The sequence below is a fragment of the Fukomys damarensis genome, unplaced genomic scaffold (genome assembly GCF_012274545.1).
Source record: "Fukomys damarensis isolate Sample0158 unplaced genomic scaffold, DMR_v1.0_HiC HiC_scaffold_18, whole genome shotgun sequence".
Lineage (NCBI taxonomy): Eukaryota > Metazoa > Chordata > Mammalia > Rodentia > Bathyergidae > Fukomys > Fukomys damarensis.
This window is the reverse complement of record NW_022900930.1, coordinates 33935921-33998588: the sequence shown is the minus strand read 5'-3', so window position 1 is coordinate 33998588 and position 62668 is coordinate 33935921. Positions and strand designations below refer to the sequence as shown.

General features: G+C 39.0%; 1 protein-coding gene across 1 annotated transcript; it reads right to left on the bottom strand.

Moving 5' to 3' along the window:
• Positions 1–3266: 3266 nt before the first annotated feature.
• Positions 3267–33349, bottom strand: LOC104866024 (kynurenine/alpha-aminoadipate aminotransferase, mitochondrial-like). The gene is given in 14 exon segments (XM_033765442.1): positions 3267–3591; positions 4863–4964; positions 7743–7849; positions 9076–9133; positions 10109–10115; positions 10185–10246; positions 11779–11875; positions 12473–12555; positions 20416–20481; positions 22445–22628; positions 23693–23793; positions 29976–30108; positions 31061–31229; positions 32595–33349. Coding segments are annotated over 14 exon segments (1278 nt in total). The 5' UTR covers positions 32662–33349; the 3' UTR covers positions 3267–3549.
• Positions 33350–62668: the final 29319 nt, after the last annotated feature.

The window sequence follows — 62668 nt, the reverse complement described above, 5'->3', positions numbered from 1 at the left end:
ATATAATTTTTAAAAGTAGCAGTAGCTAACATAAGCTGTTTTAGTCAATTCAATAGAGGGTATTACAGTTTATAGCTAGATGATGCCCAATACTCATGAGCTCATAGGTGCGGCTTTTGAAAATGCTAGCATTATGGGGCAGTAAGGCTGACTTGGCTGTTGGGAGGTGGGGTATGGTCGGAAGAGGAGAGTCTGTGAGTAGTAGTCTCCATCTCCCTCCCTGGTTCCTCTCTTCCCTCTCTGTGTCCTGGCTGCCATACCGTGAGCAACTTTCTTCCCCTATGCCCTTTCACCAGGCTCTTCTACTTTGCAGCCAGACAACTATGGACTGAAACCCATAAAAACCGTGAGCCCAAATAAACCTGTTCTCCTTTAACTTGGAGGTGTTTGGTATTTTGTCCCAGAGATGACAGAGTGACTAAGAAAGGGTGCATAAGTTTTTGTAGATTAAAGTAAGATGTACGCATATCTTCTATGATGTAAAGCACTATACATTCAATCACTGCTCATTCAAAAAATAATTATCACATGACTTCTATATTCCAGGTCCCTCTCCATTGAAAACTTTAAGCCCTTGGGCAGCAGTTACTTTTTCTAGGATCACATTTTATTTGTATTGCTTAGTAAGAATATACCCCAAATATCAGTATTGTCTAAGTACTTTCACTAAATTATTTTATTTGAAAATGAATACATTACACCATGTCAAACCTGTGACCTAATTTTAACTTTAAATTCACAAATTTGAGAGGAGGCTCAGAGACTAGAATATCTTCTGTGATCTTATCCAGCCCAAAGTAGCTCTAATAACCAGTTCCAACTTTCTCCTTGCTCTGTTCCTCTCTCTACTGTAGGATTTATGCAAGCTCGATCTTATGGACATGTTTACAGAGTCCTCTTAATCTAAGTCTAGAGAAATTTGTAAATTTTATAGAACACTAGGGGAGTTTCTGTATAAATGAGAATTACAAATAATAGAAATATGCTCAAAAGTTAGTTTTAGCTGTACTCAATGAAAGCACTTATGAATGTTACTATCCGGTTCAAGTCTTTTTAAAAACTGTTCTTTCAATACTTTTAGCAGGTTAAAAATGGAGAGAAAACTTGCTTTCCTTTTTTATGTTTCAAGAGAGATTGGAAAAAGAAACAGACAAAGGAGCTGAAAGGTTCTAGCACATTTTGATGTAGTCACTGGTAACTTTTCAGTTCTGTCTTTACTGGGAATATAAAAAGTCCCCGATTGGCAAATCTGAATTGATTACATCAGCCTAGCATGAAAGGTGTGGGGTCTTACTTGAACTTGATATTTTTTTTTTTAACCTATCACCTTCATTTGCAAAAGATCTGAAGGCTCCACCACTCTGTATCCCCTGCTCTGTGAGCATCCAGGTCACTGCCACCAATCTCTCCTGGGTGGCTTCAGAAATCTTCAAACTGACTTTTAAAAGTGGACTTCCTGTTTCCCTTTTGCTCCCATTAGATATTTTAGCACCTTGAACAGAGGTCTGCTAAAATGTTAGGTCAGATAAAGCGGTCCCTCCACTGGAAAACCTGCCACGGCTTCCCATTTGACTCAGCACACCGTCCACTAAGGCCCTGTGTTCTGTCCAAGCTCTGCGGTCTCACTTCCCACTGCTTTCGCTCAAGGCCTCCCCTCTGGCCATCACGATCCATGTGTTCTACTTTGTCTCCAATGCCCAGAGTGGTGGCTGACACATAGTAGGTATTCAAAAATTTTAAATCAACGAATGGGAACCACTGTAGTTTTTGGGCTCATATTGACATCTAAAATAGCAGAAAATTTTCTCAAGCCTCCTATTTTGTGTTTAGATGCTAATATTTTGTGAATTATGGGCAATTTATACTTTTAGGTTTCAAAGGTTCTGAATCACTATTTCCTCTGAATTTTCTATTTGCATTCCACATTCTATTGTCCTATTGGGCATAACTCAAATCCTTTACTCCCATAAATACTGTGCACAGCATACTTCTTGAAGATTTGAAATAATGGGGGAGATGGGATTAAAAGAGAAACCAAAAATGAAGTTTCAGGTATCCACTTTCTTAAGATCCATGAATTTCTGCACTGAGGACTTTTAATGAATGGTTTTATCTAATTGATGTCCAGTTTCCTTCCGCTTAGTTGGTCCTAAGTTTTCTCTTTGCTATCATACTGTATTCTTAGGACATCTAATTTCCAGGGAATTTTTCATTATTGAGTCAATTCATTTCATACAATTTCTGCCGTTTAGTAGATAAAATTAATTTTCCTAATTCTCTGATGCCCATTTAATACAAATGACATTTGTTTTACAGTGCTATGTGATGTTCTACAACTCTTTAAAAGTGTTCAAAGCTTGGATATAGCTTGACTACACAGTTTTCTTAAAACTCAAAACATACCTCTATGTGGAAATTTATATTTATTTTAGAAAAATATACTTCATATTGATCAGGCTTTAATTTTATCTCCTTGGTTACATTATAGACTACAGTTTATTTATGTCAACCTTTGAAAATATTTAGATAAATGATTTCAAATGGTAAAAATTTTGAATAGTTGTAATAATCTAATATGTATTTTATGACAAAATACTCCAGTCTTCCAATTTATACTTCATTTCTAAAACTCACACTAGTCATACATTACTTGACATGCCACAATTTTTTAAGAGGCTTAATGTACAGGCATTTAAATCATAGCCTGATGATATTCATCTCTCCATAAGGAACTATTCATTGATGGGGCATTTTTTGGAGTACGTTAAGTAAAACAGCTTCAGTCCGGTCCTTGGCACCAAGCAGTCCTGATGATTAATGACCTACACTGATGATTGGCTCTTGGTTACAGATGCCATGGACCTTCAAGAAGTGGGACTACAGCGAATGGAAATATCTCAGCAGTTCTTACTCAGCTGAGGGATTGAGGTGACCGGACATGGTAGGATACGCCTGGCGTATAAAACTTCATACACTCTTTTTGGCTTTTCTTTAGATAACAATAAATTCTTTTCCATTTTTTTAAAATCTTAGAGTTAGGAAAGTCTGCAAAAGAGGGAACGTTATGAAACAAATGCCATTACTAGTAGTTTTACTAAAACTCATCTACAACGGTCAAATTATAGCAATGATTTTTGAAATAGTCTACCATTGTTTCCCTGGAAACAGAATAGGCATGAGTTACATACCATTTTGAATTTAATTATTTTTTTAAAATTCCAAAATAATTTAGTATAAAGTGTTAGTTTCAATGAAAATTTATGCAACAACATAAGGCAACCACAGAGTTCTTTACAGTAAAATAAAAGAAAAAAACAATTTTTTGATGGACTGCAAAGTAAAAGCCTAAGTGGCTTACAAATACATTTTTGCAATCTGATGGATTTAAAGGCTTTCCAAAAGTTCTCTAGTTATACCACTACAGAAACACATACATGACATACATGCTTGATATCACTCTGAAAGACTAACAATAATTGCTTCCTCCAGATAAAACATAGAACTAATTAATCTGAAAAACCCATGAATAGTATGATTAGTTGGGTTTCTTCATAAAGCTTCTTTTATAATTTGGGCTAATCTCTGGAAGGCCTAAAATAGAAAAGAGATAAGAATCGTTAATGAAATTAGAATGCTTTCTTGGAAAAAAATGATTGAAACTTTAAAAAGTTAAACAGTGTTTATCTGAGGCTGGATAAGGCAAGAAGTTAAACTTGATATTAACTGGGCAAAAGGCCATGAATATCTACTAAAATATGTAGATATAGCTACTTGAGATTTCTAGGAGTTTTTTTGTTCTCAAAACACTCATGATCTTCATTTTGTATTTTATCCACAACACAGATTATTTTATATTTTCATGTAATATCTCACCTGCAAATGCATTCTCTATAGTTTTTTGTCCAACTCTATTCATATATGAAAGCAGGGAGAATTTATGAAAAGCACATTTAATGATACAAGAAAGCAAGTAAAGAAAGAACACACCAAAATGGAATATGTCCCCAAATAAGAATAAATTCTACTAATGGTTAATACTATTCAATTTAAAATTCTGCTTTTTGGATTTCCACATGCATAGTGCTTAGGTTCTTGTTTCCTTGATGCTTATTACTCTGGTTAAAGTTGGACTGTAATTAAGAATATTATTGATTTGGAGTGAGTGCAGTGGTGAAGCTTAATTGCCAACTTGATTGGCTTGGGAGCTTCCCGGAGGAATAATAAGGGACACTTCTGGGTGTGTCTAGGTGGCTCACGGAGACTGACCTGAAGGACTGCATCTGTTCCACGGCCCCTTCTCCTCTGGCACTGTTCCCCTGATGTGCTTCCCACCCATCATGAAGTGAGAACCTTCTTCTATCATGTTTCTGCCTTGGACTCAGTTGAATACATGCTAAATCTTCAGCAACTGAGCAAAAATGGAGCTTCTCTCCTCTAAGTTGTGTACGTCAGGTATTTAGTCCCACAAATGAAAAACTAACCAATATGTTGACTCTGCCCATGCTTTTCTTCTTCAGGGGAAGAGACTGCAATCTATTGTGAACTTGTACTTTTCATTCATGTTAGTTCCATGAAGGAAGGAAAGACAATTTCCCTATAAAATGTTGGTAATCTTCCACACAATTCTGAAAAGTTATTCACAAAAACAATAAACTTTAACTTGTTTAGTCTCGCTCATCTACTGAGGTCTCGTAGTAAAGTAAAAGGGGGATACTTAATGGGAGTTCACAATCGTCCATAAAGTTCTGGTTTTTGGAAACCCAAGAAAATATTAAGTAATGTTTTTAATTTAAAAGGTCAACACATGCACCAAAGCCCAGAATGGAGGGCTGGTGTTACTCTGAAGAGAATCCCGTACTCACCACGTCCATCTGTTCTGCAGAAACAGTGGAGAAGCAGGCTCTGAAGTAAGGGCTATTAGTGGAGCTGTCCTTGTAGAAAGCACTCCCAGGAAACAGTAGAACCTAAGAGAGGTTGTGAAAAATAAGTGATGTTGCCCCTGGGGAATAACTAAAATGTAGATCAACCTAACCTCAGAGTGAGAAGGATGTTCTAAATTTAAAAGCAGTTTAAGAAATCATAACAGAAGAAACAAAATACATAAAAATTGTGTCACCCAACAAACAAGTCTACATGAATAGACTGGTCAATGCTATTCTTTACTTAAACAATGCACAGAAACAAATACAGACACACACACACACACAAAACACTAAATGTGCAAAGGACAGCTTAGTAAAGGAATGTAAAAGTCTATAAAATAATTAATGATCTAATCTAACTGGAAAATTCAATGAGATAGCATTTCAAGTTAACAAATTAGACAGTGATTTTTAACCTGGGATCTTTAAGATAAGTAATTGTTGGCCTAGCAAAAAGCAGGAAACAATATTGTAGGGAATTGCAAGGGCCATGAGATGGGAAGAAAATAGTACATTAAAAGAATGAGAGCCAAGTGTGGTGGTGCATGCCTGTAATCCCAGAACTCGGGAGGCTGAGGCAGGAGGATTGCTCTGAGTTTGGGATGAGCCTGGGCTGCATAGTGAGTTCCAGGTCAGTCTCAACTACATAGTGAGACTCTGTCTCAACCCCCCCTTCAAAAAAAAAAAAAGAATGAGAGGTGGTAAAATAAAATAATACATAAAATGAAGAACTAAAAATGAATGTTAACTAAGTGTGTGAAGATGGGGGGTGGAGCAATTGCTCTTCATGGTGACCACCTGTAGCCAAACCACAGATTCCCTTTTGCTTCTCTCCTTCCCTCTTCTACTCCTCCAGTCTTTCTCTCCAACAACTGAGCACTGAACCTGGTGCATATATACTAAGCACACAGTCACTGAGTCACACGCACAACGCTTCTACTGTCTTTTGATTATGCTCAACCATACGAACCAAAGTCATGGATGCTATTTTTAGTCCTGGCCCATAAAAATGTTCCCATGTGTGATCTGCCCTATTCTTTCCACTTTCTAGTGATCTTGGATTCTATAAGAATGCCAGAGAATAAGATGAAAGGAACTGAGGTCTTTGAATCATAGTTTTCTGCAGATTACCTTTTCGAATTTTATGTGAATCAGACATGAGCTTCTTTTGTGTTATATCTTTGTGATTTTGGAGCGCATTATTTATAGCAATTAGTTTTAACAGTACAATCACGCTCTCTGGAAGCATTAATCAACTGGTTGCTGTTACGTGAAAAATCTGGGTACTGTCACTAAAAGAAGATGAGTTGGGAGTGCAATGATTTGGGGGAACTCTTTGGAAAAGATTTTATGGGTTTCTTTATGCTGACTCAGAAAGCGTGGAAGTCATCATTTTTCTCAATATAATAAAAAAGTTGTGGGATGAGCTAGAAACAATCACCTGTAATAGGAGAGAGTGGTAATAACCTCTTAGTAAGAAAGCCAAATGCTGGGTAGAAGCAGTAGTGATAAAGTTGGAGAGTATTTAGAAAAGGTAAAGGAACATCCAACAGGATTGTGGAATAAACAAAGAGGATGAAAAAAAAGTACAGCAGAATACCCTCCATCCTTAGCACTTAGCTCAGAAATACATACAAATAGCTACTTATTGATGAGTTCGATGAAAATAGTATTGATAGGAAGGCAAAGAAAATGTCAAGTTCATGTAATACATTACAATAAATTTGTCTGAAATACGTCAGTATATAAGTGCCTACTATGTGCTGCTACTAGGATTAGAACAATGATAAAGGATAAGTCCTGTTGTAAAGTAGGATGGTCAGAGAAGGTAATACCTTTTCCCTGTTGTCCGTCTCTAAATTTAATCTCTAGCCTAGTTTGTCTCTTATGTATCAGTGTGCTACCTTGCCATCCTCATCCCAATCTTATTTATTCTGTGTATTCATTCAAGACAACAGTGATTCTAGAAATAGTCTCATTGTTTACAAAGGATGACTGGCAAATGTGATAAAGGAATTAATTAATGGAAGAAGCAAACATATTAGGTAAATTAGAAAGCTACACAGAAAATTTTCAGTTAGAATTTGAGCTTAATCACTGGCCACAAGTGAAATCTAAGTAGATTCATGACAAGTATAGAAGGAGAAAAAGAGAGACAGACAAACCTATAAGAGGTAATTTCATATGGATAATAAGGATTCAATCTTGTCTATGTAATATTAGCTATGTAAAATGACTTCACAATCCCAAATAATGGAATATATAAAATCTCTTCAAAAATACACAATAAATGGTCACAAAACCTAGGTGGTGAAACGATGAATTATTTAAAAAAATTCCTTGCACCTTCCAAATTTACTTATAGAGTCATATTCGGGAGCATTTATTATGTGCCAGGTATTACTCCAAGTGCTTTACACATACAGTTCATTCAGCCATCACAGCAACCCCATGAGGGAGAGATTCTCACTCTCTGCTTTGTAGATGAAGCACCAAAAGGGCCACTTACCCAGTGACGCGTGTCCAGCAGTGGGCAGAGCTGGACTGAAACCCACAGAGTGTGGCTCCATAGCAATCTCTTAGCCACTGTGCTAATCACTGGCTGAGGTGAATGACTGTGCCGCCATTCACTTAGACCAACTGAATAGTTATGTAACCCTCACGTTTATTACTATTTTAATAAGACATAGCATGCCTAATATTAGAACAGTATCAGTTGGCTACTGGGGAATACAAAACACCTTTTTCATTTTTAGTCAAGTCAAAAAATTACTTTAAATACAAGTGCAACTTTTTATTTAGGTGTCCCCTTCCACCCACCTCTTTTTTAAGGGCTTCTTCTTCAATCAGTTGTTGTGAATTAGAAATGCCTGTAATTTTAACCCATAAAAACATACCAGCAACAGGTACATGCCATTCTGCCAGACCTACACACAAAAGAGAATATGTGTCAACTATTTTTTTCTGTGACATAATATGGTCATTATAAACTAGTACTTCCAAAAGGTTCCTTCAGTGATAAGATTTAAAAAAATATAGTTTTATGAGTCCTGAAAACAGATACTCTAGGATTATTTCGAGGAGTCAGTGTGTGGGTAAGAGGGAGGTAGGGAGGGAGACTGAGTAGCTACTGTGTGAACAGTTACAACTGCAGCCAGCCTTAGCGGAGAACTAGCAACACAGTGCCTCTCTCCTTCAAATAATTAGAACCATAGCTAAGCCAAGTGTGGCTGCTTCCATTTTAAAAGACAATTCTTCAATTCCTCCTAGAGTCTTCTGGTGTTTCAATTAATCTTATCTTTTTTGTGATAGTTTAGAAGTTCAGTATATTAGTTTTATCAGAATGTAGTTAATTATGAAAAGAAGTACTTAAAATTCAAGAATTCCATATGCATTTGTTAGCTGTATGTTCCTAATGGATAGAAAAATCAAGAAGAAAGAATATTTATTTTGATTTTAATTACTGTTTTTTAAGAACCTCTTCTCTAGTTACACCTTTTTCTTCACCATTTCCATGCAAAATCATGGAACAATATGCTTATGAAATAGAAATTTATTTAGTTTTTACCAATACCTCATAAGGAATTAGATAGGAAAGGAACTGAAATTTTTTATTGTTACTGATACAACAGGCACTTTAAATGATATAGTTAAAGCCACATTATTCTTCTGACTGCCTCCATAATGAGAATAATTCTAACACATTTTGAAATCAAATTAGTAAGAGCTAATACCAGATAGTAACTGTGGTTAATTACTAGAAGAGAAAGAAATTGTAATGCGAGATCTGCTTTAGACTGCACTACTAGTCCTCATACAGCTTACTCGGAAACAGAGCATATTATTTGTTTGGAGCAAAATTTTGAAATAAATAATAATTTTGAAGATGGCTATTAGCTGTAAGTTATGGCTGCTTGGCTTCTGGACTCGATTTTTTTTTTAAGAACCACAAATTTTAGCAACAGATGGCAGAAGTGTGCTATTCTTTGTAGGATGTTACTTGTGAGATCCTTTGGAGGGAAACATCTTTCAAGAATGCTCCAAGATTAGGGATTTCTTCTCACCACTAGGAATGTCAATAATATGCAATATTTATCACCCATTCTTACAGGTGTTCTTGTTTATCATAAGGACACATGCACATTTTACTCACCACTTAACCACTTCTCCGCAGCTGCCAATATGGCGTCTCTCTGTAGAAATCAATAATCCTGGAAGAGGCGAACAATGACAAAGATATGCTCTGTACATGGACTGCAGAAACGAAATTAGCTTTGAACTCCAAGTTATAGGAATTTGTTTTCTCTCCCGATTAAAATGTTGAATGTAACATATAGGTAATAAAGGTAATGATCATGTATTGTTTACCTCAGAAAGGTGAAAATAAAAGATTTGGAATGTTTTCAATGTAAGGAAGTGATAAATGTGCAAGAAGGTAGTTATGCTTTAACCCAATTCAAGCATTATATAATGTATACCTTTATCAAAGTATCACACAATATCCAACAAATATGTACAATTTTTACATCTCCATGTGTTCATTAAAATATTTATTTACTAACAAAAAATGTTGAATGTTTGAGAAGCAAGAGTATTTGGGTTGACCATTTTTACAAGTGTCATATTTACTTTGTTGTGGATTCCTTAAAAAATAAATATCAATAGTGCAAAAAAGTAATTTCTATGTAAAACGTAGAACTTAGAAATAGGAGGGTTGATCTTTGTTTAATTGTCTCAAATAATGATTGCCATTTGCAAGGCAGGAGAATCTTTAGCAACAAAGACAGTACTATTGGCATGGTGAACCCCTGGTCTGGGAATGAGGGGACCCCTTCCTCCTTATTTCTACATGTCCTAGGAGTACCACACTTACACAACCACAGCAGTTCATAACTTGCACCATTGTGTTGACTATTTAGGTAGATTATGTTCTTACTCATTAGGACAGGCGTCAATTCCTGTGTCATGTGTCCCTCACAGTAAGTTAATTACTAAAGAGAATACTTTTGTGCACCCATCCTAATCTTGAGGGAACTTCAGGTTACCTTGGGGCTTCATTGACGCTGCTTTCAGGGCATTCCTTGGGTGCTCCTGGGAAGACTTTCTAGGTAATGAACAGGATTTGCCCTTTGATAGACTATTCCCATTGTCTAGCTTGGTATATTCAGGAAGGAAGATTAATAAACCAACACTCTGGTGCTGTGTGCTTCTTTTGTGGGGCTCCTATTTTGCTCATAAAAATGTTAAGAAATGATTCTATACCTGTCCACGTGAGCCGGGAAGCCTTCTTCTCCCCATTGCTGTAGAAGCTGTGATATCATGAGCTAAAAGAGAGACTAGGAACACTGTCACAATTCATTCCTTAAAAGTGTCTGCGTTTGCCAAACGCAGAAGCAAATCATCCAGACTACCGCTATAAAAAGATAAAGTATGCTGAATCCAGCTGTTGGCAGTCAGTGATTTATAGCAAATGTTGATAACCGTGACAACAACAGTAGTAAGAAGATCAACTATTTCTATGGAGCTCTTTATGTACCAGGCACTACAGAAACGCATCAATATATTTTCACTCATCTTCCCAATGATCCAATTATTAGAAAAGTTAGTTTTATTTTATTGATAAGAAAATCAAAGCAGAAGTGTTAATTTTTCTGCTGGTTACAGAGCTCAGATTTGAAGTCAGACTGTTCAGCTCCACATCCAAGATATTTGTTACAAGACTATTCTGCCTCTCTAAATATAAAAGAATATATAGTATTCTCTCTCTGTCCCATCTCTCTGAGCAGTGCTGAGAATCAAAGCATTTCCTTGTCCTTTGTAACACTGAGCTATATCCTCAGCCTAAAATATAAATGGCAATATCTAAAGTTCTATATCATATTTGGAGATTCTTTATTTAAAATAGAAGCTCTAAATGGTGTAAATGGATAGCAAACTGCTGCTGATAACCGATATTAAAAAATATAGGAAAAGACTCTAATTTGATAAGGCATGGGGACAGCTACACTTTATGTATATACAATATCAAATACCTTATGTGACTATTTTTCTATTCATTTTTATTTCTTATGTAGTAGTTCTACCCTAAAGATCCAATTCCAACACTTACAATAATTTTGAAATCCAGTAATTTCTCACAGCACCTGAGAAAATTTATACATTCTTGGAGGTTAATTTTACTTTAATTCCCAGTTCCTCCCAAAATAAGACCTACCCAGAAACACAAGTTCCAGCATGGTTTCAGAAGAAGCATTCCCTGAAAATGAGGTCAATTGCATCCTTTTCAGGGGATGTCCCTTTTCAAATCATGCTGGAACCTGTTTTTTGGGTAGGTCTTATTTCAGGGAAACATGGATGCAAAGCAGTCCAACTACTGTGTGTGGGTTGGTGGTGCAATGAAGGTACACAGTGAGTCACTGAACACGTTCAGATTTCTTGGTCTCTTTATAAGGTCCAAGTCAAGGAAGTCAAAGTTAGTATTGCTTCACCAAACTTGAGTCCGTTTTGTTCAGTTCCATAGAATAATATTTTGGTGTTCTCATAGGGGCACAAGCTAAGTGCAATACCTTGATTTACAAGCAGTTTGGGTTGTGCTGTGAAAGAACACCAGATTACCATAACTCATTTGTCTTTTAGCGTAAGCATCTATGGGATTTGGCCTGCTAATTCAGTCTGTATTGGAATTGGAGATTTAGCATTTATGAGTCTCCCTTCTTGTTGCCTTAACTTAATCTCACTTGCTGTCTTTGGCCATACCACCCTGAATGCGCTCAACCTTGTCTAATATTACTTGACAACATCTAATTGCTATACTGGTTTGATTTTTTAAAAAAACAGTACTTCAATTTGCACTTACCTGTGAGAAACTGCAGGGGTGCATTGATGATACTTGTGTGTGTAAAACAATTTTCTCTATCAATGGTTTTGGGCCCGTTACAAAACCCACTCTCAACCTACAGAAGAAGAGAAAAGTCTCTAAACCTATTCGCATTAACATATCACTGCATTGACTTCATTAGGAGGAACCTTTTCACCTGGGATAAATGGACCTAGAATATTAAAAATATTCTGATAAAATGAACTACTTATTTCAGGTACAACTGTAAATGTAGGTGCCCATTTATGAAATACATTAATGCAAGTGCAAGTTTTTCCAAATGTGTTCTTTCATAAGGATACCAATATTCTGAACTATCTCACTAAAACTTTAGTACCCAACCATCTTTGATAATTGGAGATTAATAAAGAGAAAGGATTATACTAATATTAATAATCACTATGCTGTTTTAAGGTGAAATTCAAGTTTTTTTTTTAACCCAGCCCTTTGCATTGAGGTACATCCTCAGCTGTCTTTAAGCCTTTTATTTTAAAACAAGATCTCACTAAGTGGCTAAGTTGCCCAGGCTGGGCTCAAACTTGCGATTCTCCTGCCTAAGCCTCTCAGAGTGCTGGGTTACAGGCATGCACCACCATGCTCAGCTTCAAGCTTCTTAAATGAGACATGCTTGGATTAAAATATACTGGGCTCAAATTAGAGACATGGACCTTACCCCGAGGAGAGGATTTTCGAAAAGGAATCAGCTCTGATGACACGCCCATCAACATCCATGGAGAGAAATGTCGGTGCCCAGGGCTTAAAATGGGAAGAAAAGTACTTTGGTGTGTGAACAGTGTTAGTAGCTGTAGGGTAACACCGAATAGAGCAGGGGAGGCATGGCTTTGGAATATAATAGCCCGAGGATCTCTTCTCTTTGTCTACACCTCTTTCCATGTAGTAAACCTGACATGCATGTTCTGTACTAGTATCTGCCTGCCTTCATGGTTTCCTTGTCAAACACAAGGTCTTCTTTATATTCTCAAAACAAAACTATTGCATAGTTAGAAAAACCTCTTTACCTCAGGGGTTGAAATTTAGGAAAAAGTGACTTGGAGGAAGGACTCAAGCAAACCTACTTTGGACAGGATAAAAATGAAGAGGGCCAGTAGCATTCAATTTCCTAGAGACTGTTGATCAAGATGTACAGAATGATCAGTCAAACAGTATAGAAAAATCAAGAATTTTTGTTTCTTCTTGGTGATGTAATTGGGTGACTGAATGCAATTGTATGTTCTCTGCAACCCTGGGAGCAAATAAACTGTTAGATTTTGGTGGACCAGACGATAGTAGTCTGTTCCACCTCTACTGTCCATTAGGATCTAGAAATCATGAAAGGCAGCAGAGGTATAGAGTGAGGATGAACCTAAAAGCCCATTATTTTTAGGAAAGATCCAGGCATAAGGGAAGGGGATGGTGAATCTGCATGCTGCCTGTAACACCTTCTTCTATGTCCATAAAAGAACAGCATTAACTGAACACAGCTCTACTTCAGCTTGAACCCAACTTCTCAGTCCTCCTTAGACATCATCCTCATCAGCCATTATCTCAAGACTGAAGCTGACACCCAAGTTAGAACGTGCTTCAACATCCCTAGGATGACACTGACGGAGCTGTGAGCTAGGGTATGGAGTTCAAGACCATCAGCCTGATTTAATCTGTTTGCCTATAGTCACAGTTTTGGGGGCTAGTGACTATTCTGAAGTTAAGTAATTACTAGAAAGAGAAGTCACACCAAAAATGAAAAGCACTGATCCTCCAGTTGGCCTGACCCTTAGACCAGTGCAACAGAGGAGCCCAACTGTGTGGGCTCCAATACAGCGGTGTTTGTGCCCTGCCCCGAACAAGAGAAAGAAAACCTCTCTGAGGCTCTTAGATGAAAATTGAAGCCCACTGTAGAAGTGAAGAAAATCTGCAATAAAGGCACACCAGACCACCATAGTTGGCAAGTTGGAGGAATCAGCATCTCACATTGGAACCTGGTCTAACTTCAGGGGAAAGACAGCTGGAATCTGCAGCAGAACCTTGCAGAGTTGAACCCAGCAGGAGGACAGAGATTTCAACTTGGGCCTTGCAGCCAAAAATCAGCCTAAACCTTAGGAGACAGCTGGTGGCTTGCTGAAATTAATTAGCTTAGACCTGCACACTCCTGCCCATGCTGTTCATTGTGTCAACAGAGGCATACATACTTGAAGGAGGCTCGCTATTTCTGTTTGTATTTTTTATTTTTAAAGTAATATTTTTCACTTATCTTTAATCATTTAAAATATTTTTATCTATCTTTTTCTTTTCTCATTTTTTTATTTTAATCTTCTTATCTTCCTTTCATTCTGTATCTCTCTCTCTCCCACCTTTATCTCCATTATGCTGCCTTTTTGTTCCTGTTCCTATCCTAATTTGAATTTATTTTCTTTCTTTTCCTGTTCTTCTCCTTTTCCTTCTCTTAATTGCCATTAATTTTAAAAGAAAGTGATTACATTATCTAGCCTCCCTATTCCTGTTAGTTTGTTCTGTTCTTGGGAATATTTTGTTCTGTCTGACCCTCTTCTCTTCAACAGTTCCCAAGCATTTGTGTGATCTTCCTGTGTCCTCTGACCTCACTTCTAACCTTCTCTATCCTATCTATATATCCCTCTTTCCCAACTCCTTTTAAATCCCCATCCTGAAGAGTAAAGTTGTTATATTGAAGAATTTATTCACTATAAACTTATTTTGGGTTGGTCTTTGATTTGATTTCATTCATATGGTGAAAAGTGATAGATTAATTGTCATTTTCTAAGTTGTGACTGATGCTATTGGGTTGCTGATTCTATCTCTTGGGCTAAGGTGTTGTGATTGATCTAATCAGTTGTTCTCTCTGGTATAATGAAAATGAGTTTGCCTCAGAGATATTAGCGACTCAAAACCTAAAGATGTTATCTGGAAGATTTAAGTATTTAGTCAGGAATTAAACCAAGGACCATACCAATGACAAAATAGCAATGAGAAGGCATTTAAACAAGACATAAACACAGACTTCCAACCCACCAAAGGTAAATTCTGGGGGAATTGAGGTGGAAAAGTCTGACAGTCAACTATCTAGTCACCCTGAACCAATAACACAGGAAGTAAAAAAACAGAAAAATGAGATTCTAGAAAAATTCAAAACAGAAGCAATTACCCAGATAACCACAGAGATGGTGAGAAAAATTAAAGACATGATTAGAGACTCTAGAAAAGAAACAGATAAAAAATAGATGAGCTCAGGACCATGATGGAAACCAAGAATGCCCAGCATAGGAAATAAATGGAATTCTTGAAACAGATTTAAACAGATATCCAGGAGATTAAAAACTCTATTGAAAGCATTCACAGCAGGATGAATGAATGTGAGGATAGAATTTTAGATATAGAAGATAGGATTGTGGTCAGTGACCATGAAAAGAGAGATCTCTTAAAAATGGCAAGGGACCATGAGAAATAAATCCAACAACTCTTAGATTATGTAAAGAAGAATAATATAAGACTGATACGAATCCATGAAGAAGCAGGAGAAAGTACAAAGTATGTAAAAAGTTGTTCACAGAATTAATGACAGAAAACTTCCCAAGCAGAGGGGAAGAATTTGACATACATATAAGTGAGGCATTTAGGATTCCAACTAGCCATGATAAAAAAACCAAAAAACAAAAACTACACCTAGACATAATAAGATCATGGAAACCCAACAGAAGAACAAAATATTACAAGCAGTTAGAGAAAAGAAACAAATCACACACAAATGAAAGTCCATCAGAATCACAGAAAACTTTTCAACAGAAAACCTTAAGTCAAGGAGAGCCTGGAGTGAGGTATTTCAAGTTTTAGAAGAAAACAACCTTCAACCTAGACTGATGTATCCTGCAAAACTATATTTCAAAATTGATGGGGAAATAAGATACTTCCATGTCAAAGAACACTCCAAACACTTCTAAACAATATCCTGGAAAAAGAAAGTGAAGACCATACCTCTATAAGGGCCAACAGAGTAAATATACCAGGCAAGGCAAGAAATTAAAGGGAGAGAGGGGAAAATAAAAAATAAAAGAACCAACAATAGGAAAATAACATGACAATGAAAAGTCAATACCATAACAGTTATAGCCATCAATGTGAATGGCCTCAATTCACCGATCAAAAGAAATAGTCTGGCAGAATGGACTAAGAAGCAAAATCCAACAATATGTTGTATATAAGATGCCCACTTAATCCACAAATAAATTCATAGACTGAGAGTAAAAGGATGGAAAACAGTTCTCCATGTGACCAGAACCTGGAAAAAAGTGGGGGTAGCTATCTTATTTTCAGACAGATTAGATTTCAAACCAAAACTAATTAAGAGAGGCAAAGACGGCCACTACATCCTTGTAAAGGGAACAGTACAAGAGGAAGAAATGATAATCATAAATATGCACTGAATACTAATGCCTCCAGCTATACAAAACAAATATTAATGGATATAAAAATGAAATAAGCACTAATACAATAGTAGTGGGGAACCTCAATACTCCACTGACAAAAATATACAGATCATCTAGACAAAAAAACCAACAATGAAATAACAGAACTGAACTAAGTCTTAGAACAAATGGATTTAGTAGATGTGTACAAAGTGTTCCATCCCACAAAATCAGAATATACATTCTTTTCAGCTGCACATGGATCATTCTCCAAAATAGAACATATGCTATCTAAGTAAATTCAAAGGAATGGAAGTTATCCCCTGTATATTATCAGACCATAGTGCAATTAAACTAGAGACCAGTAGCCTAAGAAACTGCAAGAACTTCACAAACACATGGGAATTAAATAAAACCCTGCTGAACAACCATTGGGTCACAGAGGAAATTAAAGAAGAAATTAGACAGTTTCTACAATTAAATGATAATGCCAATACAACCTCAAACAAACAACCTAATGCTTAACCTTAAGCTCCTAGAAAAAGAAGAGCAAGACAAACCAAAAGCTTGTACAAGGGAGGAAATTATAAATTTCAAAGCAGAAATTGCAATGGAGACTAAGAGAATGATATAAAAATCAATGAATCAAAGAGTTGGATTTTAAAAGAATAAATAAAATTAATAAACCCTTAGCCAACCTTATCAAAAAAGGAAAGAAAGGCTCAAATTCATGCAATTAGGAATGAAAAAGGTGAATCCACCAGCAATCCAGAGGATCATCAGTACCAACTTCAAAAACGTATACTTTAATAAAATGGAAAATACAGAAGAAATAGATTCCTAGACACATATGAATGTCCAAAGTTGAACAAAGAAGATATAAAAAGTCTAAACACCCCAATTACATTCAGTGAAATTGAAAATGTAATTGAAACATCACCAACAAAGAAAAGCCCAGGCCCTGATGGCTCACTGCTGAATTCTACAAGAGATTTAAAGAAGAACTATTGCCACTACTCCTTAAACTCTTCAATGAAATTGAAAGAGAAGCAATACTTTCAAATTCATTCCTGGAAGCAAGTATTACTTTGATTCCAAAATCAGGAAATGATCCAACCAAAAGAGAGAACTACAGGCAATCTCCCTAATGAGCATAGATGCAAAAATCCTCAATAAGATACTGGCAAACAGAATACAGAAAGTCATCAAGATGCTCATACACCCTGACCAAGTCGGATTTATCCCAGGGATGCAAGGATGGTTCAACATATGTAAATCAATAAATGTAATACACTATATTAACAGAATTAAGGACAAAAACCATATGATTATCTCAATAGATGCAGAAAAAGCAATTGACAATATTCAACACATATTCATGCTAAAAATCCTACAGAAAATTGGAATAGATGGTCTTTATCTCAGCCCGATAAAGGCTAAGAAAAAATAACAACTAATATCATTCTAAATGGTCAAAAACTAAAAATCTTCACACTCATGCTAAAATCAGGAACAAGATGACAGTGTCTACTGTTATCACTCCTGTTCAATATAGTTCTGGAAACATTAGCCATGGCAATTAGACAAGAGAAATAAATAAAAACAATAAACACAGGAAAGGAAGAGGTTAAACTGTCATTATTTGCTGATGATATGATACTCTACATAGAACACCAAAAAAAAACAAAAAACAAAAAACAAAAAACAAAAAACAACAACAAAAAAACTCCACCAAAAGACTGCTAGACTTACCTGACAGATTCAGTAGAGTAGCTGGATACAAAGTCAACACTCATAAAAATAAGGAAAAGAAAATAATATGAGAAAATGAACAAATGGAAATAAAGTATTTATAAATAGGGATGGGAGGAGCGGGTGAAGAGAGGGCAGGGGTAAGGGGAAAAAATGAGAACCAAGACCTGTCATGTAAAGGTACAAGATCCCAATTATGAATGTAACTGTACTGTATACCTAAAATATACCAATAAACTCAATAAGAAAAACAAAACAAAACAAAGTCAACACTCAAAAATCAATAGCCTTCTTGTACACAAATAACAGATTGAGAGAGAAATTAGGAAAACAATCACTTTCACAATAACACCCAATAAAATGAAACATCTAGGAATCAATCTGATGAAGGAGACAAAAGACCTCTATACTGAAAACTACAGAACTCTGAAAAAAGAGATAGAGGAGGATATAAGGAGATGGAAAGACATTCCTTGCTCCCAGAGAGGAAGAGTCAATATAGTGAAAATGGCCATACTTCCAAAATTTCTATACAGATTCAATGCTATCCCAATAAAAAATCCCAACATTATATTTCACAGAGCTTGAGAAAACAATCCAAAAATTCATTAGGAACTAGAAAAGACCTAGAATAGTGAAAGCCTTTCTAGGGAACAGAGACATGGCAGTGGGTATCACAATTCCCAACTTGAAACTATACCGCAAAGACACTGTGATAAAAACAGCATGGTACTGGCAAAGAAACAGACCTGAGGATTAGTGGGACAGATTAGAAGAAGCAGAAACAACTCCAGACTTTCTAAGCTACCTCATCTTTGACAAAGGAGCCAACCATCCTCTCTGGAGGAAAGATAGAGTCCTTAATATGTGGTGTTGAAAAACTGGCTTTTAACTTGCCAAAGATGAAAACTAGATCCTTATCTTTCACCATTCACTAAACTAAAATCCAAGTGGATTAAAGATCTAAATATCAAAACAGAAACACTAAATTTACTGGAAAATAAATTAGGTAGAACTCTCGAAGACATTGGCATAGGAGAAGACTTTATGAAGAAATCCTCAGCAGCATGAGAACTTGCTCAAAGAATAAACAAATCTCACTGAATCTCATTGAATTTGAATCTCATTGTATTAAAAGTTTTTACAAAGTGAAAGAAATCACCAATAGAGCTATGAGATAACCTAAAATGTGGGAAAAATTTTTACAAACTATTCCTCAAAGATTACTATCTAGAATATATAATGAACTAAAAAATTGCACAGCCCCAAATACACAGACCCAATTCAAAAATGGGCATCTGAAATGAACAGACATTTCACAGACAAAGAAATAAAAGCAGGAAATAAATATATGAAAAATGTTCAACATCATTGGTCATTTGAGAGATGCAGATGAAAACAACACTGAGATTCCATCTCATCCCAGAAAGAATGGGTGCTATCAAGAAATCACACAATAACAAATGCTGGCAGGGTTGTGGCATAAAAGGAACCCTTTTCCATTGTTGGTGGGACTGCAGACTGGTGTAACCACTGTGGAAATCAATATGGAGATACCTCTAACACTAGGATTAGAGGTTGCATCTGACCCAGCTATCTATCCCTCTGTTGGGTATCTTTCCAAAAGAATTAAAAAAATCACAATGATGAATGTAACTGTACTGTATGCCTAAAATGTACCAAAAAACTCAATGAGAAAAAAAGAATCATACCACGGTGATATATGTGCACCCATATTTATAGTGGCACAGTTCATAATAGCTAAAACTTGGAAACAACCCAAATACCCATCAACTGGTGACTGGATAAAGATGATGTTGTTTTTCTATAAAATGGAGAACTACTCAGCTATAAAGAGTGAGAAACTAGAAATATTTGTAGCTAAATGGATGCACATTGAGGGTATACTCTTAAGTGAAATAAACTGGACACACTTGAGTAAATACTGAACAGTTTCTCTGGTGTGAAAAACTAAAAGTGTAAATAAGATTCAAGTTATATAATTGATAGTGTTCAATAGGAAGAAAATGGCTAAAGGGGAAGTGGGAAGGGGAGGGGAAAGGAAATAAGGGAAAAGGACAAATGTGAAAAAAATGAAAACATGGAAACAGAGTCTTTGTAAATGGGGAAGGGTGAAGGCAGTGAAGGGAGGGCAGGGGTGTGGGGAAAAAACAAGAACCAAGACCTGTCATGTAAAGACACAAGATCCCAATGATAAATGTAACTGTATTATGTCCTTTAAATGTACCAATAAACTTAATGGGAAAAATGCAAAGTACTAAGTCGATGGTAAAATGGGAAAAATAAAAAATTAACATGGTGCTAAATTCATAATAGTTAATTTAATTCAAAGGTAAAAATGGATCGCTCTGCTCACCAGTCTGGCTTGTCCCAAATACAGTGTAATAGCTTAAAATAACATCTTTTAATAGTTACTATCTCCACTTACCTTGCTGAACTGGAGAAAATAGTAAGGATCATCTTCTATTATGAGGAAATCATATTTTCTTGCAAGCTAAAATGTTAAAATAATATATTTCATAAGGGCTCTCCAAAACTGAAGTCACTCAGAGTCATAATTCTTTGTATTCATTCTTTCAACAACTCTGTTGTTGTCCTTTATCCCAGACAGCGGGGATAAATTGAAGGAGGCACCAGGACTTCCATTCTCAGTCACCTTACGCTAGTGGGAAAGGCAGACTATGCATGCACCAGTGGATGCTAAACCAAAAAACACGACAGCGGGCGGGGGTAACTCCTAGTCAGAGCACTTTGTGAGATCACATTTGAGAAGAGTGGCAGAGTGTTTATTCACGTTGAGTCACTGAGAAGCCCTCCCTGGCAAGGTAGCTCTACAGCACAGAATGAGAGGAAGCAGCCGTGCACCAACAGGGGAAACGATTCTAGACTGAAGGAGTGAGAGTGGGATTCTGGGGGTGAGCAAGGGCCTCAGCACGTTGGAGGAACAGAAAGGCCGGTGGGGCTGCAGAGTGGGGACAGCTGGGATGATGACGGGGAGTCCTCGGGAGAGAAGGACTGTATCATGCAGCCCGCAGAGGCAGCTAATGGAGTCCGGACCTTCACAGCAAAGGGAAGAATTGTGAACAGGAGAACCACGAGTCTGGATTTTTGCATTTGCCATGTAGCAGGTGCCAGGATGCAAGTTTCACACAAAGAACGCGTGGTTAGAGACCAAGAGTGGAGCACAGCAAGGCTGAGTGACCAAGCCACCCGTCTAGTAAGGGCAGGTGGTGACTGAGAAGATGGGGTTATGAACTGCAGTGAGGAAAAATGTTGGGACTTGGAAAAACCTGATGGTGGAGTAGGAAAAGAGAGCAGGGGAAGAAAGAAAGCAGGCTCTTCCTGGAGTTTACAAAGGGCATTTATAGAGGTGGTGCGCAGAGGGGTTGTGGATTCAAGATTTCGGGTGGTGCTGGGGAAACCAGGAGTTCTATTTGGGCCAGATTGAGTTTGAAATGCTGTAGACATCCATGTGAGGACGTCAAGCAGAAAGTCAGACACAAAAGTCTGGCGTTCAGGGGAGAGGAAGGGCTGGGCAGTGTGGGTTTCTTGTGTGCAGAATGGGATATTTCCATGGAATTGCATAGGCGGAGTCTGTAAACCGAGCAGAGAGCTGAGGAGAGCACACAGGAGAGTGCAAAAAATAGTAAAAAGATATTTTGGACTTCATTCTAAGTGAAAGGTACTGGCTGACAGCTGAAATCTTACTTAGGAATCCACTGCACGTGATTAAATGGAACACAGTTTAACATGAGTTTGTTACTTATTTTAAAAAGGTATTTGTAAGAAAGGCTAGCGAGCACAGTTTGGGTGTAGAAAAAAAGACTTTTCAAGAGGCATATTTCTCTTTTCAAAGATCCCGTATAGCCAGAGATTTAGCTCAGTAGTTCTGCCGCCTGCCTCATTAGCATAAGGACCCGAGTTTGATCTCTGGTGCCAAAAAAAAAAAAAAAAAAAAAAAACCAAAAACCAAAAAACAAAAAACAAACATCCTGTCTAACTCAATGCACATTTTCTACTTTGAGAAAATGTTTATAGTAAAAAGCTGGGCTTCACAGGTACCCAAAGAGATTTTAGAGATGAAGAGCTTGCCCCTTATTTTTCAACAATTCTTTAAAATATGAAATGAAAAGGAAAAAGGAGCAGAAGAGTCAAGTGAAAAAAATATAATGAAAATTAAATTGTGGTCAAATACTAATAATCTCACAAAGTTTGACATCATACCAAGAATGTGAATGTGAATATGCCACTGAAGGGAAAAGAAAAATATCTTAGAAATAAAAGCCCTGGTAATGTGCTATGCAGAGATTTATTAGGGCCCTTCTCATAGGAGAAGTCCTCTTACTAAAAATCATCTTCCTTGAAAGCAAGGGGGGAAGAAAGGAAGTTTACAGCACTCTTGGAAAATGAAAGAAGTGAAGCAGGAGCACAGCTGACTGACACATTCTTTCCAGTACCTTGTAGATCTCTGTTTTACGGTCACCTGTCAATGAGTTTCCAGTGGGGTTGTTGCCATTTGGAACAGTATAGAGAAACTTGGGGGTGTTTTTGTTGGGGTCCTTGGAATCTTCTGGTTTCCATTTGGAAAGTATTTCTTTGAGGGCGTCTGGGATAATCCCAAACTCATCACTGGAGCGGGATCAGCTGAGGACCAACAAAAAAGAAAAAAAAGAAAAGTTTAGGAGCCAGACACGAATACAGGACATAAGTGCAATTTAAAGAAATACTAACTAGGAATGTACTATTTATCTCCTCAAACATAAGCCTGCCCTGAGCTCCAAGCTCTCGAGGGTTCACACGGTCTATTGTTTCCCTGGGGTAGATTCTAGGAGAACAGTTGTACATTTTTTTTCCTACGGTGATTGAACCAGAGTCCTTTGTACCGAGTCACATCTCCAAAACCTTTTTCCTTTTTGAATTTTTGACAGGATAGCTCAAAGCTGCCCAGCCAGGACTTGAGGTCGTAACGCTTCTGCCTCAGCCTCCGAGGGTGCTGGGATTTCAGGTGTGCACAGCAATGGTTGGCTGTGGGTTGTATTCTCTTGCTCCAGTCATGTCTGGTTTGGCCATGTGTCTCGCTCTGGCCAATCAATTAAGAGCAGAAGGGATATTTGTTCTTTCATGAAGTTTAAAAATCCAACTTGTGGTTTTCTAAGTCTGTTTTTCCTTTGCTCTGTGATTGGCTGTGATCTGGGCAGAGGCTGTTTCTGCCGACTTGGGGATTGGGATGAAGGTGCCACAGAGCTGAGCAGGGGCCATGTTGTGGGGTAAAGTGTTACAGGAGTCAGTTGCTGAGGTGTGACAGTCATTCATCAGAGAGACCCTTTTAACTGAATTATCCCAATAGCTCGAGTTAGATGTGGAGGTAATTCTGGGGATCTGAAGCCATGGGGAATGTTTCACCTGCTAGGGAGTCGGGTGAGGCTGATGGTTAGAAAGTTATTGTTGTGAATTGCAATCACTTCCCTGTAGATTCCATCCTATATGTCTACCAATCTAAGGACATGGAAATGGAATTTAAATTTTCTCTCACATGGCAACAATCAGATTTTAAAAGAGAAATGTGTGAAGCAGAGGGTCCATTTAATGCATACTGCATATATCGTTTTTGAGATTCTCTTGTCTATAGGTGAAAGCTGCTATTTTGTTTTTCAGTGGACAGATAACTCTCAAGGTGCAATAGTTTCTTCTATTTAGTATGAGTTGTCATTTTGCAAAAATGTGCACTTACAGCTTTAAGTGTTCCGGAATAAACTGGTTCATCTAGGAGGATGTTATCTCCGGGATTAATTATCATTTCAAATGCCTAGCAAAAGAAGCATAAGTTAGCTTGCATAGTATTGTTTCATTCTCAGAACTCCATTATTTAGTTTGAGCTCACAGGACCCTACAGTATGGGCTGGCAGATTTTTTGTAAAGGCCCCAACTCTAACCATTTTGTGGATTATCATGTCTCTTTTGGCTATTACTCATCTCTGCTTCTAGAGTGGAAAGTAGTCACAGAAAATGTAAAAGCAAATGGGAGTAGCTGAGCTCCAGTAAAACTGTATGTAGAAACCTAGATGAGAATCTGACTGAGACTCTTATGTAACAATCTCTTTTCTAGAGAAAACTAAAAAAGAACATAACTGGTTTGGTTTCTAAAATTCATTTATTCATCCTCTTGCTTCTTTGAGAATTTTAAAAATTTCTACCACCAGTTATGCCTCTGTGAAGTACTGGAACTGAGAGATGGACAAAATCAACTTTTTTTAAAATTCTAATAGATTTACATGTCCTCTGGAAAAGGTAGATAAGCACTCAGTAACTACACAAAGAGGTATATAAGTAACAAGAGTGGTGAGCGTAATGTCGAATACAGCTCACCGCAAAAGTTTGGCAGTCAGGGGATTCAGATAAGGCTTTCTGAGTGGGTGATGACTTGGTGGCAGGGGCAACAGTAGGGACATTTTCAGAAACGGAAAGAATTCTGCGAGTTGACTGTAAAGAGGAGGGTAGAGAGAGACCAGCCTGTGGGCAGTGAGTACACCATGTAGGCATTCTACTGAATGGTGGTATTATGGTTTAAATCCAGAATGCCCCCCGACTGTCATATGCTAAGAGGCAGGGCTTTCGGAAGGTGACTGGATCATGGGGGAGCCATACTTATCAGTAGATTAATCCACTAATGTGTTCAGTGGCTGAGTTTTTTAAGGAGGTGTGGTCTGGATGGAAGAGGAGGGTCACTAGGTCACTGGAAGGGCATATCTCCCTGTCCGGCTTTTTGTTTCTCTCCGGCTGCCTTGGCATGGACAGCTTTCTTCTGCCAGACCTTTCCACTGTGCTACTTCTGCTTAAGATTGACCGTGGACTTAAACTGTGAGCCCAAATCAACTGCTCCTCCTTTAAACTGTGGTCATCACGTATTGAATCCTAGTGATTAGAAGGTGACTGAGATAGAAGGTGAAAGAGTTTTAAGTAAGCAATCAGGAGGAGTCATACAGTTGGATAAGCATTTAGGAAAAATTCTTCTCATTCAAATATGAAAGAACAAGAGCAGGGAAAGAATATGTGTCAGATACTTGGAACAGTTTTAGGCTTATTTGGAAATTTCTGCTGCAGTCAGACAAATAAGGATAGCTGAACAGACTGGTGGAACTGTAGAGTATGGATTGGTAGTTAAGAAATGAAAACCAGCTCCCTTCTGGGAAGATGGAGGAGCAGCAAAGAGCAGCAAATCAGCCTCTCTGAGATTTGGAATCCAGACACTGGATATAAGACTTGGGGAAAAAAAGGAGAGAGTCTGATCCCCTGGACTCAGGAAAAAATTTGAAGGGAGAATTGGAACCCATAGGAAAGTGAAGAGATAGACCTCAACACACAGAAAGGTGGTAGCAAACCGCACTTTCTGCTGGACTCTTGGCCCTTGGCATGAGAGAGGATGCTCAAATTTACAGAGACAGTGAGGGCAGCTAACTCAGAGGCCTCAGTGGAAACACACACACCAGTGCAATAGAACAGTGGACGCTGTGAGCTACAACAGCTGATGAGTGACCCCAGTCCAAGTGTTGCGTGGAGAGGGAGCTTGGACAAACACAACTTTAGGGAGGGGCCAGCTGAACCCAGGACTTAGAGCAGTTGTAGGTTGGCTTCCTCTTATGGTTCCCAAAGACTGGGTGAGGCACAACCACAGGAGACATCCAGGGTTGGGGAGCTGAGGTCCAGCTAACAAGAGACACCCAGAGCGTCTTAGGCTGAACAACTCAGGCCCAACTCCACAACCAGAGGCCAGGATCAGATTGAACTGTGGAGTTGAAAGCATCAGAATCAGCACCCTGCACTACTCCTATTGCAGTCTTGCTGGGATTATCCAGTAGGGATCTAGGTTCTGTTTGACTCCTTTGTCTACCTGTGATAGAGGAGACCCACACAGAATTGAACACTACTATAAAAGTGTAAACTCCAGAATATTACAATTGGGTTGAAATCACAGAGAAATCTTTTTTCCTTTTATTTTCTGTTTTCTTTTGTTTTTTCATTCCCTTTTCTTGTTTTTTTTTTTAATGAGTGTGAGTGAACACTGCTTTTTATTGTTTCAGTTCTTGTTTTAGTTTTTTTCTTCTTTCTTTCCTATCTTCTTCTCCCATTTCCTAAAGTTTGGGTAATCTTCTTTTGTTTTTAGCCTTGCTTCAAATCACTTCCCCTTCTTTTATCTCTCTTTTTTCCTCTTACCCCTCTTAATTTTTCTACCCAGCAGAAATCCTAAAACAGAATGCAGCAAGTCATCAAGAAGATTTTGCACCATGACCAAGTAGGAATCATCCCAGGGATGCAGGGATGATTCACCATACACAAATCAATAAATGTAATATGTCACATTAACATGATCAGTGAAGAAACCCACATGATCATCCCAGTAGACACTGAAAAAGCATTCCACAAAGTCCAACAGTCATTCATGATAAAATCCTACAGAAAATTGGAATAGAAGGTCTATATCTCAATTTGATAAAAGCCATCTATGATAAACCAATAGTAATGTAATACTAAATGGTCAAAACCTAAAAGCTTTCACTCTAAAATAAAAAAGAATACAAAGCTAAATGCCCATTACCATCACTTCAGTTCAATATAGTTTTGGAAACATTAGCCAGTTAGATAAGAAAATGAAAAAGAATAATGATAGAAATGATAGAAATTAAGTCATCACTATTTATGGGTGCCACGATATTGTACATAGAAGACCCCAAAAGTCAAGCAAAAGACTTCTAGATTTAATAACCACATTCAAGAGCATAGCTAGATCAAAGTATACACTCAAAAATCAATAGCATTTCTGTATAGAAACAACACGTTTTACAATACCATCAAGAAAAATGAAATACTTGGGAATCAATCTAATGAAGGAAGTAAAAGAGTTTTACATTCAAAACTGCAGTACTGGGAAAGAAGAGATTAAAGAAGGCATCAGGAAATGAAAGGCTTATCACTTATACTGTGATAGGCAGAACGAATACAGTGAAAATGGCCATACTTCCAAAACTGTTTAATAAAATTTCCAAACCAAATGTAATGCCACCCTAATCCAAATACCAATAGCATACCTCAGAAAGCTAGAGAAAAAAAATCATAAAATTCATTTGGAACCAGAAGAGACATAGAGCAACAAAGACAAGGCAGGGGCCATCATAATTCCAGACTTGAAATTTTACCACAAAGCTACTGTAGTTAAAAACAGCATGGTAATGGCCAGGGATTTAGCTCAGTGGTTACGCTGCCTGCCTCATAAGCACAAGGATCTGAATTCAATCCCCAGGACCAAGAAGAAAGAAAGAAAGAATGAACACACATACACACACTCCAAACAAACAATTAAACAACAACAACAACAACAACAACAACAACAAAACAGCAGGCCAATGGCAAACAAAACAAAGCCTAAAGCAAAATAAAACAGACCTGTGGATCAATGGATCAGAATAGAAGATGCAGAAACAGCTTTAAACATACTAAGCCACCTTATCTTTGACAAAGGAGCCAAATATCTTCACTGGAAGAAAGACAGCCTCTTTCATAAATGGTGCTGTACAAACTGGTGTTCCACATGTTAAAGGTTAAACCTAGAGCTATATCTCTCACCATGCATTACACTAAAATTTAAATGGATAAAAGATCTAAATATCAGAACAGAAACATTTAATTTGCTCAAAGATAAAATAGGGAAAACTCTTGAAGACATAGGTATAGGCAAAGACTTTATGAAGTAAACCCCAGTCACACAGGAAATATTACAAACAAATCAACAACTGGAATCTCATCATATTAAAAAGCTTTTGCCCAGCAAAATAAACCACCAACAGATTGAAGAGAAAATGCACAGGACAGAATGGGAAAAATTTTTAAACAGCTATTCCTCAGATAAATGAAAATAAGGTAATTTTCATTTAAGGTTGAAGATGTGACTTTTGTTTTCCAGTATGGCCTGTGATGTTCAAAGTATCTTTCTCTCATGGAGTTTTTGACATCTTATGACAAACAGTATGCTCCTCCAAAAAGTTTCCGGTTGACTCAGGTGTGCAGGACATGCCAGGGCTAGAGAAATCACTTGGGTTGTGGGAGCATTCCCAACAGATTAAATAAAATCCTAGTGATATACATTTCCATGTCAATTAGGGGATATACCAATGTCAAACACTCTAAATTAAAAAGGAGAGCTATTTCCCATCAAAAAGATGCAGTCAAACATAGAAACCTAAAATAACATCTGCCTTGGAGAGCAAAGTGGAAGAAATACTAGAGCAGACTACTACTAAGGCCCTTGTAATAAATGTGTCTGTAGTAATGTGTTATTGATTTATTTGGCCACAGATAGTGATATGATTGATATGACTAGTGTAGTGGCAGAGATTGAAAAAAAAAACTATCTTTGGCATTTTTTTTCCTGCAGAAAAGACTTCGCAGTATACTGTCCTAAGAAAATAATGTTATTGAATGAGTCCTTTAAAATGTCCACCCATGGAATCACAAAAGTTTCTTTTTAAGCAAATGTTCAGACAGTAGCTAATCCTTGTATTTCACCTAATTAAATTCCATAGGAGGGAGAAAAATTGATTTCATTTATAAATACCCTTTAAAGGTATTTTTATTACACTTTATTATCTATGGCAATTTAAAGCTAATTAGGGTCAATCTGATTTTCACAAAATAGAAAAGAAGAAACAGAAAGCTACTCTGATTTAACATGAACGATGATGAACAGGAGTCACTTGAATGTAGATATGAAGACTAAATACACAGAATCTTTATCCAGGTCTAATTACTCATGCAAAAGGGAAGAAAAAGGGAAGCAGGTGAAACTGTCTAGAGGTGTAGTCTCTTAGTAAGAGGTCTGCCTAGAGGTGGTTTCCTGTGTGGAGCTTCAAGAGCCCAGCAGAGATCAGATGCGACAATGGAAGGAGGGTTGGAAGGTGGAGGAGAAAGGGTTAAAGACTGAGTTACAGAAGTTAGGATCAGAAATCTACAGATGGCCCCTCTCTTACCATGTTTCGATGTAGTTTTCCCACTTTCCACGGCTGAGAATGTTCGATGCATTGAGTAGAAACTGTACTGATTTCCGAAGGCTGATTTTTTTGCAAGGCTTGCAATATGCGGTACGATACTCTCACAGACTGCTAGGGGGCACCAGCTTCCAGCGGGCCGTGTGATCATGAGGGTAAACAGCAGCTACTCTGCAGTGCGCTGTCACTAAGTTATTATTTTCAGTGGGTTGGGTACATTAAATGCATTTTGGACTTGCCATATTTTCAATTCAGGATGGGCTCATCTGGAAAGAGTTCCACTGTAAGCCCAGTAACATCTGCATTCAGATCCAGAGAAGTATGGTCAAGGAGAGGACATAGTATAAGCAGGGGTGAGTAGACAGGTTCTATACGAGGTATCAGAGTACCCACGGGAATCGAGTTTTCATCCAAGAATACGGAAACATGCCCTTTAAAGAATCTAAAAATGATATTGAAATCATAACTATAGATAGAAATCAAATGTTGACCGGAATCTTTGAGGCAAATGAAATTAAGCAGTGTTACAAAGCTTTTTGTACAATTTGAATGCTGTCATAACAGAATCCTAGTTTAAATGACTCACAGAACTAAGGCATTAAATAAGGGCTGAATATTTAGGAAAAATCAGGCTGGTAAATGCAATTAAGAGCATATAATTTTTAACTGTGCCTTTTCATAATAAGGGAAACTAGAAGGAAATATCAAGATTAAAGGATTTCTTACCTGATATTTATGTATCATTAAAGCTCTCGGTGTATATCCTTCTCTTACTATACTCCCCTCCCATCCTATGTTTGCCTTTGAATTTCCTGCTTATTATTTTATGTGAAGTCAAGAAACACTACCACTAATTTTCAAAACGCGATCCTCCTGTGGTTAGGTGGCCGATGACTGCATTTAGGAACATATTTGATTCTGCTCCTTGGTCACCTTTTCCTTTCAGTCTTACCTTACAGAGACCATCTTGGCTGCCCGATGTGATGCAGAGATCCATTTGTCCCTGGTTAGGTGGGTAATGGGTGTTGGGAGGATTGTGCAATTTTATTTGTAACTGTTTCAGCCAGGACACAAGTGCTGGAATTCTAAAGCCACAAGATTTATTTTAAATTGATAGTAGCAATAATCACTGGAATGGTAGACAGGAAGTATATGGTAGCTTTATATCAAAACAGCCATGTATTCAATTAAAAAACTCAAACTTTTCATCAATTCCAATATTTCCATTAAAGACAGTGCAACAGACTTAGAGATTAGTAAATCCACATAAATACAATCAATGAAATAATTCACACAACATCATCCATTTAATCAATGAACTGAGATTTGAAACTATATCCTCTTTGTTTGAAAGCCTGAAGGTCTTTCATTTACACTAGAGCATTCACTGAATAATACATTTCTTACTTTTTCCTTACTTTCCTTAGTGAGATTTCTATAGGCTGTCAGGAGTTCAGGCTCAATTGTTTCTTTGTATTACGGAAATAAAGGCATATTTATATATTGCATATAATTCATATACATTACATTTCAATGTGCCCTTCTATCACATAACAAAAGTTTTAATATCCTATAAGTCATAGACTTCTTAAATTATTATCTCATTTTAAGATCAGCTAATAAAGTTTTAAAGCATCTTTCAGCTTGCCTTTAAGAAATTAGACATTTGAACTTATGAAATGTATTTGTACACTTGCTTGCTTAAAAGAGGACATAATCACAGTATCACACAACTACCCAGAGACTTAAAAGAACTCTTTTTTTCTTCTTTTCAGTTTCTTCACTTAGCATCTTTTCAGTTTTCACACTCAGCTCAAATGGCACTTCTGGAAGATTCTCTGGTTTTCCTAGTCATTTAAGATTGAAAAGCACTGAGAAGTGTTAAGCATTTAGTATTCCTTTTGCTCTTAATTACTGTTTGAAAACTTTTCCGCAACCTACCCAATCATCAAACACTGTTAAAAAAGACACAAGTCAAATGGTCAAACGGGACATGAAAATGAAGCAGTAAGATCACGTTATCTGTTAAAAACTCACCCGTAACTTGCAGAATACTGAAGTGCTGTCTTCATGGTCTCTTCTCCAAATTGTATGGTGTTTCCACCTTCTAAAGTGATAACAGCACTCTTAAAGGGGAAGGTGTTTGGATTTGGGCATCCAGGAGCCAAAGAGATGAAAGATTTTGTTGGCATGTGCACAAAGTCATCTATGATAAACATAGAAAAGAAATACATCTAAGGAAGACTTAGAAACACGCAGTTCAGTATGCACTAGTCAACTACAAAGTTTGATACTTCCAGTGACAGAATGTGCCATGGTGTGAATGTTGGTGCCCCCTCTTCATAGGGTGGAACCTAATACCCCATGTGACAGGAAGAGGGTCTTCAAGGGCTGATTAGACCACAAGGACTCTATGTGCATGAATGGGTTTGCTGAATTGTAGAAAGAGGTCCGAGGGAGTGCCCTTGCTTCTTCTGCGAAGTGAGGATCCCTGTTACCACCTTCTGATATAGGAAATAGGGTGTGACAAAGCTGGCTGGGGAAATGAGCAGAATCTCTCATTACCAGGTCCCGAGACAGCACCAAATAGTTCGGCCTGGTATGCGGAACTTCTTACAGGATCCCGCGAGATGTGTACAGCACAGAAGAAAGGAAGCCACTGGAGGAGCTAGGGGAGTCCCCGCAATAGTCCGCCCGGCGTTTCCCAGACAAGGTGTGTGCTTTTATTTTTGCTTTTACCTTACTTTCTTCCTTGTTAAACCCAAGTTCACTCCGCGGAGCTAATTTATCCCATACCCATTCACCTCTCCCTTTTCAAGTAAACTTTTTGGCACTGTTTTTTGCTTGTCTTCTCCAAATTACTGTGAGGAGAGAAAGACCATTTCTAAAGAAACTACCCGACACGCAACAACGTGCCTTCTGTAGGGAATGGCTCTCACCCCAACACGGAATCGGCTGGAGCCTTGATGTAGGACTTTGCTCTGTCCTAAATTGTGACAAATAAATTCCTGTTGTTTCTGAATTACCAGTTTATGGCATTCTGACATAGCAGCCCAAATGGTCTAAGGTAGAACGCGAGTCTAAAGTATGGGATGACTTTTTCTGGGCCCCCTCACTGGTGAAGGACCGAAGATTGAGAAGGCGGAGGGGCCAGGAATAAACACGGGGCCAAAGCAAGAGAAGATGCTCCTGCAGCTGCCCCCACTCGCCTGGGAGCTGCCTGGCTCAGCCTCCCCCTCCCATGTAGGAGCCCGCTCCCCGCCCCGCACACTTCTGCACACTGTGCCTCCCCACTGTCTCGCCGGGAAGAGCCTGGCTCCACAGCCTCCCTCCCAGGACCCGTCTCCCGGGAGGCGGGCTGAGCCTCTCTGGTCCTCCTGCTCCATGCTACTGGAACCGCTCTGTGGCTGCCTCTCCTTGCAGCCGTCCTTCTCTGAGAACAAGGGCTCCTCCTGCCTGGGCTCTGCCCCAGCCTGGCCCACAGTGGGCTGGCCCAGCTGGATGAATGGACGCCACCCAGCCGTGACCAAGGCTCCACCCGGGCAGGACAGGCGCTGGCTGCGTATCTCACCCAAGGTTCGGATGGGAGAACGTTTTCTGGCCGCGCTGGTCGCGTTAATGAACCGTGCATAATTCATGTCTCCGAGAGTCAAGCGCCAAGCTCTTTCTTCAGTGGTTCAGGACTAGAAAACAAACTAAACCCCAAACCCCCCAAACCAGAGAGCCTCGTCAAGGACAGCCTCCCAAGTCCTCACGCCTAAGTGCAGCGTTAGAGGTCCCCGCACGGTGCCCGGGCTGCAGGCTGCGCACGGTCTTCTTGTCCTGTGCTTCCTGGCATCAGCAGGGGTAAAGTCCACGGCCTGTAGGGAGGTTGGTTCTTTTTCCTTGTGCGACTGCCCCTGTCCAGTCCAAAGGTCACAGGCTGCACTTGCGCCCCCTCCGCGGGCTAAGGCGTGAGAAACCTGCAACCCCCAGCCAGTGCCCGAGTCCATCAAAGCCCTCAGGACTCCCCGCTTTACGGAGGGAGTGCAGCGTCTGCAACTCCGCTCCCAGATGGCCGACAAGCTGGCCTTGGATCACACCCAGAACTACTGGAGGGGCCCGGACGTTGTTCTGCTCGATCCTAGTCCTTGAGTACCATCTAGTGGTGGCTTTGGTCCACTGCACCTGGCTCCGTTAGCGGAGCCCAGCCTGACGCTGCCCTCCTAGGGGGCCACCCAGACGGGGCCGTCCAGAGGCAGCATTTCACCCCCTCAAACCATTGCTGGGCTAAATTCTCAGCACTCTCCTGACAAGTTACCATGGCGCCTCACAAGAGTCCCTGAAACACGTCCTTCAAAATCTGAACTTAGTAGACTGAATGTAGCGTGTTGACTTTGTGAGAAATCACTCAGAGCAGCTCGATTTTAGGGTCTCCTCTCCCTTTGAGCTTTCTCTGCTTTCTCTGCAGGCATTAGCTTGGAAAGGAGTTGCACATGGTGGAATCCAGGAGATGGTCGAAGTACGAGTTCATGAACCACCGGGTTTTTGCCATACTAAAAGAGAATGTTTTTCTTGGGGTCAAGAAAACTGTGAATTAGCCTCCCAGTACACTTGAATAGATGAGGTACATTACCTATTTAGGGCTTTAGTCTTTTTCAAGTGCAGGTGTTCAGTTAGGATGGAAGCGGGCTTCAGTGGAAAAAATAAAATATGATTAACTTTGAAATGGACTTTTGCACATTCGGCCACCAGAGCTGAGATCAGCAACAGCGTCTGAGGTCCCTGGGTGCTAGAGGGCCCTTGAGGAGTCCGAGGGGGAGGCTTGTGCTATGAAGTAGCTCCAAGACTAACCCCGAGTGGCCCTGTTGTACGCGGACCTCGGCACCGGAGAAGCCTCTGCAGGAATGCAGCCTGTCACTGCCAGGGCTCTGGGTCTTCACAAAACCCAAACTAAAGAGATTTAAAGTAGTTAAACGTAAGGTACTGGTTCTCCAGCTTTAAACATTCTGATGGATCTGGGATGGTTTGTGGGTGCTGTTGATAATAAGCTGGGTGATGATTCAGGTCAATAAGGAGACAGAGAAAGGGCCCGACTGGTGAAACACCGGAATCCCACACTCAGGGGTGTGATTAGCAAGTGAAAGGCAGGACGAAGCCAGTGTAGGGGGAAAAGGATGAGCTAGGGTGAAATGGGAAAGAACTTACCAGTCAATTTGAACCTGCTAAGTTGAAGATAAAACCGCTTGCCAGAGAGGCTGACTTGGGATTTGTCAGGAGAAGCCGCAGAGTTCTCCTGAGGAAGCAAGATGAATGAGCAAGAGTTGCAGCTCAGTGCTTTCCCCTTTTAAAGACTGCCTGGTCTGGCTGCCCTAGGGTAGAGCTAGAGGGGCAGATCTTTTCTCCAAACATTTATTAGACCCTTACTCTGTGCTAGGAAGTGTAGTGAATTGAAAATGATAACTGAGACAAGTCACCGCTCTTGAAGAGCAAAAGGGTCAGGAATGTCATTCAATACAGTGGCACAGAGCTAAGATGCAGCTGCTGAGGAAAGCGCAGGGAGTTGGTGGTTATTTTCAGTGGAGAGCAGGACTCAGCCATCTTAGACAAGCTTCTTTTTCTCTCATCTTTCTCAGAATTTTGTTCATCAAAAAGGGTCTCCCATCCAAGAACTAACCGGGCTCAACCCTGCTTGCTACTGAGATCAAATGAGTTCGGAAGGGAAGGCAGGGCAATGGGGAAAAATCAGATCCAAGATGGATTATATCATGGTGCAAATTTCCACTGATGAATGTCATTATATTGTGTACCTTAAATGTACTGATAAAATTAATTTAAAAGAAAAGGGTCACTCACGGGATAATCATCATCTTTCTCTTCAAACTCAGAGGGGACTCATGGGAAGGCTTGCTCCTCATTTGACAAACTTTTCACTGAACCTATTCTATAATGTGAGAGAGGGAAGGTTTTCAACATAGAGTTCAGAGAAATTTTGCTCAGTTTCTTAACTCGTATACTTTGTGGCTAAACTTTTGAGATAATTTTTGGGTGCTGAATGGAGATGGAAAGATGTGTGATTTTTCCTGGAGAAGGGAGTGAGAAAATGTATTTCAGAAGCCTGGGTGAGATAACCCCCAGTTGAGCAGCTGAATTATTCTGCTAGGGCTGCAGTGATAAAATACTACAGGTTGGCTTACACTGGAAACTTATTTCCCCACTGCTCTGAAGGCTATCGGTCCAAGATGAAGTTGTTGGCAGGCGTGCTTTCTCCTGAAGCTTGCAGATGGCTGTCTTCTGTGTGTTCACCAGGTGTTTTTCTTAGCTACCTGGTGTCTCTTTTTCTTTTCAGGACAAGTTATATCAGATTAAGCCCCCACATTTGTTACCTTGGGTAACTTTGATTACTTCTTTAAGGCCCTTACCTCCAAGGGCTTACAAAGTTTCTGATATCAAGATGAAATCATTTTTGTCAGGCTCAGATAAAATTAGAGCCAGGAACTTGGGAAGGAGAATGCATATTGTCTGGCATAAGTACTCATATTGTCTGACGTAAGTACTATGTAAAACCCCACAAAATGTTTCTTGTTTTACACACATCTATGCACAGATTTCTGTAACCAAGTTTATATTTAACATGCTTAAGGTTGCAGCAATTCAGGTGAGGTGCTCAGGGCAGAACACACTTGTCCAGCAACACACTTTCACCCATGAGCTGACATTCACTCTTGCCTCAGGAGACAAAGCAAGCATTTCTGGGAATTTATATGTTGAAACACTTATAGGAATTTCTCTCTCATTTTTTTTTAAATAAAAGCTTCCCTTACCCTTTTTTTTTCTTTCAGTGCATAAGTATCTTACCGCACTATGATCCTGTTCTATATATTTTTTTTACTTTCTCCCAGATAAAATTTTCATACTTGGAGATATTTTTCTCTGTTGTCTCTTCTAAGCATTTGTATTTATTTTTTTTTAAGATGGAGGATAGTTCAGTTTGTAACAACAGGTAAAATATCAAATATGTATCTCATAGGCTCCCTGGGGCAGGAATAGGGGAATTGGTTAGCTGGTGGCTGATGGCCAGGAAATCTCAAGAAATTAGAGTCAAGGTCCTGGTCACAGCGGCAAAGCTCTGAAGACTTGAGTGGGACAGGAAGAACGGCCTGTGAAGTGGCTCATGCACACGAGTTCTTCATATATTATATAATTCACATATTCATTTGCTACAGCTGCTCTAACAAAGTACCCCAAACAGAGGGCCTTAACACAACAGATGCTGTTTCTTAGTTCTGGGAACTAGAAGTTACCATAGTTTTGGTTCTTTCTGAGAAGTATGAGGAAGTATCTGTTTCATGCTGCTGTCCTAGAATTCAGTGGTTTGCTTGCAGTCTGATGATTGTTGGCCTGTAGTTGCATCTCTGATTTCCACTTTGATCTTCACATGCTGCTCTCCTGTGTGTATGTGGGGTCCAATTTCCTCTCCTGTCGACAGCAGTCAGATTGGATCAGTCACCTTCATTGACTATTTTACGTGGTTACCACTGCACAACCCAATCTTCAAATTAAGTCACATTCGGTGATCATAGGAATTAGATCTCCAACTCAACAGTTTTGGAAAGACAGAATTTTACCTACAATGCATGGCTGTCGGCAGAGAACATCTTGCTGGCTTTTGGTAGGTGATCTCAGTTCTTTCTGTGTGATTCTTTTCATAGGCTTTCTTGAATGTCTCTGTGACATGGACTTATTTTCTTCATGGTGAGTGGCCTAAGCCAAAGAGGAGAGTCTATTCTTTTACGATCTGCTCTTACACATTACAATTTCTGCCATATTCCCTTCGTTAGGCACAAGGTGGTAAGTACTATTCACACTCAAGGAATCAGGCTGTACTTTTTGAAGGGGGGAAATTATGTAATTTGGGGGCACCTTTTTTTAAAGCTAACTCTGAAGGAAATCATGGATCAAACTGGGTGAAAATATTGGTCAGGGGAGTGAATAAGATTAAGGATGGTATTAAGTTTTAGCAATGTTCCTTAGTATAAATGTTAGAGCCAGGCATCAAAACTCTCAAGAAAGGAGGAACTGAACAGTTGTATCAATGAAAGCAGTTATCAGTGACACTGAACAGAAGAAAAGTTATTATCGAGGCTGGCTTTCTAATTCCACATAGTATAGTTTTCAGTTCTATGCTTTCCATTTGATCCTTTATGAAGTTTCTACTTTTGTCTTGAGATTTACCATCTTCTCATTCATTGTGGGTGTGTTTTCCTGAATGGTTACAATACATGATTGGCATAACACTAATAATAATAGTTGCTTTGAAGTTCATCTCTGATTTTTGATTCTCTTCCCAAGAGTAAGACAAACAATTAAATAGTTCAGTGTGAGAGGTAAAAGTAGAGAGAGGTATGGGAAATAAAAGTGTCTCAGAAGCGACATCATAGAGCTTTGTTTTTGTCCTCTAGTGTGTGAGATTGATTCATGGAGGAAATGAGATCAGGTAGGAGATTGCCATAGTAATAAATATGAGAGTTGACTTTATTTTGGCTAAGAATTGGTTATAAGGGTGAAAATGGAGATGAGTGGACGTATTAAAAATTAAAAAGTGGCACATACCTGTAATCCCAGAATTCTAGGAGGCTTGCAAGTTGTAGCCCAGCTTAGGCAATTTAGGGAGGCTTGTGGCAAAATCCAAACTGAAGAAGAAGAAGAAAGAGGAGGAGGAAAAGATGGAGAAGGAGGAGGAGGAGGAAGAGAAGAAGAAAGAGGAGGAGGAGGAGTTGAGGGGAGGGAAAAATAAGAATCAAAATATACTATGTACAGATACAAATTCCCTTTATGAACGTGATCATTATTTTATATATTAAGTTTATCAATAAATTAATTTAAAAATAGAAAAGAGATCATTAGAGCCTCCCACAAGGAAATAAAATGTCTTGCCCACCAAAAGAAATAGACAAAAGAAAAAAGGGTTTAAAGTGGCATATTCTTTTTTGTTTTGTACCGGGGATTGAACTTGGGTCCTTGCACTTGCAAGGCAGGCCACCGAACCGCTGAGCTAAATCCCCAGCTAGAGTGGCATATCCTTAAGTGAAATAAATAAGACATACACATGTAAATACTGAATAGTTTCTCTGGTGTGAAAAACTAAAAGTGTAAAGAAGATCCAAATGGTATAATAGACAATGTGAAATGGGAAGAAAAGGGCTGAGGTTTAGGGGAAGTGTGGGGGAAAGGAAATAAAGGAAAAGAAAAATATGAGAAAATGAAAAAACGGAAACAAAGTTTTTGTAAATAGGGAAAGGAGGAGAGGTTTAAGGGAGGGCAGGGGCATGGGGAAAAATTTGAACCAAGACCTGTCATGTAAAGGTACAAGATCCCAAGGAGGAACGTAACTGTACTGTATACCTAAAATGTAGCCGTAATCTCAATGAGTAAAAAAAAACTAAAGTGGCTATCGGGCTTCACAGATTGGAAAAGAAGTATGAAGGGAAAGACAAAAGTGGCTTCTTGTTGGCAGAGCTGGGTGGGAGGTGGTGCAATTTTCTGAGTAAAGAGTCTGGTCGGGCTTAGACTTGGGTGATGTTATTATGAATATAGAAGGATTACACGTGCTCCTATTTGTTCTATGTAAGTTCCGTATGATCAGGATACCAGGGTAAAGAATACTGAGAATGATTAGTACAAATGTATTGACTGAATTGGGTGAAAATGTAGAACAGCATTTGCCTTAGGTTTCCTTGTTGGTTTTCACTAGACATAGAAAATGAGATGAAGAAGGAGAAAAGAAACACGACCGTACGTATTTGCAGAGCTGAATTCTTCTTCCAAGTTACCAGCAAATATTAGTGATTGTGTGTACACCTGGCTGAGCGAAAAGAATGGTGATGGAGCACTGTGGTCCTCGGTCAGTCAGGCTGAGGAATAGTGGCTTCATTTCTCTGGTTATTTTCAAGCTTAACACCTCTAGGTAGTGACACCCACTCCAGAAGGAGCTAAGTTGCAAGGTTCCTGTGGACATGGCCAAAGCACTGATGTGTAAATGTTTAGCCCGAAGCCTTGGCTTGGATGACGAGATGAGGTGGTAATGAATAATGAACACACTTGGAGTGGAAAGGGTTTCCAAATTTTGGGGTTAGCGAAGGTAAAAATAAACTTGGTGGCAGATTTTTTCCATAATATATAACGGGGGTAGAGATGATGGTAGTAGTGGGAATGGAGGAGACAAACGGAATTGAAAGATCCTCCACGAACAGAATGAAGCTCTGTGGTGGATGCGGACAGGGACAACACCAGGCTGAGTCAGTGCAATAGTTTCCCAGGTCTGCCCTGAGAAATTTGCACACACTGGGTGACTCAAAACAACACAAATGTATTCTCACAACTCTGGAGTCCGGAAGACTGAAGTAGAGATGACATCTGAGCCTTGCTGTTTCCCAGGCTAAGGGGGGAATCTCTTCTTGCTTCCTAGCTTCTTGTGGTTGCTTACAATCCTGGGCATTCTTTGGCCTATAGCTGTAGTGCTGTTATTTCTGTCTCTGATTTTATATGGCCGGCTTCCTCCATGTATCTCTGTTTCTCTCTTTCCTTATGTGGACACTAATTATTGTACTTAGAGTCCCCAATCCAATATGAATTTATCTTAGCTGGTTACACTGGCAAAGAGCCAGTTTACAAGCAAGGTCACAGTCAGAGTTTCTGGGCATATATAGATTTCGGAGGGACACGTTCAATTCACTACACTAACTGATGAAAAGGAGGTAAAGTAAAATATTCTGTGAAATGGCCAATAACCAGGAGTTTGTAGTGAAGGAAACAGAAAAGGAAGAGAATATTTTGAGAAGGACTGAATGCTGTTAAGGGAATAAATCTTGATCTCTTCCCTCAGAACCCCAGGGTCATACATTCAACTACCACTCAGCCCTGACCTAGAAGTTTTCAGGCATTTCCAATTTAACATGCCCACCATGAGTTGTACTATTGTCCCTAAACCTGCTTTTCCTGGTGTTTCTCCCATTATAGGACATGGCATCATTTTGTCAACAGTGAAATAAACCAGAACATTTTGACAAGATTCTTCCCAACACTATCTAGACTGAACATCCCTGATTGAAAAATTCAAAATCCAAAATCCAAAATATTTTAAGCTTCAACATGATACATGAAGTGAAAATATTTTACTCCTGATATCATGTTATGGATCACAATCAGAACCTAAGTGCACTAAAAATGTTGTATAAAATTCAGGTCATAGGTATTCATGTATATGGTATATATGAAGCATAAACTTTTTTTTAGGTTTAGTTCCAATCTCTGTGATAGCTCATTATATATGTGGAAGTAACCCCAAATATGTGTATGAACTCTGAAGTCCAAAACACTGTTAATCCCCAAGCATTTTGGATAAGGGACACTCATTGTGTATTTTGAAAAATGTCCATTTCTCTCTGTCATCCACAGGCTACAAGTTATTATCATATCTTTCCCTTTTAGCCTTTAAATCAGCCTCCATTTACCTACTGTAATATTACAGCCAGCATAAACTTTTAAAATCCACATTTGATTATATTTATCCCACTTAAATTCTTTCAGCAACTTCCTTTAGCACTTCAGAGTAGAATTTTAGGAAAAACTGAAATGATTAGCGACTTGTGAGGTTCTGCATAATCGAGCCCTTGGGTCCCTCTCCAGATTCATCTATCGCTACTTTCCGTCCTGCTCTCTCATTCCAACCACACTGGTTTTCTAACAGATCTTACAATACACCATCTAATTCCTACATGATTACTTTGCACATGAGGTGAAAAATCATCACGTGGAAATTCCTTTATTTCTCTTTATTAACTTCCATCATTTCACAACCTAATTTTAATGTCACTTCCTCAGAATGAACTTCACTGAACTCTCCAACTTCTTTTGAGTGTTATTTGCAAAGACATTAAAGTATTATTTTGAAATTGTTTTATTTATATTTATTCTGCAAAAAAGCGAGGCTTTTGTGGTTATGTGCCACACGTGTCCTGCTAATCCTTGAAATGTGGAATGGGAACGTTGACACAGCCTCATGGAACACCCTAGTGAATTCAGTGCTTCTTGGAATGATGCAGTCAAGTGTTCTTGAAGGCGAATTCTGGGAACTTGTATAATACTGGCTCATGCTTTTGTAATGACTGAATCAATTAATGTTTAAATAAGCAGATAATAAAGGCAATAAAAATTACTGAGCTCTGCCAGGGGAAAAAAGGAAAGATTTTAGTGTGCTAAAAAAAAAGGTCATGTAGAACGGGACAAAACTAGCAAAACAAACTGAGGTGCAAGTGAGGTGGATAAAATTCAAGCTAAATTTGAGTCGCAGGCACCAAAGAGAGAAAGAACTGAGAGGAGAGAGCAGTGAAGGAGGTCACATTTACATAGCATTCGATGAGAATACAACAGAGAAGTCCTTCAGTCTGGTGAACTCATGGCTGGGCTTGACCTGGACAATTCTGTGGAGTGTTTGGTGCGCAAGCAGGGTTGGAATGGGTTGAAGATGAGCAGATATGAAGGAAGTGAGACAGTAGATTTTTTAAAAGTGAGGTTAATTGAAAGTGTGGAGAGAGATTGAGCAATATCAATGGAAGGAGATACAGAAGGAGGAGGATGGAAGGAGATGTTTTGGGATTTAGAGCCAGGTGCAGTGACAGGCTTTAGAGGGAAGTCAAGATGCTGTTTATTGAGGATGACAGTCAGGAGCAGTTTTTTACCTTTTGCATGGCCCTTGGGAATGGCTTTGGGCTTGAGACATTTCCTTGCAAAGAGAAAGTGCACTTACACCCTGCGCTTTCATCTTGGTGAGGAAATACTGTGTTAGGCTGTTTTCTGTCACCATGACAGAATATCTGAGTCTGAGCAATTTACAAGGAAAATAGGTCTACTTTGGCTTATGTCCTGCAAGTCCAAGAGCATCTTCTTGGCTTCTGGTGAGGGTCTCATGGTGGAAGACATGGCAGACAAGTTTCACCAGGACAAAGTGTGTGTGAGATTGGTGACCCAGTACACGTGGAAGAGTGAAGGGAGATGTGAAGTGGCTTTTAATAACCCACCCGATGCCGTTCTTGTGCCAACTATATTAACCATTATTCCCTTCATGAGGGTGGTATCCCATGATCTGATTATCTTTTCAACACCACTACAAATGAGGGCACTGATTCCATTCGCAATGGCTCTACCTTCATGTCCCAAGCACCTGTTAATGCAAAAGAGCTGAAGATTAAATTTCAACATATAGAGTCTAGGGAGACATAAATATTCAGAGCACAGCAAGGGAGTTTAGAAAACCCAGCATTCTCCCTCTGCACCACCAACTCCTACAGCATTTCTTACCCTACCTCCCTTTTCAGACTCAAAGGCAAGGTGAGCAGCAGAGGCCAGCCATCTGAATGTTTTTAAGTTCCTCAATAATTCCAGTGCAAGTGATATACAGAATGTGCTTGAAGAGAAACTTCTTCAGGGGATATCTGAGTAATAACTACCAAGACACACATCCTCGTTTTCCTTGGTTCCTGTCCAAAATTAATGCCTTCTGGTTATTTACACTCGCTAACATTCTTATCACTCCAATTCTTTTTTGATTAAACATTGACTTTTCCTCTCTCCTTAATCTCTGGAGACACCTCAAAACGTAATTAGATTTCTTAGGCCTTAAAAAATTTCCCTATATCGCTCATCTTTACCAAAATATGGTTTACTCAAACCTAGCTATCCATGAAAATATTAGTTTCCCTGTAGCTTTCTCAGGTAAAAACTTCTTATCTTCTTTCCCCATACCCACTCAGGTAATTCACAGTAGGAAAATGAGGTTTGAATCTTCCTTTCTGCAAAACCATTTCCACACCATTACTCCTACACCTTCTTGCAAAATCTCCTGCTCTCTGAGATTCATGCTACCTGGCTCTGGATTCACCGAATGTCTACCATGTTCTATGTCCTCTTTTCCTGCCACTGTCTTACACCAACCTCTTTAACTGCCACTGAAGACACCGACACCCAGTTCAGAGTATTGCTTCCATGCCAAGTCCCAATATCATTCTGGACAACTTTACCGTGCCAGTGGGTGAATTGTGCAGCTCCTGGTCTTTTCACATTCTTGTCTTCATCCCCATCACTTTATCTGTTCTGCAGATGTACCCTGAACTTTGTTGTCACCTGGAAGCACTGTCTCTCTCATCAGTGATTCAGACCTTTGAACCTCTGTCCACAATCTCCATCTTTCCAGCTCCCTCAGTTACTCAGTTTTGACTCTCACCACAGGCAATCAACTTCCAGGGTGCCTTCAGACTCTTTGACTTCACAGGTACTTCATTGTATCCACATGCAAAATGCTCAACACTGAGAGCATCCAATTTTCCATCTTTGCTTCTGTGCCCTAAAACTTTTGTTAAAGACAAATCTGACCTCGTTCTCAAACTAGCTAAACCTTGAGTGATGCTGACAAAGGGCACAAGCATCTGTGATGAAGCTTTAGAAAGGGCACAGAGCCAGCTCGGTGCAGACCAGCTTCTTGAGTGCGCAATAAGAAGATAAGATGAAAACTGGGTGCTGAGGCTGGAAGGTTTGGTGCAGAGGTGTCTGGCTTGGAGGCTTTGAGAAAGACAATGCACATCAGTTCTACTCGTTGTGGCCTCACTGTAGAAACAAGTGGGGATTCTCCATCTGTTAAACCGAGCCAGTGATCAAGCTTTGCAATCTGAAACCTCAGTTAGAAGGTCTGTTTTTCTAGCACAGTTCATAATCATGCTGAGGGACTGTGATAAGGCTCTGAATGTGTGCCCAGAATCTTAAACGCTTGGCAGCCCTGGAACAAATCTGGAACAAAATATCCCCCTGAGTCCTATTAGAATTGGCGTAGGGCAGGCCACCGCTTTACCTTCCCTTCCCCGGGGACTACTTAGCCCCTAATGGAGGAGATGGCAGAGATAGAGGGAGTCTGGCTTTCACCAGGCAGAGATTTATAGGGGGTCGCAGGTGGCCACCACATCCAAGCCCTTCTGATTGCAACCGAGCCTCATCCCACCCAGGGGTAGAGTGATGTTGGGCCACAGAGCCTAACCTTGCCTGTGGGAACATTAACTGGTGCTGTTCTAAATGAGCAATGGCGGTCAGTGAGGGGGAAGACGTTCCTTTCTCCTAGGCGTACTAACCGTGTCTTTTTATTTTCTGTGTTCCTATGTTTTGACATCTTGGAGGCTTACTGATCCTCCTCCCAGGTCTAGGCATTTCCACAGATTGTGCGCAGTTCACCCAGAAGCTTGCCTTTCACGGTGAATCTCCCACTCCAGAGCCCACATCCCACCTTTCCAGTGTTGGGCTCTCAGGCTCTGGCTACTCCCTACCTCCCTGATCACCCCGGGCCCCGGTGCCAGACTACTGGGCTCCACGTGGTAATTATTCAAACTGCTCAATGCTGAAGTCCCTCAGCTTCACCTGTTCCTTCCTGCGGTAACTGATAAAATAAAGGCCCTCAAACCTGAGTCATTCATCACAAAATGTATGCACCTTGAAGCCAAAATGTTACATAAAATGAGCAGACACACAAGCTTATGTATGGCATGGGTTCTCTTACATAAGAAACTTGAAATATAAAAAAGGGGACCAATAAAAGACAGGTAATAGGAAATAGGGAAATATATATGTTTTATAAAGAGGAAAGGGACCAAAAGATAGGGAGGTAGAGAAAGTAAGAAAAAAAGAATTAAGGTGTGTACATTTACCAACTCTCCAAGAGTAGCAAGACTACTACTTCAAATATGTACCACCCCGCCGCCTTGCTCTAAAAAGAGAGGCAAGTGATTACCTCCAGGAATAAGAAGGAAAGTGTGTGCAGAGAGTGCATGGCGCTCTGGGAGCTGGCAATGAGCTATTTTCTGACCTGCATGGTGGCTACCTTTGCTTTCCAATACTTGTTAAGCTACATCTTTGTTTCATGCGGTTTTCTATATACATGCTATTCTTACTCCATAGTTTAAAAGATTTTAGTTGTATAGTCAGTGAAAGGGGAAAAAAGAAGTCTCTTAACACACCTTTTCCCTTTAACTCAGTCTTCTGACTTCAATGTTTCCTAGCCCCGTACCTCCCACTGCTTGCCCCCACACCTACCCCCATGGTGTGATACGGCCCTTCTCTTGGATCTATAATAACAATCCACCTTTGCAATGGCAGCATCTCCTGATCTGTTGGCTTTACCATACCTGAACAATAGTAAAACACAGTTTACAATGGTAGGCCCAATGTAGGGAACGGGTAAGGAGTGGTACTTGAAAGTGGGCCACAATTGGTGTTCTTTCAAGTACTATGAACAGGATGCAGTTCTGCTGTCATGTATGACCTGCTTTTTCCAGTCCACATCAATGCCTCCAGAAAGCTTAGGATGGTAGGAGGCAGAAGCTACCACCTTTCACCCTCTTTTTTGGGATTCACCTTCTGAATCCCTAAAGTAACATCAGAGATTCTTGATTTTGAGATCTGCTCAAATTTCAAGGTGTAAAAGGAAAGTTAACAAAAGAACGTGAAATCAAAATGATGTGTTTCCCTCCCTGAATGATCTGTAGGTTTTTCTTTAAGGCGAGCAATGGCAGATAGCAGCAAATGTGTCCATTTCACAATGCGTGTCACAGCCTCTTATTGACGGGATCTCTTCTGGGTAATGTAGAAGAACAAAGCAGAGTGGCTAGCTTCTTGAGTGTCTCACAGTGGGAGCTTGAGCATGCTTGCTTTAAATTAAAGTTTTATTTTTACTGGTACATGTTTGTAGCACATGATTACATTCCCCATAGGGAGTTGGTACATGTACACAACACATTACTTTTTTTCTAATTCCCTTCTCTTCCCTCCTCCCTCCCCCCACCTCTTGGTCTCCTTCCCTTTTTGCAAAAGATTTGCTATTATCTATCTTATAATTTGCTCTGTGTGGTATTTATATTTTGGGTTTCTTATGGAAGAGAAACTGTAACATATTTAAGCTTCTATGTCTGATATGAAGACCTAATAAAAACAGGCAAATGAAATGAATAGATATGTCTCAGAAGAAGCACAAATGGACAAGAAATTCATGACAAAATATTCAATATCTCTGGCCAATAGAGAAATGTGAATTAAAACAATTCTGAGATTGCATCTTCCTCCAGGAAGAATTGCTATCATCAAGACATCAAATAATAACAACTGCTGGTGAGGCTGTGGGGAAAAACTGCAGTATTGTTGGGAATGTAAGCTAGTACATGTTCCTGTAAGACAAGACTGCATGTTGTCTTCTTACTCTGCTCTGCCCCTTTCCTTCTGCTGGTAGAGGAGCAGGAAGCAGCTGAGCTAGCTTGCTGTGTAAACTTGTGTCCAGTCAGAACATGAGGTCCCACCATCCTTTTTTAGCTATTCCTCCAATCTCTAAGAATGGATCTTTCAGAGCCCTCACCCATGATGTGTCAATAAAGCAACCTCTATGAAGAGGGAGGGGAAACCTACACTCTAGCGAACGCCTGGGTTTTTAGTTTTTTTCTTCAGAGAGGCTGGATGTGATGTTGAGATGATGGTCTCTAGACCAACTCAGTTTTCTATATTATTCACTGTCTTTCTGTCCCCAGGCTGCTGTAAGTTCACAGATCATAGATTTGGTGGCTTAAAGAACCCAAATTTATGTCTCGCAGTGCTGGAATCTGGAGGTTGGAAATCCCCAAGTCAGCAGGGCTGGTTTCTGGGCAGGTCTCCTCTTTGTGGAGGTTGCCTCCTCCCTGCATGACGACATGGCCTTTCCCTGGTGTTGCGTGAGGATCCATATAAAGCAAGCTCTCTGGGGTTTCTACTTAAGGGGCGCTAATGCCATCACCAGGGCATCATACGCAGTGACATGATGTGAACTGAAATATCTTCCACATATCCAGCTCTAGATATCATCACACTGAGGGGTAGGGCTTCAACATCGACCTTTGTGGGGACATAAATATTTCACCAATAGCAGGAAGGAACTTCTATCTTCATGAATGTTTTACTTTGTTAGCATTATTCAAAATGAAGACATAATACAAAAAGTGTTGCTAAATTTCCTTTTTCTCTTACCTCTGACTTTTCTCTTTATCCTTGCTTCCACTTTTCGTGTCTCTTTCTTCCATGTTGATACAGTAAAATGGAGGACCAAAAGAAACAGAAAATGATACATGTGAGATTTATGCATTTAAAAATATGAAGTGCTCAAGAAAATGTAGTTCATATATATTTTGACACAGTTATTTAAATTCTAATTTATTTGGAGCTTGATTTCCCCATGGTAAATATTAAGAAGATATTAAAATTAAAATCTTTAAACTATGAAATGAGGAATTTTATAATTCAGGCAATTAGCAGAAAGAACATATCTCAAGAAAACTTGGTGTCATTCACTCATATCTTTATGACTTGGAATTTAAATTATTTTATTTATTTATTTTTGTTTGTTTGCTTTGGTACTGGGGATCGAACTGGGGATCGAACTGGGGACCCTGTGCTTGTGAGGCAGGTGGCAGAACCACTAAGCTAAATCCCTGGCCCTAAATTGCTTTAAAAACATGTTTATTGCAATGATTAAGTTTGGGCTCCAGCCAGCAGATTAAATCTCTGGCAAGGGCCTGCTTTCTGGTTCATAGATCCCTCACATGGAGGGGAAAGGGTCTTTCCAGGAACTCTTTTATAGGTACACTTCTTCCAAAGGTCCCATCTCCTAATACCATCATCTTGGTAGTTATGATTTTGTCATAGGAATTTTGAGGGAACACAGAAACATAGACCAATCTTTGAAGTATTCACTATAAAGTATTCATTTTTAATAGATGCATTACTCATCAGCCTTGAAAACACACATAATTTTATTCATTTATTTATGTTTGATTTTTTGAGACAGGGTCTCACAACGTAGTTGAGACTGACCTGGAACTCACTATGTAGCTGGGGCTGGTCTGGAACTCACAGTTATCCTGATCCTCCTGCCTCAGCCTCCTGAGTGCTGGGATTACCGGCGTGCGCCACCACACCTGGCCATAATTTTATTTAGAAGTGGAAAACATTGTTTTTATTTTAACAATGTAATGAATGTTCCATTAGCTAAGCAAATTTCAACTTGTATGTGCACTGGTAACATGACGCTACTGACTGAAAAGTTGGATGTGAGCTCCGCAGATGAGTAATTTCTTAGTTGATTAGTTTTGTACTGAACATTTTTGGAGTTTAGTGCCTTAGAATAATACCGATTTCTTTTCTTTTTTTTTGTACTGGGGATTGAACTCAGGACCTTGTGCTTGCCAGGCAGGAGGTGGAACCACTGAGCTAAATCCCTGTCCCAATATGAATTTCTTATCACGGTTTCCGAAGTACAGATGGGAAGGCATGACGTGATGGGATTCTCTGTTCGGTTCTCGCTGGACTGAAATCTGAGTTGCCCAAGGTTGCAATAGCCGTCGGGGCTCCAGAGCCTCTCCAAGCTCTCAGGTTGTGGTAGTGTCATCTTGTGGCTTTTGTATGACTCAGGTCTTTATTTTCCTTCTAGCCCTGCCTGGTTGGGAAGGACTCTCAGCTTCCACTGGCTGCCTGAAGCTGACAACAGGTTTGTTTTATCCCAGAATGTCCATTGAGAGGCCCTCTTCTGCATCAGCTGGAGAAAACTCTACTTTTGAATGGTTCTGTGACTAGATGAAGCCCACTCTGATCACTTTGCTATTTTAGGAACAATAAGTGTGGGGGTTTAGTGACATCAGCAAAACACTTTCACATCCTCACCTACTTCAGTGTTTGACCGAGTCGCTTCTATATCCCCTCATATATGTAAAAAATTACAGGAAGGCTAATGAATGAACTCTGAGATAATTTTGTAGTTCTGTTTTATTGGCCTTGCTACAACTAAGGTTGTATAATCAAAATATTAAGAGTTATATCACCCACTCGGTATGAATTAGATACACAGTAAATCTCCAATTTAAAATATGTTAGTGTGAATGTTCACAGACCTCGAATTATGAACATTCTGAGAAGCAACCAAATATTGCAGAAATAGCTCACATTTTTTTTTACAGTGGCTGTATTGTACTGTACCACCAATTTAAGGTAACTTTTAAAGTAAAAATAGTATATTTATAGGATTTATGTGTGTTTTGCTTTACATTGTACATTTGTGTCAAAGGTGCCTAAAACTCACTTTGTCTACTTATGAACAAATATGATGAATGTTCTCTCAAAGTAGAACTGCTTTGTAAGTTGGGGACTTATTTATTTATTTTTGATACCTGGATCAAACTCAGGTCCTTGAGCTTGCACAGCAGCGGTGGAACCACTGAGCTAAATCCCCAGCCCTAGGGACTTTTTATATTTATTTCAGGTATCAAATTTTAGGGATTTATTTTTTATTATTTTTAGTGTATATAATATCTCTGTCTTCAAAGTCAAAACTACAAATGTCAATGTTTTGAAATTTTTTCCTATTTATATACAGTGAGGAAAGTTTTGATTCTTATTTTTCAAGGTAAATACAGAATTTTAGAAACTCATTTTAGAAATTCGGTGTTACTACTAATAATTTTTAGGGAAATTTTTATTTTTAGGAATTTTTTATTTTGCAGTTCCTTGATTGTTATGCTTTTGTTTTTGGGGTCATAAACAGTAGTTCAAAAGCATTTTTAGATTGCATTTATATACCTTTATTTGCATTTAGACGTTTGAATTGAAGAACTGAGAGAAATTCTTGTTTCTCAGACAAAAGAAAAACTCTATTACTAATGATTTTCTGTGAATCAGTACTGTAAAATACATTATTTGACTGTCTCATAAGAGAGTATATTTTAATTAAATATGGTCATGTTTACTTAGTCACAGACATTATTGTGAAAGGAAATATGTCTAACATTCTTAAGAATTAGATGTAGCAGGGCTGGGGATTTAGCTTAGTGGTGCTACTGCCTGCCTCAAAAGCCCAATGTCCCCCAGAAAAATGTCCCTGTACCAAAAAAAAAAATTAGATGTAGGACTTAATTTTCTGACTTAATTTGTGTTTCTATTTGCCTTGATATAATTAGGAATTATCAGTTTAGTCTGCTGTTGTTGATTACTTAGTTTATTCAATCAATGAGTTGTGGAAAATTTTAATTAAATTAAAATTTAAAAAAATTAAGTTGCAGATGAGTTAGTGTAGATAACAATTTTGACAAAAAGATGTTCAGGTAAATGTGACTTTTAAATAAGTAGTTATGCTTTGAGGTATGAGTCTAGGAAAGCAGTTCCCAAAGCATCTATTGCCTTTCCCAATGGGAGACAGGTAGAGGAAACTGCACTAGTGCTTACAGTGAGCATGCGAGCTTCCTCTGGCTGCCTGTGGCTATTTACCAAATTCAGAACAAGAGTTAATAGCATATTTAAAATGTACCAATACATGTTTTGGTTTAAACCAAGAGCGACTTTAGACAGGTACTGAGAGCTCTCCTGTTTCCGTGAGTTGACTGCTGTCAGTGGCCACCTCTCCCCAGGGCTCCCTGGCTGGAAGTGTGATGGATGTTGGGGACAGAGTCATTTGAAAGCTTGGTGGGCAGACATTCAGCGTGGCTGTCTAGTGGCTGGCAGCTGATGCCAGCTGTGGGCTGGGAGCCACACTGGGGCTGTGGAGTGGAGGGTCAACACCTGGCTTTTCCATTTGGCTTAGTTTTATGCATAGCCGCTGCCAGCCCCGATAATGATTGCCTCTGAAATTGGCACAAATTATTTTTCCTGCATTCAGAGAAAACACAGGGAGCTCCTGCATGCAATAGGGTGGCAAAGCAATCCTCTCTTGATGAGAAGTGCAAAGTCACATAGCAGAAGACCATAGAGGATGGAAATTATTGCTGAATCACTCTGGAAAATACAATCTGCTGCACGGCTATGTATGTATGGGCAACTGTGATACCATGAATTATCCACCTAAAGCTAAGGAAAGTGTAGCATTTAAGTCCCAGGTACCCAAGTTTTTCATACTTTTACAGATAGTACAATTTAAATTTTTACTCTTTCCACCTAAGGTTAATACAAAATTCCCTATTTCTCTGTGATCCACATTTTCCTTTTATTTTATTACAACCATTATCTACTTTGTCCAATGTAATCAGCACAAATATTCAATTCTAGTCATAAGATGAATTTGTTGCCTTGCTAGAGAATTTTGTAGTAGAACCTATATAAAACTGATCTTAAGATCCTAACTCATTCTTGAATAGGTTTAAAGAATAAAAAAGTTCCTTTCACTTTTTGTTCGTATCATCTTTTGTTGTCCACTGCATTTTTAATGTGAAAATCAATCCTTCAGGCCTGATTTGGGTTTATGGTTCTTGTTGGGAATTATAATGGGATAACCATAACAGCTGATATTTATGGAGTGATAGGCACTGTGCTCAGTGCTTTATGTTTTATTTTATGAGGTAGGCACTCTTTTGACGAAGACACTGAGGCTTAGTGGAGGGAAATGATTTGACCAAAGACACAGCTAGTGAATCATAGGGTCTAAGCTCTAAGTCTATTGGGTAGCAGAGACTGAGAAGTTTCGTGCTCAGTCTACTTCAGTGTTAGATCAGACACAAATTCTGATCTGGATTTGCAAGGTGGACAATGGCTTTCTTACTGTAACGTGGCTCTTATTTTGACTTAGCTTAAATACAGCAAACAGTAGAAATGACATATACCAGATAACATACAAGTCCCCTAGAGTTCAGTGGCCAGTGTAGACCAAGGAGAAGACTCCTGAGGTTTAATTTTGCTGTAGGGTCACATCATCCCTCAAGGGGTCACCTTGTTATCATACAAGTCAGTAATACACACTGTGTGAAAGGGCTTTACCTTTGCACTGAAGAAAGCCTGGTCATGTCTCGCTATTGACCTGCTTTGGTCTATAAAAAAAAGTAGCATCTTTGTTTCCTGGGATGCAGACTACCGTTTTCATTTTTGACAATTTTTTCTAGAACAGAATAACACATAAGAAAATGGATAAAACCACATGACAGCAAGTACAACAAAGTACAAGTACAGGCTGCATTACCTCCTTGCCATGTATCCATACACCCACGCACACTCCAGACGAGCTGGCTCTGGTTTGAATGATGAAGTTGGCACATGGCTCCTGACTCTGGAACAGGGGAAATGGCTCAGGTGCTTAGCTTAAAGAGATGACAGTGAAATATCTGAGCATCAGATTAGATTTAAACCAAAACAAAACAAAAGAAAACAAAACAAAAAAATACCAGAATGGCCTGTCCCAGAAACTGGTTGTTTTGTGCATGTGTGGTATATAACATCTATAGACTGTCATGCCTATTTGCAATATTAATCTATGTTACACAAAGAAACAATAAAACCAGAATGACTGTTCCACAAACTAGTTGTTGATTTGTACCCCCTCCCCCACTCTGCAAACTCTCAGTATTTGTTGTGTGGATCAGTGTTGCAGATGCTAGAGTAAATATGGGAAGCTTTCTCTGCTGCTGAAGTCTAGCCAGAGCTGAGTTCACCTCCCCTTTTCTACTGTGCTAGCAGGAAGAGAGTTTATCTCAGACTTGCGATAAAATGTTACGAGGTGACCAGTGTCTATCATGGGCCTTTATCTTGAAGAGACTAGAAAACTGGCCTAAATAAGGAGACTGTAGCAGAGTTATCAAGTAACCAGTCTCACTTTGACTTTCCCGGATATAGTCACAGGATACTGACAATCGTGTAGCAATAGCAGAAAGAGAACATTCTTATATGTGGAAGACAATTTTGGCCAGCCAAAATAGAACTCAGTTTTGCCATATCCAGTAAGATTCTGTTGGGATGTAGCTGTCTTCTTTTCTTCACCATTTTCTTGGATCACCATTGATTGAGAACAGCTAGAAGCCACAGAGAATGGGAGGCTGTTGCTAGGTTCCAGTGAATGAGTCCTCATGGCTTTGGTCAAAGCACAGAAGCAAGAGAGGAGTGGATCTACAGGGCAAATGGAAAACAACCACCATCCATTTGGATTCCTATGTTTTACATCTGGTTGTGTAATGTACTTTTTCAAGATTTTAGTAAATTTCTTGTTTAAATGGATGATAATTGGCAGTTTTACTTTCATTTTGTCATATCTATGAAAGGCACAGCACACCTACATCATTATCAAGCATCACTTTTTAATTTTTGAATAAGGAGTTGTAAACAGATAAAAATTTGTTGAAGATCCTTTTGTTGGCAAGGAATATACATTAATACTCACTAAAAGTCACCCCTCCAACAAAAGAAAGGAATTTATTACAAGTAATTCTGGTAAAGGACAAGAAATAGTTTCAGGATAAATCTATTCAATGGTCTTGTCACCACTGGTATAAGTCAATTTCAACTGGATTTGTTCTTACACAATTCTAACAGCCTCAAGATTGAGACTGATTGAAATAATGCAAATTTGACCATTAACCTTGACTTAAAAGTTTGTTAATAAGCTTTCTGCTACCATCAGATGTTGAGATAATCATCTGATAAAGAGGAGAGGTTCATCTTGGCACAGTTTTAGAGGTTTCAGGCCGTGATTGATTGGCCCTGTTGCTTTAAATGAGGCAGAGCATCATGGTGGGGGAGCATGGTGGAGCAAAATTTCTCATTTCATGGCCAGGGAGCAGAAGATATAGGAAGGGGTGGAGGTCTTGTTTACTAGCTTAGGGACATGACCTCAGGGAGGTGAAGACCCCCACTGCACCCCTCCCCTAAAGGATTCACCACATCCAACAGCACCAAGCTAGGGATCAAGACTTTAATACATGGGCCTTGTTGGGGTGCATTTGAGATCCAAAATGTAGCAACAGGTGTGGACACCCTGTACCCAAGGGAGAAGACATTCTACAAAAAAAGAGATTTTCAACAGAGGAATCAAAAAACCTTGGTTATTCAATTCCGGTTAAAAAAAATGGAAGTGAAAGTGGGGTTTGCCCTCAAAAATCTATGAGAACAGAGAAATGCTGGTAGTGTGAGTTTTGTCAGGACAGGAGTCAATGAAGAAGGGTCACAATCACACGCTTGTATAACTTTCAGCAGCAGTGACATTTGCTCTTTGTGAAAAGTTAATGATTACTAAGCATTTATAAAGGTGAAGGCAAATGGCTGAAGTGGTGTTGTGATGGTACAAACTAGATAAAAATTAAAAGATGGCTAATGTTTATTTCTGGTGCTAGTTTGTTTTTCATAACTGTCACGAAATATCTGCGGTGAGTAGTTTTATTTAGAGATTCATTTGTCACTCAGTTTAGTAATGTAAGGTAAAATAACCATATCTGGTAATGGCTTTATTGCTTGCAAAGTCCTGAGTAGTGTAATTTGCTCTTGGATACGCTGCCGCAGCAAGGGAAGCTCAACATTGGCTGCAACCAAAGGAACGTGGCACATACTGCAAACAGACAGGCAACTGATGTTACAAAAGAACGACGGTTTGTGGAATAGCCCACTGTGATTGTTGTTGACTTGCATACTTGTACATTGTGTACAGGACAATTCATTTATATGTATTTTAAGACTCTCCATCCAGCCCTAATTTTTAAATACCCCTTTAATATTATTTTACATATCTTACTAATTTGTGTACTGGTAGATTCCTGTTTTGATGTTAGTTTTTTTTTATTCCATCATTTGCAGTTATTTATTTCATTTTTCTAAATAAAACATTTCAAAGTCAATAATTTTAAAAAAAATTTCTGGGATTCTGATTGATTGATTGCTTTTTTCCCATATTCCTGATTCTTACACATATTCAACTGCTTTATTTGGATTTTTAAAAGTAGATACTACTTTCTGCATTATTTTTTAACTTTCTTTTGCAGTGCTAGGGACCAAATCCAGGGCCTCATGCATACCAGGCCAGTGCTCTACCATTAAGATACATCCCCAGTCCTTCTTAAAATCATAAATAACTTATTTTTTATGTTCAGTTTTGTCTTTTTATATTTTAAACATATTTAGTGATCTGTTCTTTTGTATTGAAGTTGAGGGGTGAGAATGAACGCAAGCTGTTGCATATAATTTATTCTGCAATAAATTCGGTTTTTGGTACATGTTTCTGGATACAGATATGATATACCAATGCATCATCATTTGTAGGTATTTATTTGTGGAATATTTATACATGAGTTTTTAAAGCAATAATCTAATCCATCTGTGCAACTCTGAGCTTGACAGTCCACTGCACTATTTCTTCCAGGAAAAAACCAGAGGCTCACTCTCAGAGAGGTGTTGCTGAAGCATAGCGCAGGGTAGTAAGGATTTATTTGAAGAAATCTGGGGTATTATGGAATGGGAAGGTCTTCAGCTTACAAGAGGGTTTCCTTTGTAGATGTGATCAGTGACAAGGAAATTACAAAATCCAATGATTGCAGCCAACTGAACAAACCAAGAAAAGGTTTGCATCTGTTTTGGTAAAATTAAGATCATCTATGCAAAAGACATTTTTAAAGTATGCAATTTACTTTTTAGAAGAAGAAAATGTTATGTTTATTGAGAGAGTTTTGCTTTACATGTGAATGAACAATTTAAAATGCTATTTTAAAAGGTAGTAAGGGAAAAGGAAAAAAACATGAGAAAATGAATAAATGGAAATGAAGTGCTTGTAAATAGGGAAGGGAGGAGGGGGTGAAGGGTGGGCAGGGACAAGGGGAAAAAATGAGAACCAAGACCTGTCATGGAAAGGTACAAGATCCCAACAATGAATGTAACTGTACTGTCTACCTAAAATGTACCAACAAACTCAATGAGGAAAAAAATAAAATGCTATTTTACAATATATTGCAATATATATTTGGTCTCCTTGTGTTAGCCCATACTGTTCAACTGAAATTTCAGATTCTTCTCTGAGAAACAGGTTATTTAGCTCATGTTGAAAAAAAAAAGCCAAACTCTGGAATAAGATGTTAAAAGGTGGTGAACTGGGGCTAGGGAATGTAGTTTAGAGGTAGGACATCTGCCTAGGGTGTATGAGGCCTTAGGTTCAATTGCCAGCATGGGGAAGAGATTTTAATAATATTGGGAAAAATAGAAAAGTAAATTGTGATTTTCTTATTATAAAATTTGGGAGAAAAGGCCTATCTATTTGTATTTTGTTCCATTCTTCTGAGTTTGCATGGTGGAGACTGGAAATTATTACTGAAGACAAGAAGATGACACTAATACATGTGATGGTTTGCATTCAAGTAGCAGGGTTTGTTGAATAAAAGGGAAAATAACCTAACAGGTTTTTGGGTTTTGTTAGGCTGCTGTTGGAGGTATGGATGCTGCAGGAATAACTATCAGCATCTCCACTGATTTCCAGGTTGAACTTGGTGGGTTTGGCTGGCAGGACTTTTAGGTGTTCTTTTCCTTTCCATTTGTTCCGGTCTGTCCTCTTGTGAGAAAGAGTGTCTGGTGTACGTCTCTCTGTTTTTGTTTTATTCATAAGAGTGAACATTTCCATGATAGGCTGGATCTGACCCGAGATGAATCTGTAGTACAAGGAAGTGACGTGACTGGCAGCATCCAGGCACAGAGTGGCTCTGCTTGGGTTGTGCCTGGAGAGGGATGGGGCTTCCAGTGTGGGCTTTGCTAGATTCCCTGCACTCTTTTGGGGAAGCCGATGCAGAGTTACAGTAGTTCCTCAGAAAAGCAGTACATGTTAAACAGTTTTGGGTGGGAAATTGAGATCAGAGCTGGAAGTGACTATCTACAAAGGTGATCCAGTATAACTGAGGGAGTTTGTTGCATATGAATTATTAGCTAGTGAATAGGAGGATAAGGGGAAATGATGCCAAAGGGGTGGGAAAACAGGATGCACAGGGAAGTGACCCAGAAGAGTGACTTACTGACACCAAGGACAGCAGTGTAATAATTGACCTCAATGTTTTTTACTTCTGCGAGGCTTATCCTGAATGTATTTTTTTGGTCTTGATTCACTACCTCCAACAATTACTCTGTGGAGATTTATGTCTCTACACCATGGTAATTAGGCTATTCCCCTCCTGGGCTTTTCTTTGTTGGTAAATTTTTAATTATGTTTTAAATTTCACTGATAGTAATTGGGGTGTTTAGAATTTTTTATCGTCTATATGTGTATATATATATAAATTTGTCCTTTTCTTCTGTGTTTTCCATTTTATTAGAGTAAAGGTTCTCAAAGTAGGTTTTGATGATCCTCTGGATTTCCGTTGGATCTTCTGTGACTTCACCTTTTTCTTTGATTGTATGAACTTTTCATTTGTCTTGCTCCTCTCTTCCTAGGAGCTTAAGATTCAGCATTGGGTTGCTTATTGGAGCTCACTCTGTTTTCCTTCTGTGGGCATTCACTGCTATGAATTTCTCTCATAGAACTGCTTTCATTGTGGATAGATTCCTGAATGTTGTATTGGCATTATCATTTCATTGGAAAACAGTTTTCCAGTTGACATGAACCCAGAAAAAAAGCAGGGGTAGCTATCATATTGCAGATAAAGTGAATTTAAAATCAAAACTAATTAAGAGACAAAGAAGGTGACTACATCCTTGTAAAGGGAACAATCCAAGAGGAAGTGCTCATACAAGGGAGGAAATTATAAAGATCAGATCACAAACCAATGCAATGGAGACTAAGAGAATGATACAAAAAAGTTGAGTTGGTTTTTTGAAAGAATAAATAAAATTGATAAGCTCTTAGCCAACCTTATCAAAAAAAAGGAAAGAAAAGGCTCAAATTCATGCAATTAGCAACAAAAAAGGTGAAGTCACAACAGATCCAGAAGAAATCCAGAGGATCATCAATACCTATTTTGAGAACCTGTACTTTAATGAAATGGAAAACACAGAAGAATGAACAGATTCCTAGATACATACGAACTTCCAAAAATTCTAAATACCCCAGTTACTCTCAGTGAAAGAGAAAATGTGATTAAAAATTTACCAACAAAGAAAAGCCCAGGTCCTGATGGCTTCACTGCTGAATTCTACAAGAGATTTAGAGAAGAATTGTTGCCACTACTCTTTAAATTTTTAAATGAAATTGAAAGGGAAACAATACTTCCAAGTTCTTTCCTAGAAGCAAGTGTTACTTTGGTTCCAAAACCAGGGAAAGACCCAACCAAAAAAAAGAACTACAGGCCAATTTCCTCAATGAACATAGAAGTAAAAACCCTCAATAAGATAGTGGCAAACAGAATACACAGGGTCAACAAGAAGATCATACACCCTGACCAAGTTGGATTTATCCCAGGGAAACGAGGACGGTTCAACATAACATTATTCAATAAATGTAATATACTATATTGACAGAGTCAAGGACAAAAACATATGATCATCTCAATAGATGCAGAAAAAGCATTCAATAAAATTCAACACCAGTCATGATAAAAAAAAAACACTGCAGAAATTTGGAATAGGGGGTGTTTATCTCAACTTGATAAAAGGTATCTATGAAAAACCAACAGAGAAATGGTAAAAAACTTGTTACTAAAATCAGTAACAAGATAAGGATGTCCAGTGTCACCACTCCTGTTCAATATAGTTCTGGAAACATGAGCCACAACAATTAGACAAGGGAAAGAAATAAAAGCAATAAACACTGGAAAGAAAGAAGTTAAACTGTCATTATTTGCTGATGATATGATACTCTACATATAACACCAAAAGAACTCTGCCAAAAGACTTATAGACTTAATCGATTCAGCAGAGTAGCTGGACACAAGGTCAACACTAAAAAATCTATAGCCTTTTTGTACACAAATAAGCTCACTGAGAGAGAAGTTAGGGAGACAATTCCTTTCACAATAACATCCAAAAAAAATGAAATGTCTGGGAATCAATCAAATGAAGGAGACAAAAGACTTCTACATGGAAAATTATAGGGCCCTGAAAAAAGAGATTGAAGAGGATATAAGAAAATGGAAAGGCATCCCTTGCTCCTGGGTAGAAAGAATCAACATAGTGAAAATGGCCATAGTTCCAAAACTGCTATACAGATTCAATGCAATCCCAATTAGTAACCCAAAAGTATATTTCACAGAACTTGAGAAAACAATTCAAACATTTATTTGGAACCAGAAAAGACCTAGAACAGCAAATGCCATTCTAGGTAACAGAGACATGGCAGAGGGTAGCACAATCCCAAACTTGAAACTATACTACATAGCCACTGTGATAAAAAAACAAACAAACAGCAGCAACAACAACAAAACCAGCATGGTACTGGCAAAGAAACAGACCTGAGGATAAATACACTAGATTAGAAGATACAGAAACAACACTAGACGTACTCAACTACTTCATCTTTGACAAAGGAGCCAACTATCCTCACTGGAGGAAAATAGACTCTTTAATAAATGGTGTTGAAAAACTGGCTTTCAACTTTACAAAGATTAAAACTAGACCCCTGTCTTTCACAATGCACTAAACTAAAATCCAAGTGGATTAAAGATCTAAATATCAAATCAGAAACACTAAACTTACTGGAAAATAAATTAGGTAGAACTCTCAAAGACATTTGAATAGAAAAATACTTTATGAAGAAATACTCATTAGCTTGGGAGCTAGCACAAAGAATCAACAACTGGGATCTCTTTGTATTAAAAATTTTTTTCTGTGCAAGAGAAACCACCAATAGAGAGAAGAGACAACCTACAATGTGGGAAAAAAATGTGCCAGCTGCTCTTGAGACAAGGTCTACTGTCTAGAACATATAAAGAACTCAAAAAAAAATCAGACTTCCAAATATAAAGACCTGATTCAAAAATGGGCATCTGAAATGAATAGACACTTCTCAGATGAACAAGAAAAAGCAGGAAATAAATATATCAAAAATGTTCCACATCACTGATCATTCAAGAGATGCCGATGAAAACAACACTGAAATTCCACCTCACCCCAGAAGGAATGGCTGCTTTCAAGAAATCAACCAGTAACAAATGCTGATGGGTGATGGGGAGAAAGGAACCATTCTTTATTGTTGGTGGGAGTGCAGACTGGTACAGACACTGTGGAAATCAATATGGGGGTACCTTAGGGAACTAGGTTTAGAGGTCCTATTCGATCCGTCTTTTCTTCTGATGGGTGTCTTTCCACAAGAATTAAAAGCATCACACCACATTGATATATGCACACCCATGTTTATAGTGGCAGAGTTTGTCATAGCTAAAACTTGGAAACAGACCAATTGCCTATCACCTGGAGACTGGATAAAGAAGATATTTTTTTCAATAAAATGGAGTACAACTCAGCCATAAAGAAAGAGAAATTGGAGTCATTCATAGCTCAATGGATGCATATTGAGGCCATACTGTTAAGTGAAATAAGTAGGACACACATGTGTAAATACCGAACAGTTTCTCTGATATGAAAAACTAAAAGTGCAAAGAAAGTTCAAATTATATAATTGATAATGTGAAATAGGAAGAAAAGGGCTGCAGGAGCAGGGGAAGTGGAAAGGGGAAGGAAAAGGAAATAAGGGAAAAGAAAAAATATGAGAAAAGCAAAAAATGGAAACAAAGTCTTTGTAATAGGGATGGTTGGAGGGAGTGAATGGAGGACAGGGTTATTGGGAAAAAATAAGAACCAAGATACATCATGTAAAGTTACAAGATCCCAATAAGGGGAAAGAAGAAATATGAAAAAAGGAAAAAATGGAAACAAAGCTTTTGCAAATAGGGAAGGGTGAAGGGGGTGAAGGGCGGGCAGGGGACTTGGGAAAAAATAAGAACCGAGATATATTATATAAAGGTACAAGATCCCAATGATGAACGTAACTGTACTGTAAACCTAAAATATACCGATAAACTTAATAAAAAAGAGGAGTCAAAGCATTTTAAAATTAGAAGTAAGATTAAACTCTATCGCTGTAATTAGATCATTGTCCTTCAAGTTATGAAGGTAGTAGTTGTGGGATGGAGTTTGGGTGTGACTTACTCTGACCTCAGCTGCACGTTCTATGTCCTGTTAGCCCCACAGCCTCACAGGCATTAGCGTGGAGGTTATGTTCACCCGCACGCTACCACAGTGCTCAGGAAATCCTTCTGCGAGCCATGTAGCTTCAGCCAGACTCTCCTCTTACAGGAAACCAATCGAGGGATTTAACTCTTTTCAGCCCGCACTGCTTACAGCACATTTTGGGGATAATCAGTATTGAAGGCTTTGGCACACACAAGGGATATAAACAATATGTGCTGTAAACATATATAAAAAAAGAAGGGAAATCAAGAGATGGGTGGAGATGGGAGAGAGGCACGGGAAGGGGGGTGAAAGAGAAATTGAGACGTGTTATGTATGTGGACAAAGTTCCCACAAGGGATGTAAACCTTATATACTACAGACATGTTTTAATAAATGAGAGAGAGAGAGAGAGAGAGAGAGAGAGAGAGAGAGAGAGAGAGAACTTGGTTGTCTAGACAAATTATTCACATCCTCCAGTTTCAGTCCCTCACTGTCTGTGCCAGTAATGCGTGGAAGGCAGGGCAGCTGTGGAGTTTGAGGTCATACTTGCTGCATGTCGAGAAGTCCAGAGTCCAGTGTTAGATTAACACATCCAGTAACTGGCAGATTCTGTCCTGCGTTGTCCAGAAAGCAATGGGCCTGCAGCAGGCTTTTCGTTTCAGGGCCTTCTCATCTTTTAAATTACATTTGTAATAGTACTAGAGGGTGTAAAATAGCTTCAGCAGCCCCAGCTGAGGGAGCTGAAAGCAGAAGTATGGTAAGAACTTTCCCAGAAGCACATTTAGCAATGAAATGACCCCTCACATTGGTCATGCTGGGTGGGCCAAGAGCAGAAGTTGAAATATACTTCCCACCTGCGTACTTCATCAGCCTTTCATTGCTCTGTGCCTCTCCCAGGTAGCCCAGTGTGAGCATTGGTTCGCTATTGGAAGTGGCCTGGTAAAGAGAAAAGGCTTGGAGCCAAAGAGGGAAGATGTTCTGTTATCTCTGTACTCTGTGCTTTCTTACATCACTATTCCTCTATCTAGTTTTTTTTAGATGTACTTTTACTTTTCTCAGTTTAATTTTTAGCTTTTCTACTTAATTTATACAGATTAATGGATTTCATTTTGCAGATTCGTACATGCACATAACATACTGTGATAATTTTCACCCCTTATCCCTCCCTCCCCTTAGTTTCACATCTTGGAAGAGCTCAATGCGTATATTTTGGTGCATATCCATCGCCCTATTAACCACCCTTGGACACCTGTCCCTTCTTATTATTTTCTTTTAAACTTATTTTCCCTGTATCTAAAATAGAATGGGTGGGCTGTGGAGTCGCACTGGTGAAATCCATCTCAGAAGGCTTCATCTTCCAACAGTGATTCCAATTTCTGTGCAAGTGCAGCCAATTTATTCTACCTGCAGAGCCCGGAGAATCCTGAGGCCTGAGTTCCACAATGAAAGAAAGTGCTGACCTCTGCGTCACTGACACACTGGAACACTAGATGTCGCTCCTGCAGTTGTTTTTAGCCTTAGGATGCAGGGACAGTATTTTTAGGCTTCAACCTGCTGATGTGATTGATGGCTCTAAATCTCCCCTGCCCTTTTGTCTTCTGATTTTGGGGGCAGGCTCCTGCTAATGCACTTCCTGGTTGAACAGCATCTCTTTGGTTCTGTTCCCAAGAGCAGAACTCCTCAGCTTCACTGCTTTCCAGGTCGCAACATATTTTGCTCTTTTTTACTTTGAAATGTACTGTG